Below are 72,089 nucleotides of genomic sequence, written 5' to 3' on the forward strand. Positions count from 1 at the left end.
TATGGTCAAGATTCTACAAAAAACCCCATCAGAGGGTGGTGCAGTGGATAGAGCACTGGCCCTGGAGTCAGGAATCCCTGAGTTCAAATCCAGCCTCAGTCACTTAATGATCACCTAGCTGTGTGGCCTTGGGCAAGCCACTTAACCTCATTTGCTTTGCAAAAACCTAAAAAAAAATAAACACCAGAAAAGCTATCTTTATCTTATTCCTAAGAAGACTACTGCAAAAGTTGATCTTACCCCTTGCTATCATGTACTCTCCAAGCTTGTCAATTTTTCTCCAAACTTTGTACTTGTGGGGGAATGTCTCAGAGACTTTGGGGAGAGCAAATGTTTTATTCTAACTGTTCTTATTACATGATACGAGTAAATACCCCTTTCTAAAAGTAAATGAAATTTGATTGGGTTAGCTAAGTGGTACAGTGAATAGAGTACACCTGGGGGTAAGGATGGCCTGAGTTCAAATCCAGTCTCAGACATCTGACACTTACTAGCTGTGTGACACTGGGCAAGTCACTTAACCCTGATTGCCTCTCATCCAGACCATCTCCATCCTCCTGATTCATATCTGACTGCTGGACCAAGATGGCTCTGGAGGAGAAAGTGAGACTGGTAACCTGGCACAGCAACCCCTTACTCAAATCCAATTCACACCCGTATCACAGCATCAACTTCCTGATGTCATGGTATTTTTCAAGAACAAAGGCAAACAACAAATGAGGGGGAAATCACATTTGTGGGGACTCATAAACTACAGCAATAGAAAAAAACCACTCTTCACCCTGCCTCCCAACTCCTTAGGGTTATTCCTAGAACCCCAGGAAGATGTTGCCATGGACCCATCTTGTCAGTATGAGTGGGAGTTGAGATAAGAACACCAAAGGCTATATAACCAGCAAGATGTGACCTTGGCATGACACTTTCCCTTTCTGTGCCTCACTTTTCTTCTTAGAAAGTTGGACTAGATGAAGCCAGCTGAGACATTCTGTGAGAGGCATTTAACCCCATGCCCAGTGAATTCTTTGGGGGAGAAACTGAGGAGAAAGGATTAAGGAATTCAAGAGAATAAGGGTATGAGCCAAGCAAAGTATAAGTTTTAAAAAATATAACCCAATTTAATGGGTTTAATAATTTAATACTTAGAATCCTGGGGCTCTAAAGGTCAACTTCTTTCTGCAAATGTGCAGTTGGAATAGGTACCTGGTGCCACCTGGTGGCAAACAGTATCCCATGGAGCAATTGAAAGCCACAGCCCCTGGTTCCAACAATACGGTTCCTGTGATACAGAAACTGTACTTGTATGGAGGGTATGTATTTCAAGTGAAATATCCTCTATGGTCTCTTCAATTCTAATTCCAATGAGAATATAAGCTACATGAAGGCAGGGATCAGATTTTAACTAACTTTTTGTATCTTTGTTAAATTAATCTCATCCAAAGAGATCTCTTTTTAATGACTTTCCAGCATTCCTTTTTATAGGAATATCAGAAACAAGAAGGAACTTGGGGATCAACTTCATTGTTTTATAGATGAAGAAACCGAGGCCCAGTTTCATCTTTTTTTTTTTAGGTTGTTTTTTTTTTTTTGCAAGGCAAAGGGAGTTAAGTGGCTTGCCCAAGGCCATACAGCTAGGTAATTATTAAGTGTCTGAGACCGGATTTGAACCCAGGTACTCCTGACTCCAGGGCCAGTGCTTTATCCACTGCGCCACCTAGCTACTCCCCCAGTTTCATCTTAACGAAATGATTAAGATTCTATAGTATCTGGATTATCACACTCTGTATTCAAAGTGAGGTCTCTCATAGAGCACAGGCCCTGGAGTCAGGAGTACCTGAGTTCAAATCTGACCTCAGACACTTGTTTTTTTTTCCAAGGCAATGGGGTTAAGTGGCTTGCCCAAGGCCACACGGCTAGGTAATTATTAAGTGTCTGAGGTCAGATTTGAACCCAGGTACTCCTGACTCCAAGTCCGGTGCTCTATTCACTGCACCACCTAGCGGCCCCTGGCCTCAGACACTTAATAATTACCCAGATGTGTGGCCTTGGGCAAGCCACTTAACCCCACTGCCTTGCAAAAACTTAAAAAAAAAAAAGGAAAAGAAAAAAATGTTGAAAACTCTTTAAATATAATTGAAAAAATGAATAAAAATAAAAAGTCAGGAATTAGCCAGAAGCTAAACACAAAGTCTAGACCCAGAAGAACTGATATGGAACCAAGTTTTGTAAATAGACCCTGAATCTGGACTTAAAGGACAAAATAAAGGTGTAGACACTGCCTGTAGACTGGGCACAGTCAGGTAGAGCTGAGAGAGTAGAAGAGGCTTGGCTGGTGGGGTGATAGGTGGGAATAAGAAAGGAAAGAGTGGGACAGAAAACTCTACTCAGGGCTATATAACCTGACTCTGAATTCATACAGTACCAAGTCCCATGATTACCTTTTTAGCTGTCTTAGATAGGCAAGTTTTGTCCACTTTCCTCTTCCTCAAGGGCTGGAAGGAACTGAGATACAGTGGGTGATATATAAATGCTTATTCTCTTTTCCTTTCTTTCTTTGCCCGGGCGAATCACAACTGGCTATTGTTCTGAATGCTATTGTTTAGAAACAACATTAACAAACTGGGGTGTGCCCAGGAGGAGAGGAACCAAGATGGCAAGGGGATTTAGGGTATGTCCTAGGAGGATGAAACTGCCAGTGTAGGGGCAAGGAGAACTAAGAAAAGCAGAAAGGTGGAAAAAAATAATATGGAATTTGGAACAAAAGGATGAGAGTTCAAATTCTAACTCTACTATTAATGGTGTGTTCAAGGCTGTTAGATACCACAGTAGATAGAACTCTGGACCTGGAGTCAGGAAGTTGGGTTTTGTTTTTGGTTTTTTCAAGGCAATGGGGGTTAAGTGACTTGCCCAAGGTCACAAAGCTAGGCAATTAATAAGTGTCTGATGCCGAATTTGAACTCAGGTCCTCCTTGACTGTAGGGCTGGTGCGCTATCCACTTCCCCACCTAGCTGCCCCAGGAAATTGCTTTTAATAAATTTATTTTTCCAAATACACGTGAAGATAGTTTTCAACAATCATTTTTGTAAGGTCTTGAGTTCTACATATTTTCCCTCCTCCCTCCCCTAGACAGAGAATAATCTGTTATACATGTACAACTATGTTAAACATGTTTCCATATTGATCATGTTGTGAAAAAAGAATCAGAAAATAAAAAAACCCCAGAGAGGGTGAAAAAAAAATGAAACAAATTTTAAATATTAAAAATTTATGCTTTGGTCTATATTCAGACTCCCTAGTTCCTTCTCTGGTTATGGATGAGTTAGGAAGTTTTGAGCTAAAATCTGGCCTCAGATACCAGTTGTTCTTGAACTGCCTCAGTCTCCTCATCTATAAAATGAGGATAACAAAAGCACCTACATCACAAGGTTGCTGAGAATTAAATAAGATCATATTTATAAAATACCAAAATAATTAAAATAGTTGCTTAATGCTGCATGAAGTCACCCCATCCTAGAACTAGGCTATATCTTCTCCCTCAGAGTTCCTTCTAGGAGGAACTTCCAAAGATTTGGGTTATCTTCCTCTATAGAAGTTGACTCCAGCTTCCAGTAAGGTTGTATTATTCCTGCTGATTATCTTGTAGTTCTATTTAGCCGTTTAACATCAATTAGCATTTTTTTTTTAGGTTTTTGCTAGGCAATGGGGTTAAGTGGCTTGCCCAAGGCCACACAGCTAGGTCATTATTAAGTGTCTGAGACTGGATTTGAACCCAGGTCCTCCTGACTCCAGGGCCAGTGCTCTATTCACTGCACCACCTAGCTGCTCCTCAATTAGCATTTTTTAAAAGTTGGGGTTTTTTTGCAAGGCAAATGGAGTTAAGTGGCTTGCCCAAGGCCACACAGCCAGGTGTCTGAGGTTGGATTTGAACTCAGGTACTCCAGACTCCAGGGCCGCTTCTTAATTAGCATTCTTTTAAAAATAGTTTTTATTTTTTAGTTTTTTTAGCTTTTTTTTTTTGCAAGGCGATGGGATTAAGTGGCTTGCCCAAGGCCACAAGGTTAGGTAATTATTAAGTGTATGAGGCTGGATTTGAACTCAGGTCCTCCTGACTCCAGGGCCGGTGCTCTATCCACTGTACCACCTAGCCACCCCTGGTTTTTATTTTTTAATCAATAAAAATCACCTTCTCTCCCTCCTAAATCTCCCTTTCCCCAATTAAGGAACCGTTACAAACAGGTACATTCAAGCACAATAAATTCACTGGCCATGTCCCATTTTGCATCCTAATTCTGTGCACCCCCTTTCCATCAGGAGGCGGGCAGCATGTTTCCTCATATGTTCTCTAGGGTGGCGGTCACTGAATGACTCAGAGTTCCTAAATCTGTCCAAGTTGCTTGTCTTTTTACAATGTTGGTGTTATCGGATCCATCAGGCTCGGGCTCCCCTTACTTCGCACGTCTCCCATCCCTCGGCGGCCTCTGACCCAACTGATGGCTCATCTCCCCAGTCTCTGCAGCAGCACAAGGTGCATCACCTTGGCGTTTGTCCTGCTGGGGGCTGAAGGCCGGAGGGGGTCGGGGGCCCGAAGCCCCTCCGGCCGCCGCCCGGTGACTGCCCAGCGCGCTTCTCGGCGGAGCGCGGGGGGAGAGGCGGCAGAACACCAGGGGCTGGTGCCGCGGTGCACGCTGGGACCGGCCTCAGCGGCGGCCGGAGCGCGAGCCGCGCTTTCCCGGATCAGTCCGCGGCTGAGCCGCCGGGCTCCGCGCATGCGCAGGGAGCCGGCCCTTAGGCCGGACTGGCCCGGATGACGCCTTGGATTCCTTCCAACTTGCACATTTCCGTGATTCTGCCTCGAGTCGGGGGTATTCCTGGGGTAGGTCCCCAACTTTTGAACCCCAGCGCCCAAGCCCGTCTGCAGAATTGGCCGGAAGTCTCCCCCACCCCTTCTCCTCCCCTCCATCCCCCTCTCTGTGGTTAAAACCTGCCGGCCACCACCTTAAGCCCGTCATAACACCCGTTCTATGCAGTCCGGGCCTCCTCGGGCGCCGCTTCCCGCGCCCGCCCACTTCCCGGACGGCGCCCAGCTTGGGGGGCGTGTGGTGCCGCGAGGGGGCGGCCGAGAGACGGCTCCGTCCCCGCGCCGGGACCGGAAGTGGGTGGAGGCCGGCGGCGGGAGGTTCCGGGCGAGGGGGAGGGGCGGGGCGAGAGCCGGAGGCCCCCGAGGCGCCGCGAGGCCCCGCGCACGCGCACCGAGCGGCGCCCAGCCCCACGGCCCGCGGGGCCCCGCCCCCGCTCTCCTCCCCCCCAGGGTCCGGGACCCTAGAGCCGGGTGGCTGCGGGGGAGGGGGGCCCCGGAGCCTGGGGGGGCCGGCGCACCGCGCCCGCCGCCCCAACTCTGAAAAGAAGCGCCGCGGCTGGACTGACACGCACACGCACACCACACACGCACACATACACGCACATACACGCACACCACACACGCACATACACACACATCACACGTACGCGCGCACACATCGCACACATAAACACACACGCGCGCACACACATCGCACACATACGCACACATACGCACACACCACACAGCCTGGGCTCTGGTCCTGCCTCTATGACCTTGGGACATCTCAAGGGACTCCTGGTCTCCTTCCTCCTCTGTAAAACAGGGATTATCATTCCTGTCTTGCCCAGAGTCAAATAATAGGAGACTCGATTAAATCCAGCAAGGTTTAGTAGCCTCGCCTGTGTGTGCGTCTCAGAGCACTCAGCAGCTATTTAATCTCATGGGTGGAAGGCTGCCGGGGAGAGTCAGAAAGAACCCACCTTCAATCCGGTTCTTGCTGGCTATACGGCTGCAAAACACCTATAACTGACTTTGCTTATCTGAAAAATAGGAATAGTTACTTCAGAGCCTTGAGGATCAAATGACAATACACAAAAAGAGGTCTTTGAGGGTTGCAATGTGCCATATAAATGTCAATAATCATTTCTATAATTCTTGTGGTATATTGGTGTGTGGTACCTTTTAGGTGAACTGGACACAACCACATCAAATTCTACTATACTCTACTACTGGCCATCTTTTTTCTTTTTAAGGTTTTTGCAAGGCAAATGGGGTTAAGTGGCTTGCCCAAGGCCACACAGCTAGGTCATTATTAAGTGTCTGAGGTCGGATTTGAACTCAGGTCCTCCTGACTCCAGAGCTGGTGCTCTATCCACTGGACCACCTAGCCGCCCCTGGCTATCTCTTTTTAATTCTCTCTCTCTGATGTCAAACAGATCACAGAGAAAAAGAACCCATATGCACAAAAATATTTAGAGCAGCTCTTCTATGGTGACAACTAGAAACTAAGGGGGTGCCCATCAAATGGAGAATGGCTAAACAAATTATGGTATATGAAGAATAATGGATTTTTATTTTGCCCTAAGAAATTATATAAAGGATGATTTCAAAGAAGTAGGGGGGGGGCGGCTAGGTGGTCCAGTGGATAGAGCACCAGCTCTGGAGTCAGGAGGACCTGAGTTCAAATTTGACCTCAGACACTTAATAATGACCTAGCTGTGTGGCCTTGGGCAAGTCACTTAACCCCATTTGCCTTGCAAAAACCTAAAACAAAAAAAAGAAGTAGGGGAAGACTTGTACAAACTGATACAGAGAGAAGTGAATAAAATCAGGAGACAATTTATACAATAAAAAACATAAAAATGAACCGCTCCAAAAGGTTTTATTCTAATCGATGCAATGATGAGTGAACCAAATAGGAAGTCAGAAGTAAAGCATGTAAAGAGTAGCTAGATGATGCAATGGTTAGAACACTGGCCTTGGAGTCAAAAAACTGGAGCTCAAATTCAGCCTCAGGTACTTGCTGGCTGTGTGACCTTGGGCAAGTCACCTAACCCTGATTGCCTCACATCCAGGGCCATCTCCGGTCATCCTGATTCATATCTGGCCATTGGACCCAGAGGGCTCTGGAAGAGAAAGTGATGCTGGTGACTTAGCACACCCCCCTCCCACACTCAAAACCAATTCACATGCTTGTCATGGCATTACCTCCCTGATGTCATAGTTTTCTTTTAAAATGAAGGGCAAGGGGCAGCTAGGTGGTGCAGTGGATAGAGTACCGGCCCTGGTGTCAGGAGTACCTGAGTTCAAATCTGACCTCAGACACTTAATAATTACCTAGCTGTGTGGCCTTGGGCAAGCCACTTAACCCACTGCCTTGCAAAAACTGAAAAAAAAAATGAAGGACAAACATCCCTCTCAATAAAGTATGTGATCCAACTTCTGAAAGAGAGGTGCCAGACTTGAAATACAGAATGATTTTAGACACAGCCAATAGAGAAATTTGGCTTTTTTCACAGTATGTTTGTTTCAAAGAATTTTTTTTTTTTTTTAGATTTTTGCAAGGCAAATGGAGTTAAGTGGCTTGCCCAAGGCCACACAGCTAGGTAATTATTAAGTGTCTGAGACCAGATTTGAACCCAGGTACTCCTGACTCCCAGGCTGGTGCTTTATCCACTACGCCACCTAGCCACCCCCATGTTTCAAAGAATTTTTTAAAAATATTCTTCCAGTTGGGGAAGATAAGGGGAGGAAAGTCAAGAAACTAAATGCTTATAAATTGAAAAATATTCATTAAAAATTTCTCACTTTGAATTCTAAGATAGGTGAGTGGGTATACACTGCAAACTCTCTCTGTCTCAGTCTCTACTCTGGAATAAAAACAAGGACATTTTCATGTTCTCCCGTGGGATGGTTTTCCCTCTCAAGCTAGAACCACAAATATATAGGCTTAGACAAAACCACTATTAATGGCTATATAATTTATTAGCACTGTCAAGTAAAAGAAAAAGCAGACAAGCATTCCAACCAGGTAGAGAAGGTTTCCAAGGGATTCACAGCTCAGGTCACTTCTCCCCTCTCACATTCTCTTTCAGGCAATCTGAGTGGCAATGGTTAAGGAGTGAATTTAGATTTAGATCCTGGGTAGGAATGTCCACAGTAATGTGCCCTGGAAAATTGTGTAAAGCAAAAAGCTGTGGACCAGATTTTACCCCCCACCAGCTGCTACAACTGCCAGTTCAATCTGGCCTCTGTGCCACTATATTCCTGCTCCCTGTCTTTTCTCTTCTTGATCTCTGTTCTACAAACTCTACTTGGTATTACTCATGCTTCCCAATCTCCCCTACTGGGACCCCAAAACTTGGTGAAAAATTCCTTTCTCAAGACTACATGAACAACCCAAACAACCTGAACTCTCCTCAAAGCCTATTAATGGCCTAGCCAAAAGATTCTTTTATCATCCCTGAAAGGTCCTCTGTGATCCTTAGTCTTGGCAATCTGGAACTATCATCTATACTCATGAAGACATAAATTTTATGTTGGTAGATGTGAAACTTTACAAAGTCAGATTCTCATCACTCTTATTACCATAACTGCTCAGGGGACATAACCTGAGTGAGGCTAGTTCCCCAGCTAAGCATGGCTCTATTTTTGTTACAAATCTCAACCCTACCCCCTTCCTCCCTAAAGCTTGGTCTTTCTCTTCTAGCCTGTTGGGAGCCTTGGATATATGTAGGTAGGGAATGCTCAGAGTTGCACATTACATCATTCTGGCTGCTTATACAGGAGATATTTGTTTAAGAAGGCATTGCAATAGTCCAGGTGAAAGCTAGTGAAGTCCTGAATTGAATAGTGGAGTCATTTATGCAGCTCTTCTATAAAAGTTTGTCCTGACTGATGCCAGCCTCAGATACTTTGTAGATATATGACACTGGGCAAATCATTTAACTTCTATCTGCCTCAGTTTCCACAATAGTAAGATAAGGATAATAATAGCCCTACCTCTCAAGGTTGTTGTGAGGATCAGATAGCATATATATGTGATTAGCACATTATTTGGCACATAGTAGTAGGTCCTTAATAAATGTTTGTTTTCTTCATACCTTTAATATATGGATTCTTTTTTTTTAGGTTTTTTTTGCAAGGCAAATGGGGTTAAGTGGCTTGCCCAAGGCCACACAGCTAGGTAATTATTAAGTGTCTGAGACTGGATTTGAACCCAGGTACTCCTGACTCCAGGGCCCGTGCTTTATCCACTGGGCAACCTGGCCACCCCTGGAGATGTATTAGAGAGGATTCTTCTTTATGTACAAATTGAGCTATGAATTGTTGGTCCTATATAAAGAACTAGAAGAGATCTTAAAGCTATTTAATCCAACCCCTCAATATATATAGTTTATAGATAAGGAAATTAAAGTCCTGTATATTTACCTTGTGTATAATAGAGGCACTTAATAAATGCTATTGATATTTTGAATATATAAACATATAATACACACATATATATGTATGCATATATATATATTGCACATAAAGGAGTTGGATCAGAGCAGTTCCTGACCAAACTGGGGTGGTTTCCAAATGAATTTTTTTTTTACAAGGCAGTGGAGTTAAGTGACTTGCCCAAGGCCACACAGCTAGGTAATTATTAAGTGTCTGAGACTGGATTTGAACCCAGGTACTCCTGACTCCAAGGCCGGTGCTTTATCCACTACGCCACCTAACCACCCCTTAATATATAGATTCTTAACCATTTTTTAGTGTTACAGATCCCTTTGTAGCCTAGTGAAGCCTATGGAACCCTTCTCAGAATAATTCTCATATAATGTATATTTATAATATATGATAGTTGCAGGTAATTATAAATATATAAATATACCATAAATATAAACATAACACCGTTTGTCTAACAAACACACAAATGTATGGATGGGGCAGCTAGGTGGCTCATCAGATAGAAAGTTGGGTTTGGAGTGAGTAAGACCTGAGTTAAAATCTAGTCTCTGATACTTAGATGTGTGACCTTGGGCAAGTTGCTTATCCTGTTTGCCTTAATCCACTGGAGAAAGAAATGGCAAATCATTCCAATACTTTGTCAAGAAAATCTCATGGGGAGCAGCTAGGTGGCACAATGGATAGAGCACCTGCCCTGGAGTCAGGAGGACCAGAGTTCAAACACTTAATACTAAGCTGTGTGACCTTACCATTACCTTGCAAAAAAAAAAAAACCAAACCAAAAAAAAAAAACAACCCATGGACAGTATGATAGGACAAATCTGAATGACAGAACAACATATGTGTGTATGTATATATATATGTATGTATGTACAAATTTATAAATATCAATATGTACATTATATATTTGTGCAACATTTCTACATAAAGTGTTTTACTATTGATTACTATATTAATATAGTACATTGACATTTAACTTATATTTATATATACTGTATATATTTTTAAGATTACAAAGGAAACCAATCATAATCAAATTAGAAATGTAATGTTTCCCCTCGAAATCTATTCATGGACACCTGAAGGATCTGTGGACCCCTGGTCTAATAGAACAAGCCTCAGATGGGGAGTCAGAACAGACCCAGGGGCAAATCCTACTTCTGCTACTTACTATTTAAGTGACTATGGGCAAGTCACTTAACTTCCCAGCTTCAGTTTCCTCATATGTAAAATAGAACAGTAAGTAATAGAATCCACCTCACTGGGTTGTTACAGAGATAAAAATGAGATATGCATGTAAAGTACTTTATGTCACCTATTGTTATTGTCCCCTACTCTCCACTAAAGTCACTTTGGCTGTCACTAGTGCATAATTCAACAATGACAACCTCAGTTTCCTGTGGAAAGACCAAGATGCTGAATTTAAACTTCAGTTACTCCCATCCATAAAATGAGAGGGTTTTTAGCTAGCAAGTTACTCTGAGCTAGGCATTGTCTTAAGTGCAGGGGTCTTCCACAAAAAAAAAGAAACAACAAGACAGTCCTGCTCTCCAGGCACTTACATTTGAGTGGTGGAAACCAGTAAGAAATAGAGCTAGAAGGTAGGGAGGGAGGTTCACACACACACACACACACACACACACACACACACACACACACACACAGTAATATGTAGAAATGGCCTAGAAGTAGTAAAGAAACTTGGATCTATCTAAGATAAACTTCACCCATCAGAGTCCAGGATCCCAAGAAGGTAGAATCCAAGATTCCTGTGAAGGAAGATGAGGAGGATGGCCCCAGTATAGACAACACAGTGTAGAGAAAAGAATTCCTTTATCTCCAAATCCCATGACCTATGATATCACTCTCAAGGGGATTTTATTCTATGAAGATTGAATATGTGAGGAGAATGAATTAAAAAAAAAGGACCTTTTTGATTATCTTGTCTAAATCCCTCATTTTAAAAATCAGGAACCCAAAGAGATAACGTTATCTGTCTAAGGTCACACTGCTAGCAAGTGATGGGGCTAGGATTTGAACTCAAAAAGATACAGATCTGTATAACTTAAAGCAGGATGTGGTATATGCTTAAAAGAGACATGAACGATTTATTTCAAGGACAGAGGTAGAGAGTTGAGGGCAGGGGTGGGTATTGTATTATGACACAGGTGTAGGCTGCACATACACTTGGGGTCCTGCTGGTGTAGGCTCCATTGATTTACAAGCATGCTTTTTTTTTTAAGAAATATTTTATTTGAGTTTTACAATTTTCCCCCATTCTTGCTTCCCTCACCCCACCCCCCACAGGAGGCATTCTGCTAGCACAAGCATACTTTCTTAAGACAATAGAAAAGTAATGTGTCCAAATATTAAGTATCCAGTGAGGAAATATCATATCTAAATTGGCCACCATGTGGCACTATACTTCAGGCACTGACTAAGTGCTTTTATCAGTCTGGTAGGCAAAAACAAAAGCTAGTCTCCCTCCTGGCCAAGCTCTGCCAGGTCAGGGTGGGAAAGTTCCTTGGCTGAATGGGTTCTGAATTTAGACTAGAAGATGAGGAAATGTTGCTCAAAAAATTAAAATTTGAAAAATTAAAATATGAAAAGCATTCAGCTTAGAGTCCCACCCTGATCTGGACTTTCCTTTCTCATTTGGAATATGGTCTTCCTACCCACCTGCAATTTAGAGGACACAAGCATTAGAATATGGGCCTCACAATTTTTATTTAATGTGTTGAAAATGCAAGGGAAGGGGCAGCTAGGTGGTGCAGTGGATAGAGCACCGGCCCTGGAGTCAGGAGTACCTGGGTTCAAATCCGGTCTCAGACACTTAATAATTACCTAGCTGTGTGGCCTTGGGCAAGCCACTTAACCCCATTGCCTTGCAAAAAACTAAAAAAAAAAATGCAAGGGAAAAAGGTTTTAGTTCTATTGGAAGTACCCTATCTTCTAACTGCCTCCTTGCTCTTGCCTCCCAGAAGGTAGAATTCTAAAGCATTTCTAGCTGTGAAGATTCAAAGGGAGCAGAAGGATTGAATGTCTGAGTGTCTGAGTGTCTGATGACCTCAGAATCATGACCATAACTGAGGGTTGAAAGAAGAGAGGTAAAAAGGTCTCCCATATTCTTGCTTGCTGATGAGTTTTACATTTGCTGCAATCTCTGGTTCTTAGTGTAGTTTTATCTCTAAGCTGGTCATTTTGCTCTCAGGATTTGCTTTGCCCACTGGATTCAGCATTGATCTCTATTGCTACAGGTTAAATTAAGCAGGGTAGCTGGTGGCACAGTGGATAGTGTTGGTTCTGGAGTTAGGACCCCTTGAGTTCAAATTCAGCCTCAGATACTTACCTGGTTAAGTCACTTCACCCTGTTTTCCTCAGCTTCCTTATCTGAAAAATGAATTGGTGAGAGAAATGGCAAAATACTCCAATATCTTTGCCAAGAAAATCCCAAATGGAGTCATAGAGAGTCTGACACAAGTAAATTACATACTAACAGAGGCTTGGAACATGACAGCTGGTAAGAGTCTGATCCCCAAAATCTATTGATTCTTGGGGGTGGTGAGCCTCTATTTCCCTGCAGTGGCATGTGGCACCCTTATACTTCCAAAAACTGACAGAAAGTCTGTTTTAAGGGTGAAGGGACAGGATGGAAGAAAACCAATCAAGGATACCAGCATCCAGACCTCAGTTCCTCCCTCCTATCATGGGGCTTCCTGTTTCTGAGGTGGTATCACCTCCTCCTTTTCCCCCTCTCAAGAAATTTCTTGCTTATTATGAGTATTCCTTTCCTGAACTCAGTGAGGAGGAAGGATGTGGCAGTGGTCAACAATACTCTACCAGAACTTTCAGTCCTCAGATTATCATTACCCTGAGTCCTGAGGTACATAATATTTCCTTCAGATAGCTATTGCAGAGATGAATTTTTTCCTGGACATGTGTGAATACTGGACCCTCAACACACTCTCTAAAGCCAGTGAAAGATCTGTCCTTGTCCCCAGTTACCAAGATGAACATCTGAGCAGGTAAAATGGACCCCAGCATTCCCCCCCATCCCCCATGGCTCTCAGTTGGCCTCTTCTGTCTTTTTCCTCCTTCCTCTACTCTGGGACAAATCTTGTGCCTCATTATCTATGCAGATAACTACCAAATCTTTAATTCTACCCATTTTCTCCCTACAACTTTAATCTCATATTTCCTGTTCTCACCTCTCCATCTCCACACAGATGTCTCACTAGCTTTTCAAACTAAAGACATCTAAACTGAACTCATCATACTTCTCACCTCTGTGCCATTCACCCCATTCACTCCAAACAATAACAACATTAGCAGCCAAATCTGGATTTGACAATTTCTCTCCCAAATTCTATACTATAGTCCCCTTTGACTAAGACAAGTCCATTCATTTCTTCCTCTCATTCAGTCCTCAACAATATCTTCCAGTTTAATCTCTTCTCCATTGACAGAGCTATCATTCTAGTCCAGGCTCTTATTACCTCTTGGCCAGGCCTACAGTTATAGCTTCCTAAACTAGTTTCACAACCTCCACTCTTCCTACCAATCTCCGTCCCTCCTTAATATCCATGCCAATAATCTGCTATTATAGACTGCTCTGATCACCTCATTCCTGATCTCAGAAACTTTCAGTGGCATCCCTAGAGGATCAAAATATGATCCCCTTACACAAGCATTTATGGGTCTCCATCACTGTCTCTAAGTTGCCTTTTTAGTCTGTTCTCCCATATGCTTCTCTCTCTGAGTAACTTAGACTACATCCATATTAGAATGGCTTCTTTAGTCTCTTTCCCTTTATTTATTTTTTTATTTTTTTGTTTTTACAAGGCAAAAAAGGTTAAGTGATTTGCCCAAGATCACAGCTAAGTGTCTGAGTCTGGATTTGAACTCAGGTCCTGACTCCAGGGCTGGTACTCCATGCACTTCACTACTGAGCTGTTCCAAGAGTATTGACTAATGCAAAAGATTAGGCAATTAGTGAATTATTTTTTTCTTTAGTCTTCATGAATTCATACAGTCTTCCCTCCTGCCTAAATTAGTATCCCCAACTCCCCTTTTGTTGAATTCCCCACTTCTTTCCAAAATCCTACATGTGGGTACTACCTCCTTCATAAAGTTTTCCTTCCTCACATAATTCTTCTTTTTAACAATTTCTTACCACTTTTTATTTTGACCTCTCCTAAAGCACTTAAAAGATCTTTAGCATATATTCTAATTATTGTAGTCTTAATCTCCTGCCAGTTAGTAAATTTCTTTAGAAAAATGCCATTTTTCATCTTTGTGTGTCTCCAAATGCCAAGAGGTAATTAATAAATATTCACTTCATTATTCTCAAGAGACTGTCAACTATTCTCTTGTGAGTGTTAGCCAAGCATGGCTTAAGGTATTACCACCTTCAGATATAACTGCATTGAAACTTGAAAGGAAAGCTTTCTTCCAAAAGAAATGGATCTACAATGGTGTAATTTCAGGTACTATACTGGTGACATACAGTATATAGGTAGCAGGAAAGAAAGACTTCTCCTTCACTCTCACTTCATCCTACTTCTTGCTTGGAAAGAAAACTGACCTAAACTTGGGATCAGAGGACCTTGGTTCAAGACCCATATCTGTCACTTCTATGAGCCTCAGTTTTCTCAGCTGAAAAATAAGGATAATTCTTGCACTTTGCTATTAGAAATGCACATTTGTAAGCTGTAAACATTATATTTGATATCTGAAGCCACTGTCATTACTATTGTTGCTATAAACTGTAAACATTACATTTAATTTGAGAAGCCATCATCATTATTTTAATTACCCTAAAGTGATCCTGAGCAATTCAGGGAGGTCACAAGAACAGAGATCAGTCAAACAAAGGCAGTCCCAAGGCCTATAGACCAGATGCAAACAAAGCAGTGTAGGTTCTCATGCCTGATCATCACCAGGGAGATAAGCCCAAAATATTTGCTCAGGTATAGGGAAAGACTCCAAGAATTGGATGGAACTGCCTCCCTGACAATGGACCAGTACCAGTCCACTGGGGCAAGTGAGCCATGTTCAGATTGAGATAAGAAAGTGGAATTTGGTAACATCAGTGCTCAGACTCTAGGAAACCCTGTTACTGTGTAATATCAACATGTCATCGAGTGAGTGTTAATAATAGAAGAACCCTGGCAACCTGGAGAGATTGGAGGTCGGTGAAGGAAGCTGAAACAGATCTCTCCTTGGCTCAGTTCAGAGAGGGCAGCCTGTTTGTGGTATCAGTGTCACCTAACTGGGGAGTGAATGGGCTGAGCTAAGTCATCCTCTAGAAGAGGAAGTTGAGAGCAGCTAAATATTGCTACATTTTCCCTCAAATACCATCTTTTCCAAGAAGCCTTCTGTGACCATTCCACACTAATCTCTTTTTCCTTTAAGACATTTTGGCATTTGTTTGTACTTCTCATATGAAATACTTGTCTGTCTTTCATTAATAATTGTTGTCATTTGATTGTTTTCAGTTGTGTCCAACTCTCCTAATCCCAGTTTGGATTTTCATGGCAAAGATACTGGAGTGGTTTGCCATTTCCTTCTCCAGCTCATTTGCCATTTACTTCTCCAGCTCATTTTATGGATGAAGAAACTGAGGTAACAGGGTTAAAGTGACTTGCTAGGGTCCCACACTTGTAAATGTGTGAGGCCAGATTTGAACTCAGGAAGACAAATTCTCCTGACTTCAGAGCTGGTACTCTATCCACTGTACTACCTAGGTGCCCCCTTCAGCAATGATAGCTGAGACATGGCTCTAAGCTTTTGTAAGCCCTTTACCTAATTTGATCTTCAAAACTTCAGTGAGATAGGCAATGTATATATTCTTATCCCCGTTTACAGATGAGGAAGCTGAGGTTCTGAGAGATTAAATAATTTGCTTCAGGACACTTTTTGAGTTAGTGGCAGAACTACCTCCAATCTAGGTCTTCTGATTGTAAATTGGGCCTCTTCATGATATCATGTTGCTCTGTCTTCTAGCATGCCTTTTCTTGTCTGCATATCTTGTCTCCCCAAAGTAGGTAGAGTAAAGCACACTTTGGATGGGGATTGAGATAAACATTGTTCATAGTTCCCTTTGGCTAATGAAAATTCTTCTTAGATATGATGGGAATAGTTTTTCAAAAGGAAACCCTACATATCTGGTATGTTGTCTTTCTTCTCTCTTTTTTTTTTTTGACCAAAAATCTGTTTTCTTTTGTTAATTCACTCCTTTCTGTTTTATTACTATTCCAAATCTGACTTTTCTTAAATAAAGTTATAATCATTCTTTTTTTCAATAATCATTAATTATTTTGGTCTTCATTTTGGTATAGAGGGAATTTAAGTGGTTGGGGAATATGTCAGTAACTACATGAATACACAGATTTTTATAAGTTGGGAATTCTCTCTGATCTGAAGATTTTTCTTTTTTGACTTTTGCTAGGCAATGGGGTTAAGTGACTTGTCCAAGGTCACACAGGTAATCATTAAATGTCTGAGGTCGGATTTGAACTCAGGTCCTCCTGACTACAGGGCCAGTGCTCTATCCACTGCACCACCTTAGCTGTCCCTGATGTGACGATTAAACTTCAGTCTGGTTCAGAGCCTCTGAGATTTTACCATCTTATTAATAATATGTATTAATAAATTTTGTGACATAGAAGAAAAATATCAGAGAAAAAAATAATACCAAATGAACCCTGACTTGTAATCAGCAAGCATGGCTGTGGAGAACTAAACTGATTGGTACTCACTATCTCCTTTCTTCTGGAAAGGAGCAAATAGTTCTTCCCACACTATGCCTATGCTTTGGGGGTGCAGTCTTTCCTTTTACCACTACCCTCTTCCCTTTCATTCTTCCCCCCACTTCCCAGCTTCAAGGAAAGGGGGAAGGCTCCTGTTTTAAACACCCAAGTTCAAAGCAGTTCTATTGCTTTGATATAAAAGATAAGCTCACAGTTTCAGCCTAGCAGCATTTTTCCTTGTTCTCAGTCCATGTGAGTTTTTTCTCTGATATTTTCAGAAGCTTATTACTGCAGATTATTTATAAAATTATAAAAAGTCAGAGCCCTCAGACTAGTCATAGGACCAGAGATGAGAATTCCTGACTTGTAAAAATCCATGTATTCAAATATTTATTGTTATCCTCATTTACATTATTTCTATACAGAAATTGTCAAAAAAAAATTAAGAATCATTGTAAATCATATCTAGGGAAAGCCAGATCTGAAGTAGATAAAACAATAAGGAATGGTTTCAGCAAAGGAAATAAAGTCTTAGAATTTAAACCTTTATTCTTTTGTACAGAAAAAGAGAACAGAGAAGAAAAAGGAGATGATTCACTCAGCGTTTGGGTTTTCCTTGGGGAAAATCAGTCCCCTCCATCTTCAGGAGGATTTTCATTAAATAAGTAGAGCTGGGAGACTCAGCTTCTAACTGCTTAAAGTCAGTCCCTAGGTGTCCTTCAATCTAATTGCTACCTTCTCTTTTTTCCCACTCTTGTTGTATTCCAGATTCCTGGGGCATAATGACCCCATCCAGGCCAGCTCAGTCCCAAACTACATGATGGACTCCATTTATTCCAGGGGGGAAAAAAAGCTTTTTTTTTTTTTTGCTGGGAGAAATGGGGTCTGTTTGGCAGTTTGAGACTGGACTGTACTGATCGGGTCATTCTGTCCCAGGAATTTGGATTTCCAGGGTCACTCTCAATAATTTGTTATCATTCCTTCAATAAGCATGTCAGTGCTATTCTGGGTGCTGGAGATTTAAAAAGCCCAACATAATGCAACTAAATCTCCCTTACTCTAAAGGAACTTACTTATTGAGGGAAAATACACAAAAATAGATGAAGAAATATAAGAGAGACAGATAACATACTCTCTACAGAGGGAAATCACAATCTATGGAACTTAACAGATTGCAGATGTTACTTACCTAAATATATCTCTGTAATGTGAGCCACTCAGGGTCCTTGTGACCAAAACTTAAAACTCTTACATATATGTAAAATAAATACAAAATAATTTCTAGAAGGAGAGGGAGCATGAACAACTGGGGGTATTGTAATGAGAGGCTTATTATTACATGAAGAAAAATACTTGAAATAATTGGACGGCATGAATGTGGTCATAGTAATCTTAAAATGGGATGAGAGGTCAGAATACCTGAATCTAAGGTTTGGAATATTTTAAAATATGCAAGAGAAATAAAGAAAAAGACAAAGACAAAGTTGTACCAGCTTTCTGCGACTTGCTAACTACTATAAGGAATGGAAATGTTACAGTGACATATGGAGCCTCCTTTAGTTACATGGGGACAGCTAGGTGATATAGTGGATAGAATGCCAGCCCTGAGGTCAAGAAGTCAAGATTTGAGATCAAAATTCAGACTCAGATACTTACTGAGTGACCCTGGGTAAGTCACTAAACCCTATTTGCCTCAATTCTTCATCCATAAAATGAGCTAAAGAAAATTGGAGCAAACCACTTCAGTAGTTTTGCCAAGAAAACCTCAGATAAGGTCATGAAGAGTTAGACACAACTGAAAATGATTGAACGACAAAATTAGCTATGTGGACTGAAGGTTGTAATCAGAAATCTATGCCTCTTAGCAGAGTAGCCATTCAGAGAAAAGATTCAGATTTACTTAAGGCAGTGAATGAAAATGGAAATGAAGTGGAAAGTAAAGAAACTTAGTGCAAGTGTGACTTTGATTCTCACTTTAAATTGGAATTCAATCATATAATGTTGAAATTATCAAATGGAAAATTGGAAATTAGTATGGCAGAAACTTGGATAAGACCAATACCTCATGCCCTGTACCAAGATAAGATCAAAATGGATACAGGATTTAGACATAAAAATATTATAAGCAAACTAGGAGACCAAGGAATAGTTTACCTGTCAGATCTATGGAAAGGGAAGCAGTTTATGACCAAGGAAGAAATGGAGAACATCATTAAAAACAAACTAGATAATTTCGATCACATTAAATTAAAAAGCTTTTGCACAAAAAAAAAAACCACTGTAACCAAGATCAATAGAAATGTGGTAAAATGGGAAACGATTTTTTTTTTTAGGTTTTTTGTAAGGCAAATGAGGTTGAGTGGCTTGCCCAAGGCCACACAGCTAAGTAATTATTAAGTGTCTGAGACTGGATTTGAACCCAGGTACTCCTGACTCCAGGGCAGGTGCTTTATCCACTACGACACCTAGCCACCTCTAGGGAAATAATTTTTGAAACTAAAACCATGCCATTTTCAAAAACCAAGCTATTCTCCAATTGACAAATGGTCAAAAGATATGCAAAGGCAATTTACAGATGAGGAAATCAAAGGCATCCATAGTCATATGAAAAATTGTTCTAAATCACTATTTATTAGAGAAATGCAAATTAAAGCATCTCTGAGGTACCACCTCACACTTCTTAGACTGGCCAATATGACCAGAAAGGACAATGTTCATGTTGGAGGGGATGTGGGAAATCTGGGACACTAATACATTGTTGATGGAGCTGTGAACTCATCCAACCTTTCTGGAGAGCAATTTGGGATTATGCCGAAAAGGCAACAAAAATGTGCATACTCTTTGATCCAGCAATACCACTACTGGATCTATACCCTGAAAAAATGATGAAAAAGGGTAAAAATATCACTTATACAACTATATTCATAGCAGCCCTATTTGTGGTGGCAAAGAATTGGAAATTAAGTGAATGTCCATCAATTGGGGAATGGCTTAATAAACTATGGTATATGTATGTAATGGAACACTATTGTTCTATTAGAAACCAGGAGGGATGGGAATTTAGGGAAGCCTGGAAGGATTTGCATGAACTGATGCTGAGCTAGATGAGCAGAACCAGAAGAATACTGTACACCCCCTAACAGCAGTGGGAGTGATGATCAGCCTTAAGGAATTTGCTCATTCCATCAGTGCAACAATCAGGCACAATTATCTGAGATTGAGAATATCATCTGTATCCAGAGAAAGAATTGTGGAGTTTAAACAAAGACCAAAGATTACTACCTTTAATTTATTTGGGTTTTTTTGTTTGTTTTTTTTAGGGGTTTTTTTTGCAAGGCAAATAGGGTTAAGTGGCTTGGCCTAGGCCACATGGCTAGGTAATTATTAAGTGTCTGAGACAGGATTGGAACCCAGGTACTCCTGACTCCAGGGCCAGTGCTTTATCCACTATGCCACCTAGCCGCCCCTATTACCTTTAATTTAAAAAAAAAGTTATTATGTAATTTTGCTATTTCTTATATTTTATTTTTTTTTCTTAAGGATATGATTTCTCTCTTATCTCATTCAACTTAGATCAATGTATACCATGGAAACAATGTAAAGACTAATAGACTACCTTCTGGTGGGGGGGTGAGGGGAGGGAAGCAATATTAGGGGAAAAATTATAAAATTCAAAATAAATAAATGAATTTAATTTAAAAAAGAAAATATCAAATGGATATAAGGATGCAGCAGCTAAGTATCTTTTTTGGTCAGGCAGTGGGATTAAGTGACTTGCCCAAGGTCACACAGCTAGATAATTATCATGAATCTGAGATCATGTTTGAACTGGGGTCCTCCTAACTCCAGGGCTGGTGCTCTATCCACTGTGCCATCTAGCTGTCCCAGCAGCTAAGTATCTTGATATTTTGAAGAAAATATTTGAAGGAGTACACTGATGAACAACATACAAAATACAAATAACCCCTAAAGGATTAGTGTGAGTAATGCTCCTTTGAGGTGGTAGCACTATTTGAATTCACTCTGTTTAAAAGCTGATGATGAGATTGGCCTAATTCTCTGAGAATATTCTTCTCAATCTGGGGGACAACCCCACCCAATTAGGAGAGTTTACTTCTAAATAAAATGTAAATAAATCCTAATCTAGGTGAATTCTAGCCCTAAAAAAAACTGAAACAAGAGTTAGGCTCAAATCCTAGAAATACCATGCCACACCCAACATTCCTCTAATGGTTCAACTTGAGAAGTCTGGGTAAAGAAAGATTCCTTTGTCAAAATAACTGGAGGTGGCTGAGTCTCAAGATCAATTCACATTCTCAGTAGAAGGAAAAGACTTTTGGCCCACCTCTCATTAATATGTTCCCCAATCAGGGTTGATCTCCACTTATCAGAACACCTGCTTTTCCAAAGCTTTTTAAGCATTAGCTGATGATCTCCATTATAGAAAGAGACAACTAAGTATAATTTACTGTTTACTAGACCAATTGATAAGTTAATTATTAATTACCTAGAAAAAAAGTTATAGTTTATATGTAAAATGTGGAAATAGGTTACAGGTAATGGAAATATGCAATGAAAATTTTCAAACATAATTTTATCAGTTCATTAAAATAATATATTAGCAAAGGATAAGAAAAATATAATTCTGATTCAAGTTTATTATAATATAGAAGTTATAGAAAACAAAATTACATTTAAAAAATTATTGAAAAAAATTATTGTATATTAAACCTAAAGATAAGCCTAAGATGATGATATGACAAAAAATATTATCATTTAATATATTTTAGTTTAGACTGAACTTTCTACTTTTTCTTTAAATCTTCATATGTACATACATACATACATACATATATACATACATACACAGGTATTGTTAGGTACACAGAACTTTAACCACATCTGGACAAATTTTCATGCTTACCCTCTCATACAAAGAATCAAGTATAACTTGTTGATCTGGCTCATTATCTAAAATCATTAATGTTTTATATTCAATATTATTATCATAGTGAGATTTTTCTATAAGTTGGATAAGATAACTTGAAAATCAGGCTTTAGGGGGAGAGGGAAGCAAAACTTTAATTCCCCCCATGCTTTCTTATTTGATTACCAAATACTAGAAGCAATCAGTTGTTATAGTCTCTTGGGAGGCAAGAATTTCTAGGCCAATAAACAACTTTGGTTTTAATTTAAAATACTTTTACCTCTCAATAAAAGTGTTAGTGGAACCCCTTTTAAAATTTTCTTTCAATTATATGCAAAGATAGTTTTCAACATTATCTTTTTGTAAGCTTTTGTGTTCTATATTTTTCTAACTCCCTCTTTTCCCTCCCCCTTCCCCATGACAGCTAGTAATTTAATATAAATTATATATGTCCAATGTATTTCCATATTAATCATGTTGTGAAAGAAGAATCAGAACTAAAGGGGGAGAAACTATGAGAAAGAAACATAAAACATAAAACAAGTTTTAAAAAGTAGAAGTAGTATGCTTTGGTTTAAATTCAGATGCTATACTTTTGGTCTGGTTCAGACTCCTAAACTAAAGGAATTCAAAGGAGTTGGAAGTTTTGGTGTTGATAACCATTTGGTCAAGAGCAAGATTTGAAGTTGTCCACAGTCCTAATCAAACTCTCATGGTAAAGTATCTGTTCCTGCTGCCTGGGTCAGTCCAGGATGTGCTAGTGTCCCTGGTAGTGCCTGCTGCTTGTATTGTTTATGTGATCACTGATAATGGCTATCTTTCCTTTGGAATTCCATATTAGAAGATGAGAGAGGCTGAGAAAATAGAGAGAAGAAAAATAAGGAATAGAAATAAGATTCTTTCCCCAACACATAGACTTCTTTCTGATCCTGTTACAAAAAGATCATTGTGAGCCCAGAATGGGAAAAGGTAATCCTTTTCCCACACCAGGATCTCAGCATCTGCTCTTCTTTCTCATGAGTCATTTTTTTCAGTCCTAGAAGGGTGTCCCCTGGGACAAGAGGTTATGTAGCAAGACTAACTCATGCTAGTCTTCTGGTTCAAGAAAAGAACAAAATGAGACAATGGCAGAGAACATCTGACAGTTAAAAAGGATATTTACTTAGCCATAACAGTAGGACATAAAGAGCAGAAATAGGATATACAGACCAGGCTAAGGATATTCAGGGAGGAGACAGCATTGTTTTAATTGAGCCTAGATTCTCTATTACCAGGGCCCTCACATCCAGGACCATCATTTCCAGTCATCCTGATTCATATATAGTCACTGGACCCAGATGACTCTGGGAGAAAATGAGTCTGGTGACTTAGCACGGTGCCCCTTCACTCAAATCCAATTCACTTGCTTGTTATGGCATCATGATGACTTGGTCTTCTTCAAGAATGAAGGACAACCATCTGGTTGCTGATCAGACGCCTCAGGGAGAAGCTAAGTAACTTCTTATGTATAACCCACCAAGAATGACATCATTGGTCCAAGACCTTGGTCCCCTGAGGCAATTAAATTTCAAAGATGATTTGACTTGGAAGTAAAAACCAGCCTGACCTGCCTGGGGTAGGGTCTTAGACTATCGTTCCTATTCTATGCTGCCAATCTACAGCATATTAGAGAGTATATGTGTTTTGAGGAAGGTGAGGGTCCCAAACTGAAATGTGTATATATTTATTAAAATTGTCAATAAATAGAATAAGATTTTATCTAAACCTTTTTTCATTCTTTCCTTTTACCATTGAAAGAGAACACAAATCTTCATTAATGTTATCAGCTTATGCTATGCCCTCTATCTCCCTCAAATTATTATTCTGCCCCAGGGCCCGGGTAAATGGGATATGGGAAACAGAAGGAAGAATAATAAAGTACCGATTACAATCATCACACTTTCCTCCTCTCCCTCATCAGAAAAAAAATCAGTATTACATTGAACATATGCTCTGAATAGAACAAAGTCACCCAATAGGAGAATAGGCTCTCCTCTTCCTTCCTTTGTACTGGAGAGACTTATCATTCTTTTCAGAAACAAGGAAACAGAGAGATGGACAACTGCTAAGGGGAACTCTATTGGCAGTAGTCACTGTTTGCTGATCTTATAGATCAACTGTGAAAGTGGAGATGGGAGAACAGAAACTGACCCTGGAGATCAGGGCTATGGAGGCCAAGACCCTGGGGATGGCAATGAGACCTAAGAAATGCAGAAGTGAGACCCTGGCTGGAAAACAAACTAAAAGTCAAGCATGTGAGGTATTCCAAGCCCAGACAGCAACTTTGGAAAATCTCAGAAGCTAGAGAGGCCAGGAGACCCATCCATCTTCTAGAAACCCTCCCTATTTCTCCTTTGCTTTTCCTCTCCAAGTCTAGAGCCTGAGTTGAATCCTGGTCAAAAGTACCACCCCACAACCTGCATTCCCTTTCCATGACCAATGAATATTGGAGGAGATTCAGTGATATGGTCATGAAGAATATTCATAAAGTCATGTTGAATTTTTTCCTCGAGTTTTTGATATGTTAAAATATGAAGCTGCAGAAAGTTGTTGTACTATGTAATAAACACATAAAGTAAATTTCTAATATGCAGGGGGGAAGAGTCAAAGTGATTTTTTAATTTCTGTAGTTTTGAATAATATTTTTATATTAACCCCTAGGCTAAAATCCAGAGCATGCTCAGCTAGAATTTTTGCCTAGTCATATGGAGCTATGTAACTAGGAGGTTGAGGGAGGAAGGACTTGTCTTATATACATCAAAAAAACTTTTGCAAAATCACTGTGTTGGTGATTCAAGGTACAATGCTTCCTGCTATTCAGATTAGTGTAATAATGAGGTGATTGATTTACTTCATCACATTTACCTAAAAAAAATGACAAAATACCAAATCAATCAATCAATCTCACTCCTAGGCCTTAAACTAAGTGTGAAATATTTATGAAAGTCTTTTTATAAAGTGCAAGACTGGAAGTCTGTTCTAATTGGCTGAAGAATTTTGCCTGAATTTCTCTCAGTTCTATATAAAATCATTCAGTTAGCTAGAATCAAGAAGTTCAAGGAGTGGTGATCAGGTGAGAGATTTTTAGCTTGCAGCTGATAAGCAAAGGGAGGATGGTGATGTGAAAGAAAAGGGACCTAAAGATTACAGGCATTTTGAAGCAGAACTTCCAGGAAGGGTTTTTCCTTCCATGTGCCTCTTTATAGATACTATGAATATATAATCTTCTATTTTTTTTTGCAAGGCAATGGGGTTAAGTGGCTTGCCCAAGGCCACACAGCTGGGTAATTATTAAGTGTCTGAGACTGGATTTGGTACTCCTGGTACTCCTGAGTTCAAATTTGGCATCAGACACTTTAAAAAAAAAATTACCTAGCTGTGTGACCTTGGACAAGTCACTTATCTGCATTGCCTTGGGAAAAAACTAACAATATGCTCAAAAGAACAATGAACAAACAACAACAAGAGACTAAGTTTTAGAATCTGACAAATGGAAGGAGCCAGAGTTCAAAAAAAAAAAGGAAATTCCAGGAGGAGGGAGAGGGTGGAGATTGGAAGTTTCTTAATCACATAATCTGGTGATTTAGGTCTTCTGTAAAGTTTGGGCTGGGCTGCACTGGGCAGAACCTGAAGACTGGGATACTCAGTTTATTTTCATTCTGAAAATTTTTGCCTCAAATAAGAGAAGGGCTATATTACCTGAACTCCCTCTTTACTTCCATGCTTTCTTTCCCTGCTTCTTACTTAGGACCCCAGTCATTTCTTGGAGTGCAATGAGGTTGTGACAATAAGCATTTGAAGTTAACTAGTGTGCTTGTTGTTTTTCTTTTCTTTTTTTTTCCTACTCTTTTTTATTGTTTTTATTATTATTTTTATTTAATATTTATTTATTCTCATTTTGTACAAATAATGTTTTTTATGCATTAATAAAATATTCTTGCTTAAGAGTTAACTAAATACCCCCTCCCCCAAAAAATATAGACTCACTTGAGCGATAAAGTAAAGGGGAGAGAAAAAAATTAAAATTAAAGTTAAAAAAAGTAGTAATAATTGTAGGTATGGCCAGGTGGAACAATGGACAGAGCACCAGCCCTTAAAACTCTCCCCAAAAAGCCAAAAATTAGAAGAAAATATGAAATATCTCATTGGAAAAACAACTGACTTTGGAAACAAATCCAGAAGTAATAATTTGAAAATTATTGGACTATCTGAAAGCCACGACCAGGAAAAGAGCCTAAACTTCCATTTTTCAAGAAATAATACAGCAAAATTTCCCTGAGATCCTAGAAGCTGAGGGTAAAATAGAAATTGAGAGAATTCACTGGTCACCCCCTGAAAGGGATCCCAAAAGAAAAACTTCCAGAAATATTATAGCCAAATTCCAAAACTCCTAAATCAAAGAGAAAATTATAAAAGCTGCCACTAACAGACAATTCAACTACCGAGGCTCTATAGTCAGGATTACACAAGATCTAGCAGCATCTACATTAAGGGCTCATAGGGATTGGAATATGATATTCCAGAAGGCAAAAGATCTTGGTTTACATCAATTACCCAGCAGAACTGAACATTCTCTTTCAGGGGAAAAGATGGATTTTCAATGAAACAGGGGACTTTCAAACTTTCCTAATGAGACGACCAGAGCTGAACAGAAAGTTTGATCTCCAAGTACAGGACTCTGGTGAACCACAGAGGGAGTGGAAGAGAGGGACTAACTATGAGGAACTTGATATGTTGAACTGTTTGTTTTCCTGTACAGGAAGAAGATAGTGATAACTCAAATGAACTTTCTCATTTATAAGAGCAGTTAGAAGGAGCATATATAGATAGGACATAGGAAGGAGTGGAATATAATGGTATGATGTGGTAAAGGGATGGAGTCAGTGGGTGATGGGGGAAAGTACTGGAAGGAAGGAAAAGGAGATGAAGAAGCTGAGAGATTTCACATAAGTAAAAAAAAAGCTTTTTCAATGGAGGGGAGGAGGGGAAGGCAAGGGGGAAAGAGTAAGCCTTCATTCTCATCCGAAATGGCTCAGGGAGGAAAAGACATGCACACTTAATAGGGTGAGGAAATCTGTCTTGCCCTGGAGAAGGATGGGAGGAAAGGGACCGGATGAGGGGAAATGGGGGAAGGAAAGGGGGGAATAGGTGACAAAAGAGAGGAAAGATCAAGGGAGAGGGTACTCAGATGCAACATGCTTTTGGACAGGGCCAGGATGAAAGGAGAGAAAGAATAGACTAAATGAGAGTGGGGAGGAATAGAGTGGAGTTACAGCTAGTGATTGCAAATGTGGGGAAAATATAGAAGCAACTTCTCTGGTGGACTTATGATAAAGAAAGGAACTCATCCCAGAGACAATGCCATTGGAATCTGAACACAGACTGAAGTACAATTTTTTTTCCCCTCTCTATTCTTGAGGTTTCCCATCTTCTTGGGGGGGGGGAGGGGGTTTCTGTTTATTCTTATGTTTACACTTATAACATTCAATTTACATCAATGTATGGCATGGAAATAATATAGAGACTGTCAGCCTGGGGGGAGGGGGGGGAAATTGTAGAATTCAGAGCCTTGAAAAAAAACAATGGGTATAATTTACTAGTATATAATTGGAAAACAAAGAAAATGTTAAAAAAAAATGATGTCAAGGCTCTTTTCCTGATCATGACTTTCAGGTATCCCAATAATTTTTAAATTATCTTTCCAAAACCTGTTTTCCATATCAGCTGTTTTTCAATGAGATGTTTCACATTTTCTTCTAATTTTTCATTCTTTTGGTTTTGAAGTATTGAGTCCTGATTTCTCCTAAATTCATCAATCTCCCTGAGTTCTAGTTTTTGTCTGAAGGATTTGTCTTCCTCAGAGAGCTTTATCATCTCTTTTTCCATCTGGTCAATTTTGCTTTTTAAAGAATTCTTCTCCTCAATAACTTTTTGAACTGTTTTATCCATTTAACCTAAGCTGGTTTTTAGCATGCTATTTTCTTCAGCATTTTTTTGGATTTCCTTGACTAAGCTGCTGACTTCATTTTCATGTTTTTCCTGCATCTCTCTCATTTCTTTTCCCAGTTTTTGTTCTAACACCCTCATTTGATTTTTTTTTTTGCAAGGCAAATGGGGTTAAGTGGCTTGCCCAAGGCCACACAGCTAGGTAATTATTAAGTGTCTGAGACTGGATTTGAAGCCAGGTACTCCTGACTCCAAGGCCAGTGCTTTATCCACTATGCCAACTAGCTGCCCCTCCTCATTTGATTTTCAAAGTCTTTTTTGAGCTCTGTCATAGCCTGAGCCCAATTTCTGTTTTTCTTGGAGTCTTTAGATGCAGGAGCTTGTGCTTCCTCATCTTCAGACTGAGTATTTTGATCCTTCTTGGGAATCATAATGTATTTCTCAATGGTCTTTCTCTTGTTTCTCTGCTTGCTCATTTTCCCAGCCTTAGCCTGGTTTTGGGGTGCTTCCTGAGCTTTTGGGACACTCCCACAAGGGTCTCAGCATGTGAGGCTCTGTCCTCCCTCCTGATCTGTGAATGACCATATTCGCCCCCCTCTGCCATGGGGCTGAGGTGGGGGGGGGGGCCCTAGACTGGGATCAGGATCTGAATGTGGTCAGAGCCCAAGAGCCCTGCTCCAGGGACAGAGGACAGAGCTCAGCAGTCTCTCTCTCTCTCTCTCTCTCTTCACTCCCCTCCCTCAGCTCAATGGGCTCATGCCCTGGGGGCTCCGCCTGCTTCTGTTTCCTGGATCTGGGCTGCTGCAGCCATGCTGCTTGCTGTGTGCCCTGAGGGCTGGGCTTCATGTGCTCCCTCTGGCAGAGGTCCCCCCGACACACACTGTTCTCTCAATTTGTGCCCGGTGCATCCTGGGGCGTAGCTCAGGAAACCCCCACCCCCACTGTGAGCCCCGGCTCCCAGTGCCCTGGGGCTGCCTCCAGGAGGCTGAAGTTCTTTCACTTTTTTTTTTTTTGCAAGGCAAATGGGGTTAAGTGGCTTGCCCAAGGCCACACAGCTAGGTAATTATTAAGTGTCTGAGACGGGATTTGAACCCAGGTACTCCTGACTACAAGGTCAGTGCTTTATCCACTGAGCCACCTAGCCACCCCGGGCAGAGCCTTTCTGCTCTTTTCCAGGTTACTTTGAGTAGGAGAACTGCCTCACTGGGTCCCTCTGTGGGTTCTGTCTCTCGAAAATTTAGTTAGAGTCCTTAGTTTATAAATTTTGTGAGAGAGCACCTAAGAGAGGATCCTCTCTTGTCACCATCTTGGCTCTACCCCATGCTTGTTGTTTTTCACTAAATTCTTATGAATTCAAGAAACCAAAAAGGACTAGAAACCAACAGCTTCTTTGATTTTTATCACCATCTTGATGGTTCCTCACTGACAGCATTTAACAAAACAAATTAAGTTTTCAGCCTGAATTTTTCAATCAATAAACACTCTTAAAGAACTGCCTTGGCATTACCCTCTAGACTTTTTTGTTTTTAAAAATCAATTAATTTTATAATTTTGGGCATTCTGCCTTCAAACACAGAAAATTTAACAGGCTTCCTGCTTTCATTTTGACAAAATTCCTTCATAAGGGACATGATGCAATCTTGGCATGGTTTACTTCTGATCTAAACTCATCAAACCAAATTTTTGAACAATCTGTGTTATACCTCCAACAAAAATTAATGCTTTCTTTCCTGGCAATAAAATTTTCCTTTATTTTTCTTATCAAATATAGACAAATTGAAACTGATTCTATTATTTTTCAAATAAAACTATTCAGTGTCCCTTACTTTAAAACTACAAATTATGTAGACATTGAATAATGATAGAAAGGTCCCCAAAATATCTATAATAGGGCTTTTTGTAGTAGCAAAGAGCTGGAAACAAAATACATGCCTATCAATCAGGGAATGACTAAACACATTATGGAACATAAATTTAATGTTAATTCTACTGTGTAAGACAATAAATTTAATGAATAGAGAGATGCATGTGGAAAGGCTTAAACGAATGATGCCTTTTGTCTTTACTCCATAGTCATTTCATAGTCCAACTTCCTGACTGAATCCCCTATGTGACAAAGAAAATCATTTAGCAAAATATATCCAATACAGTATCTGACAATGTATAAAATATTCTATCCTAGTAGTCTTCCACCTCTCTGCCATGAAGGAAGTTTATTCCATTCTCCCTTCCCCACAATGGTTTTTCTGTTATTCAGGATTCAACTTCTTTTGGTGATCTTTATTTAAAGTATAGTAGCTATCACATCTATTATTCTCTTGGTTTGGTTCTATTTCTCCCTGCATTTATTCATATAGACCATCCCATATATCTCTGAATCCTTCTTATTTGTCATTTGTTAATGCACAGAACTACATACTTCTCATTCACTCCCAAAATGATGGGTACCACTTTATTTCCAGTCCTTCGCTACCACAGCAGTGCTATTAATATTTTTGGTATACAGTGGACCTTTATTTCTCTCTTGATTTTTTTCCAATTGAACCCTCCCATATTTGATTACTCCCTCAATTAGAATATGAGTCCTTTGAAAGCAAGGTCTGACCTGCTTTTTTATTTGTATACTGTTCTTAATATAGTGTTTGTCACATAGTAAAGACTTAATAAATACATTTTCATTAATTTATTAAGGACTCATCTAATAATGGAACTGTTGGGTCAAAGGGGATGGATGCAACAAGTTGTCACTGTTTTTGCATAATTCCAAAATGAAACCCAAAACAGTTGGACTACTTTCCACCAACAGTGCACCAATATGCCTGTTTTTCCCACAGTCCCCTGACATTTTTTATTCATTCTGTCAATCAGAATATGCTACAACCTTGCTTCCCATTACTGATCCCTTTGCTTAAAGTTAGGTGTCCTTTCTCTGACATGACCTTTTCGTGCTTCCCCTCCTATCTCAAAGCTCCCTCCTTATATTTCTCTGCTCTGCTCCACCCTTCAGAGATGGCTAAAACTCCCAGGTTTTTTCCTTTGCCATGTTTTCCAAGCTAAGAATTCTGAGTTCCTAGGATGGGGGTTCATCAGAGTGTTATTTGTAGCAAACTGGGAATGAAATGAATACTGGGAACAGCAGGAATGTGGACCAGATTAAAGAGATTAAATGGTGTTTCATTTCTGTGCTCTGAACATAGCTTGATATTAATTGAGGTTCAAGAGTCTTTCTTTTTGGAAGGCAGTAAGTTGGGAAACAACTTTTACAACTAGTGTTTCTGACAAAGGACTCATTTTGGGGAAACTGGGTGATGCCCTAGATCAAGAGGCCCCGAATTCAAATTCAGTCTCAGACACTCAATACTCACTTAGCTGTGTGACCTTGGGAATAGCCTCTGACCCAGGAAAAGCCTCCATTGTGGGAGGGAATGTGAGAAACCTGGGACACTGATGCATTGTTGGTGGAATTGTGAATGTTCTGGAGAGCAATTTGGAGCTGGGCCCAAAGGGCAATAAAATTGTGCATATCCTTTGATCCAGCAATACCTCTACTGGGTCTTTATCCCAAAGAGATCATGAAAAAGAGTTAAAAACCGAGCAGCTAGGTGGTGCAGTGGATAAAGCACCAGCCCTGGAGTCAGGAGTACCTGAGTTCAAATCCAGTCTCAAACACTTAATAATTACCTAGCTGTGTGGCCTTGGGCAAGCCACTTAACCCCATTTGCCTTAAAAAATAAAAAAAAATAAAAATATAAGAGTTAAAAACCCACATATACAAAAATATTTATAGCAGCTCTTTTTATAGTGGCAAAGAATTGGAAATTGAAGGGATGCCCAACAATTGAAGAATGGTTAGTATGGAAGAAACTTAGATTAGACCAACACCTAACACCCTATACCAATATAAGATCAAAATGGATACAGGATTTAGACATAAAAAACAATATTATAGGTAAATTAGAAGATCAAGGAATAGTTTGTCAGTCAGGTCTATGGAAAAGGAAGCAGTTTATGAACATGGAAAAGATGGAGAACATCATTAAAAACAAACTAGATAATTTGATTACATTAAATTAAAAAGCTTTTGCACAGATAAAACCATTGTAACCAAGATTAAAAGAAACATAGTAAATTGGGAAAAAATTTTTGCAACTAGTATCTCTGACAAAGGACTCATTTCTAAAATATACAGAGAACTGAGTCAGATTTTCCAAAAAAAAAAAAGCCATTCCCCAGTTGAGAAATGGTCAAAGGATATGCAAAGGCAATTTACAGATGAGATCAATGCAATCCATAAATCCATAGTCATATGAAAAATTGTTCTAAATCATTACTTATTAAAGAAATGCTAATTAAAGCATCTCTGAGATACCACCTCACACCTCTCAGACTGGTCAATATGAGCAGAAAGGACAATGATCAATGTTGGAAGGGATGTGGGAAATCTGGGACACTAATACATTGTTGGTGGAGATATGAACTCATCCAACCTTTCTGGAGAGCAATCTGGAATTATGCCCAAAGGGCAACCAAAATGTGCATACCATTTAATCCATACCACTGCTGGGTCTGTACCCTGAAGAGATGATGAAAAAGGGTAAAAACATCACTTGTACAAAAATATTCATAGCAGCTCTGTTTGTGGTGGCAAAGAATTGGAAATTGAGTGAATTTCCATCAATTGAGCAATGGTTTAGCAAACTGTGGTATATGTATGTCATGGAACACTATTGTTCTATTAGAAACAAGGAGGGATGGGAGCTCAGGGAAGCCTGGAAGGATTTGCATGAATTGATGCTGAGCAATTTCAGTAGAACTAGAAAAACATTGTATACCCTAACAGCAACATTAGTGTGATGATCAACCTAGATGGACTTGATCATTCCATCAGTGCAACAATCAGGGACAAATTGGGGCTATCTGCAATGGAGAATACCATCTGTATCCAGAGAAAGAATTGTGGAGTTTGAATGAAGACCAAAGACTATTACCTTTAAATTAGAAAAAAAAATCATCTTATGTAATTTTTCTATCTCTTATACTTTATTTTTCTTTCTTAAGGATATGATTTCTCTCATCACATTCAACTGAGGTCAATGTGTAACATGGAAGCAATGTAAAGACTAACAGAATCCTTTCTGTGAGGGTTGGGGGAAGGGAAGCAAGAATGGGGAAAAAAATTATAAAACTCAAAATAAAATCTTTCTTAAAAAAAATGAGGGGAGGCTGGGTGGCACAGCAGATAGAGCACCGACCCTAGAGTCAGGAGTACCTGAGTTCAAATCCAGCCTCAGACATTTAATAATTACCTAGCTGTGAGGCCTTGGACAAGCCACTTAACCCATTGCCTTGAAGAAAAAAAATAAATAAATAAGGGGAAAAAAAAACCCAATTGGGGAATGGCTAATAAATGTGGTATATCAATGTAATGGAACACTATTGATCTATAAGAAATCTTGAGGGACGAGACTTCAGAATTGCCTGAAGGACTTGCAAGAACTGATGCTGAATGAAATGAGAAGGAATGGAACATTCTACACTTTAACAGCAACATTGGGTGATAATTAACTATGATGATGGGGCAGCTAGGTGGTGTAGTGGATAAAGCACCAGCCCTGGAGTCAGGAGTACCTGGATTCAAATCCCATCTCAGACATTTAATAATTACCTAGCTGTGTGGCCTTGGGCAAGCCACTTAACCCCGTTTGCCTTAAAAAAAAAAAAAAAAAAACCTAAAAAGATAATTAACCATGATGGACTTGTTCATTTCAGCAATACAATAATCAGAGACAGTTCTAAAAGACTTTGTGATGGAAAATACCATCTACATCCAGAGATCTGTAGAGTTTAAATGCAGATCAAAACTTACTATCCCCAATTTTAAATTTTTAAAATTTGTGCTATGTATTGTTTTTTTCTCTATATTTTTTCCATTTTGATTTGATTCTTCTCTCACATAACTAACATGAATCTGTGTTTAGCATGATAATACATGTATGGCCTTTGTTGGATTGTTTTCTGGAAGGGAGAGAGGGGTGAGGAGAGAGGAAGAGAGAAAAATGTAAAACGCAAAACCTTGCAAAAATATGATATAATTGGGAAAATAAATATTTAATAGTCTTCCTTTTTTTTTTATTATTCTTTATTTCATCTAGATTTTTTTCCTCTAACTGGTACCAGGGGGCTATCATCTCATTGGTCAGACCAGATTTCTAGTCCTTAGCCTAAAAGAAAGGGATACCCATCCTAGTGCATGCCAGCCTCACTGCCTTCTCATCCTGCAGAGGCCCGGAGGTCTTGCTTCCTGTGAGCCAGAGTGCTGAGCCTTGGGATTCCCCAAGGCCAGGTCAGGGACTTTCCTACTACATTACACATGTGGCCTTTTCTTCTGTTCAGCTCTGTGGCCAGTAGGAAGAATTTAGCTTCTGGTTTTTTTTTGCCTAGACCTGGCCAAGTCATTTCTCTGCTCAAAGCCAATTATTGGCTCCTTTTTGCCTCTCTGGCAGTTTCAACCTCTTCTCTTTGGTTCAAGGCTCCTCCTAACCTGGAACTACTCTAACTTTACAGCATTATGTCATTTTATTTGCTTTATCTTCAGCAAGCATCTACGAGTCTACTCTAACATGGGCTGGTATTAGGAACGCAGAGCCAAAAAAAATTTAAACAATCTTCACTCTCAAGGAGTATCCATTCTAATGGGGGATGATCTTCAAAAGAACAATAGAAGACAGACTGTCCTGTACAGGCAAAGAGGACAATGGAGAGTGGGGTGAGGGAGAATCATTATTGTATCAATTTGATTGTATCAATCTGGAGAGACAGACCAGAGCCACACTGTGAAGGGAATTTATACAATAAAGGAGTTTTTATTTTATCATAAAGGAGATAGGGAGCCACTAAGTTTTCCTGAGCAGGGAGGAGGGGAATAATTTAAACTGTATTTTAAGAAATCTAATTTACAATACAAAAATATTTTTTGCATGATGTATATGTATAACCTATAGCAAACTACTCACCTTAGTGAGGGGCCAGTGGAGAGTAGGAAAGAACTTAGAACTCAAGTTTTTTTTTAAATGTTAAAAAATGTTAAAAAATAGGGCAGCTAGGTGGTGCAGTGGGTAGAACACCTGGGTTCAAATCTGACCTCAGACACTTAATTACCTAGCTGTGTGGCCTTGGGCAAGCCACTTAAACCCATTTGCCTTTCAAAAATCTAAAAAAAAAAAAGTTAAAAATTGTTTTCACATGTAAGTAGTGAAAAAAATACTAGATTTTTTTTTTTAAAGGAATTTCAGTTCGGCAGAGGCAAGACTTGAGGCAGGCAGACCAGGCTATAGCAATCAAGGGATAATGAGTGAACTGATCTAGATGGTGGTCCTATGACTAGAAAGAAGAGAGATATGTGAGAGGGAGTGGAGTCAGAATGGATCTGAACACTGAAGGAGAGTGAGGAATAGAAGGTGACTGGGGTTGCCCACCTGGATCTTGGAAGGTTTATGTTTCTCTCAAAAGAAGCAAGGAAGTTAGAGAAAGAGATGGGTTCTGGGGGAATGATAATGAGTTTTTTGGGTTCAAGATGGTGAGGAAGTAGAGGCAATTGAAAGCAAACATCTAATACAAGATTTGCAAAACACTTCACATATATGATCTCATTTAATCCTCAAGAATATCCTGGGAGGTAGGAATTATTATCCCCATTTTATAGATGAGGAAACTGAGCTCCAGAAATTTTATGTGACTTGCCCAGGGTCATACAGTTAGAAAATGTTTGAGGCAGGATTTGAATTCAGTATTCTTACCCACCAAATAGACTATCTCAGCTTATTCTGAAAGTTTGGTTGTGAATAGAAGACAATAGATTGGGGAATTGGCAAGCTTAAGAAAAGACTTAAGGATGGTGGAGATGTGGGCATGTCTGTGGGTATGTTTGTGAGCAACGGGTAAAGAGTACAAAGAAAGAGAAACTGGAGATTTTACAGAAAGAGGGTGTGACTGAAGAGGAAAGATTCTAGAAGAGAAGAGAGAATGGGCTTAAGGGCTTAATTGGAGAGGCTGGTACCTTGAGAAAAATGGCCACCTCTTCCTTAGAGATGGAAGCAAAGAGGAAGGCAGAAGATGATGGTAAGGGGATCTGAGGATTGGAAAGTTGGAAGAAGAGGGACTCTTCAGAGGCAGCCTCAGCTCCCTTGGTAAAGTATGAGGTGAGGTCTTCTGCAGAGTAAGAGTAGTGAGGTCTTCTGCAGAGTAAGAGAGTAGTGAGGTCTTCTGCAGAGTAAGAGAGTAGTAGCACAGGTGGCCTGAAGAGGAAAGGTTTAGAGTAGATGCACATGAAATAGAGAGCCAATCTGATGTGAAGAAAAGAATGGCCATGAAGCAGGGACAGCCAACTTTAGATGGCCAGGGTCACCCAGGTACAAGTGGTGAGAAGGCAAAGGAGCAAAGAGGGTCAAGAATAGCACCCAGTTAGGGGCGGCTAGGTGGCGTAGTAGATAAAGCACCGGCCTTGGAGTCAGGAGTACCTGGGTTCAAATCCGGTCACAGACACTTAATGATTACCTAGCTGTGTGGCCTTGGGCAAGCCACTTAACCCCATTTGCCTTGCAAAAAACCTAAAAAAAAAAAAAAAGAATAGCACCCAGTTAAACTGGTCAACTACAGCATCAAGATTCTAAAGGGAGGAAAGGGAGGCCAGGGCTTAGAAAAGCGGTGAGGAATGGAGAGAATGGAGGTCGTGGTGAGGACAAGGCTCCATACTTCTAATAGACTGGTGCAGGAGGTCTTTCTTTCTTCTAGAAGAATTTGACCTCATAATAAATCCTCAGAAATTCTCAGAAATTTCTTGAGTAATAAGACTCCTAAAGGAAGTGGTATGATTACAGTCAAGGGGAAACCGAAGCTCAAGAGTTTATGAGACTTGACATGAACCATTTGCTTTGCTTTCTATCTCCAAATGCACTAATTTGTTCTCAACATGTTCAGGAAGATTATTTCTTACAACTGAGATACCAGGGTAGATGTAAAGAAAAGCCTTTGTAAATTTTTTTCATTTCATTTTACTTTTCAATTAACAAGTACTCATTTTCTTTCCCTGCCTTCCTACCTCTCCTCCTATCTACAAGAATAAAAGAAAAACAAAGGCTTTGTAACAAATATTCACGGTTAAGCAAAATGGATTCTCTGCTGGGTCCTTGTCAAACCTTACAGCATTAGGCAAAGGTTACTATTATTATTATTATTATTATTATTATTATTATTATTATTAAGTATGTGAGGCTGTACTCCCCCCCCCCCAATTACTTGGCAGGGTGATGACTGGACATAATACAAGTCTTGGAGGCAAAGCCCAGATCTGAATCCCAACTCTATCTCTTCCTAGCTGTGTGACCATGGGTAACTCCTTTGTCTTCTCTGACCTTCAGTTTCCTAACCTAGAACATAACAGTAACAATACTACCTACTTCTCAAGGTTGTGGTGAAAAAAGGATTATAAAAGCAGCACACTTGAAAGGGCTTTGAAAGAAATTAGGGTACTACAGAATGCATTATTATTATTATTGAATCAATTAATATTCTTCCTTTTCCACTGGACTTCCAAGGCCTCCCTCTAGGCCACCCCACCCCTGGGGGTGATCCTGGCCTCTTGACAGTTATGCCAGTGGATCAATGACAGAACTGTCTATCTGTTTTTCAAGGTCCACCTAGTTAAGTTCACACTAAATTCTGGACAACACAACATGAGAATCATCTACTAAGGTACAAAGGCTTGTGATCTTTGCTGGTGAAGGAAGAAATTTTGTGATTAAAGGCATATATCTTGGAGAAATGCAAATTAAAATAATTCTGAGGTATACCTCAGGTGATAGGTATCACCTATCAGATTGGCTAAAATGACAAAAAAGGAAAATGACCAATGTTGATGAGGATATGGGAAAACTGGTATTCTAATACACTATTGGTGGAGTTGTGAACTGATCTGGGGAGCAATTTAGAACTATGCCAAAAGGGTAATAAAACTGCATATCCTTTGATCCAGCAATCCTACTAAGTCTATATCACAAAGAGATGATAAAAAAGGGGGAAATCCAAATACAAAAATTTTTATAGCAGCTTGTTTTATAGGAGCAAAAAACTGGAAATTGAGGGAATGCCCACCAAATGGGTAATAGCTGAACAAGTTATGTTAAATAAATGTGATGGAGTTCTATGGTTTGTAAGAAGTCATAAACAACTGGACTTCAGAAAAGCCTGGAAAGACTTGTATGAACATAGTGAACAGCAATAGCAACATTGTGAAATAATCAACTGTGATGCACAAAGCTCCTCTCAGCAGTTCATGATCAAGGACAATCCTGAGAGACCTTTTAAGGAAAATGCCCTCCACATCCAGAGAAAAAACTATGGAGTCTGAATACAGAGTAATGCACACTATGTTCAATTTTAAAAACTTCTTTTAGTTTTTCTTTCTTTCTCATATTTCCCTCCTTGATTCTAATTCTTTTGTAACATGACTAATATATCAATATGTTAAAGATGATTGTACATGTAGAATCTATATAAAATTGTTCACCATGGGGAAGGGGAGGTAGCAGAAAAATGTGGAATTCAACAGTTTGCAAAAGGATGAATGTTAAAAACTATTTTGGAATGTAATTGAAAAAAAGGAAAGATTTCCTGTGAGGTTTCAGTAATCAAAATTTACATTCATTTGAGCAGAACACCTGAAGGAAAGGCTGCCTCAGGATAGTTCTTGTCCAAAAGAAGAGGAAACAGAGGGAAGAGAAAGGGGGCAGTTAGGTGGCACAGTGGATAGAGCACTGGCCAGAACCAAGATCAAATTCAGAGGGAAGGGAAAAAATGAAGAAACAGGAAAAAGGGGAAAGAAATCAAGGGTGAGATTTGTAGGAGGGGCACATCTTCTTGTATGGGTCCCCCATTTTCAGTTCATTTAAGTTGGGGTTTTCAATTCCTGTGCCATTGCTAGTTATTGTAGCTTGATGGTCTTCACTGTCCTAGAATCAAGCCCTAGGAGACAACCCTGTATCCTCATATTGAAGTAAAGGAAATAATAGACAGAGAAATATTATTTTCTTCTGTGCTAATCTTGCACATTCTGTGGACATCTGAGTTCCATCCCAGTGTTGTCTAGATAAATAGTTCCCATTGCTACCTGGAAACTTGCATAGAGGTATCCTATCAGAAGGGTTACTGAGCTGTAAATACCTATCTCCTTCCCCAAACTCACCCCAAAGACCACCCTAGGAAAAAGGGTATTGAGATATAAATCCATTGAGATAGTGGGAATTAACTCAACTTCTTCCCCTAATTCTTCCCTTACCTCTTACCTAGCACACCTACCCTGCTCCTTTGTGTAAATCTGGCCTTATTCCCTGCTGATAGCTGCGGTTACCAGCCCAGTGGCAAGTATGATCTTGCAACTGTCCCTAATTTCTCTTCTTTATGCTGCACTTCCTCTTTATGTTACTTATCCCCTGATGGCTACAGTTAATCCCCTGGGGAGGGGGTCACTTCCAACTGCCCTTCTGCTTTTATCTTCTCTCTTCCCTCCTTAGCTTTTGCTAACCATGCTAACCGGTAATAAACCTTTTTAAACCTTAAATACTTCTGAGTCAAGAGCCATGACTAGACCACACCCTAACTTTTTTCTTCATCAATATCCCCAATTAGGCGGCATCTAGAGCACCAGCCTGAGTCAGGAGGGCCTGAGTTCAAATCTGATCTCAGACACTTAATAAATTGCTTAGCTGTGTGACCTTGGGCAAGTCACTCTTAACCCCATTGTCTTAAATAAATAAAATTAAAGACAAATATCATCAGTTAATCATACATGATAACAACCCAGATTTCCCAGAGAGGCACTGCTTAGGGGGCAGGAGAAGGGAGGAAATAGAGGGCACAATCATGTCAGTGGTCAACAGGAACCATTTGTATAATTTACTCAGGGAAAAAGTGATCTCACCTGCCTCTGCCTTGGCATACTTGAGAGGAGGTTTTTCCTGGGTCAGAGGCTGTGGCTGAGACCCTTGTTTTTTTGATCATTTCCCTTGAAGGATCCTGGTAAAAGTTTCAATGCAAGGTATCTGAGGAGACAACAAATTATCAGTGCTTCTAAAGCCATCCTCCACTCTCTTCTAGAACTGTCTGGTCCTTTTTGTGGAATTGTTGATTCTTCTCCTGGCCCTTATGTCCAGAGAACCTAATCTCATACTCGGTACTTTTTGCCCTGTTAACCCTTGGCTCTTGGACCACCACTGGACATGGGCATGGTACTTCCAGTAGTCTTTGTGTACCATGGTTTTTGCTTTATAGAAGGAATTGTTATCTGCCCTTCGAATAAGTCTTCAGGGGTTCATTAAATGGGGAAGTGTCTCAAGGAAAGTTTAAGCAGCACAGTTAGAACACGGGATGAGCTCTATGTCATACAGGAACTTTAAACTAGACTATGTATGTCAGTAGGGTCAAAGGTGAAAGAATCAGGGCCCTCACAAACACCATATGTCCAGCAGTCAGATCCAAATTTGGATTGTGTCAGTGTGGGCAAGTCAAGAAGTATCCAGCCTCTTGAGTTCCTTTCTATTAGAAAAGATCTCTTTTTTAAAAAAGTTCAAAATGAGATAGAGAAACTATCAGACTTTTATTGTTAATTATAAATGCTTACTTTAAAAAAGTATATAACTGGACTTTTAAAAACATTTTTTAATTTTTCTTTTGTATTAGCATGTTTATTTTTGTTGATGGTTACTAAGTAGACAAGAAAATAGAAATTTTTTTGTATTGCATATTCACAAAACTATTGTCTTAGTCCACTTCTGGATCTAGTCTGCTATATTCAATTCCTTGTTTTATAATCTGTTATTGCCAAATTCTCATTTGTCAATCTTTACAGTCAAAAACATTTATAGAATTAAGCATCACATTTTAGGAAAATAACTTGCCAGTGATAAGCAGGCAAGTATCCAAAAGAAGGCAACCAGGCTGGTGAAAGGCAGATTCTGCCATACAAGAATCAGTTAAATAAAACTGGGGTTCTTAAACTTTCTTGGGCCATGGACCCTTCTAATAGTCTGGTGAAGTCTATGGATACATTTTCAGAATAATGTTTTTAAGTGCATAATATACATATGATTACATAGGAAATCTATTAAAATGTATTTATCAAAATATTTGTAAAAAATAAAAGTTAGGGGTCCAAGGTTAATTAATCCTCTGAGTTAAAGGAAATGGGTATGTTAAAGCTGGAGACAGGGATTTAGGGAAGCTTCAGCGGAACTTAGTAGCTATTGTCAGGTACCTGAGAAGGTATCATAGGAAAGAAGGACTAGATTCATTTCCCTGGGTCTCAAGGGAAGAACTAGGATGAATGTTTGAAAGTTAGAGGGGGGAACAGCTAGGTGGCACAGTGGATAAAGCACCAGCCCTAGAGTCAGGAGTACCTGGGTTCAAATCCGGCCTCAGACACAATAATTACCTAGCTGTGTAGGCTTGGGCAAGCCACTTAACCTCATTTGCCTTGCAAAAGCCTAAAAAAAAAAAATTTAAAGAGGAAAATTTAGGCTTGAATTAAGGAAAAACTTACCAATAATTAGAACTATGTAAAAACAGATAGTGGGTTCTTCCACTTTGGTTGGATAGCCATTTGATGGACATTCTATAGAAGGGGCTCTTGTTCATATTTAGGATGGGACTAAACAGATTTCAAAGTCCCTTTTAACTTTAAAACTCTGCCATGCAGTGTGGAGAGAAGAAAAGAGATACTTAAAGATGAGGTAGTTATGATTCAGGTGTGGAGAATGGACTCAGTAATTGGCAAGGGAAGTTGCAGAGAATGCAAGAGACACAAAGTGTTTGGAGCAACCAGGTGACTGGTGGACCCAGGTAGAGGCAAACAGGTTTGAGAAATTGAAAAGTAGTTTTCAGCATTCTTTGGTGTACTTATAAATATGCTAGAGGTGAAAAAAAAAAGGGATCGAACCCCTAATTGCCAGGAAGCCAAGGAAAAAGGGCCAAATCAAGTTCAATCTTGGTTAATATTTCTTTTCTTTTTCTTTTTTTTTGGGGGGGGGGGATTTTTACAAGGCAATGGGGTTAAGTGACCTGCCAGGATCGGTGCTTTATCTACTGAGCAGATTATTTTCAAAAACATTTGCCAAATTGCATCACCCAATATAGATAAAATCATCTTTGCCAATCACCATGAGACTTAATCCAACTGTCCTCAGACCCAGCATACTTTTATAAACAATTTTTATGTTGTTATTTTTTTCCAATTACATGCAAAGATAATTTTCAACATTCATTTTTTAAGTTTATGAACATTTTTCTACTACCCTCCCTTCCCCCCCTCCCCTTCCCCATGGCAGTGGGTAATCTGATATAGATTGTACATGGGCAATCATGTTTACCATATTTCTTGGTCTGTATTTACTATTGAAGATTCCACAATGTCCTTGATTAGAAGTCTTCTTTAGGCAAGTACAAGTTGTTGATTTTTTTTTTGGAAAGTTTAGCCAATTAAATTAATCAAACCACAACTCTCTCTAACATCACCTGTAGAGAAAAAACAAAGTTTGTTTATACCCAGTCTCTTCCTTCAGGGCTTCTAATCAGAAGAGGATATGACACCTACATAAAGGAAGGAAATAAGCATTTCTATGGTACCTACTAGGGGCCAGTCTCTGGCTGCTCTAGGAAGGCAAGTAATAGATGTTCTCTGAGCTCTAGACCTTTCCCTGCAGAGCCCAGCCCTTAGTAGGTGCTAAATAACTATTCGTTGAATTGACAGAAAACCACAGTTCTTGAGTAAGGGGAAACAATGACAAAAGATGACAATTGAAAAAAAATAGTTTTCAGCTGGGTGTGAGATGGACTAAATTGAGACGGAAGAATGATGGACAGAGAACCTTTTTTTTTTTTAACCATACCACAGCTATTCCTGTTTCCAGGGACAGCTTAAATATAGGGTGTCCCAAAAGTTTTTGTGTGACTTTAAGCTCTATTAGTTTAAAGCTTTTTTTAGAAGGATTTTATTTATTTTGAGTTTTTCAATTTTTCCCCTAATCTTGTGTCGCCCCCCCCCCCAGAAGGCAGTCTGTTAGTCTTTACATTGTTTCCATGGTATACATTGATCTAAGTTGAATGTGATGAGAGAGAGAAAAATCATATCCTTAAGGAAGAAAAATAAAGTATAAAAGCTAGAAAAATTACATAATAAAATAATGGGGGGGTTTCCTAAATTAAAGGTAATAGGGGGTGGCTAGGTGGCACAGTGGATAGAGCACTGACCCTGGGTCAGGAGTACCTGAGTTCAAATATGACCTCAGACACTTAATAATTACCTAGCTGTGTGGCCTTGGGCAAGTCACTTAACCCCATTGTCTTGAAAAAAAACCGACCTAAATTAAAGGTAATAGTCTTTGGTCTTTGTTCAAACTCCACAATTCTTTCTCAGAATACAGAAGGTAGTCTCCATCACAGCCCAAAATTGTTTCTGATTGTTGCACTGATGCAAGTCCATCAAGGTTGATCACCACCTCCTTGTTGCTGTTAGGGTGTACAGTGTTTTTCTGGTTCTGCTCATCTGGATCAGCATCAGTTCATGCAAATCCTCCCAGGCTTCCCTGAATTCACATCCCTCCTGGTTTCTAATAGAAGAGTTTAAAGCTTTTAAAAATAAAATATTTTGGGGGCAGCTAGTTGATGCAGTGGATAGAGCACCAGCCCTGGAGTCAGGAGTACCTGAGTTCAAATCTGACCTCAGACACTGAATAATTACCTAGCTGTGTGGCCTTGGGCAAGCCACTCAACCCCATTGCCTTGCAAAAAAAAAAAAAAACTCTAAAAATAAATAAAATAAAATATTTTTTAAGATAAGGTTTAAGACTTTGGGACACCATGCTTATAGATGCACATGAGATTTTTACTCTCAATCTTCCTCCTCCTGGCTTCACTGATGTGTCCAGTGGCCCAACTAAGCTTATGTCTTCCGTTGGAAATATGTGTTCTTTGTGGCCCTTTCTGCTCTCTCACTAATTAGCTAACAAGACCTATTGATTCCACTTCTACAATATGCCTTACATCTTCTTTCTCTTCTTTATTTGTATTGCCATCACCCCACTAACTCACTGGATAGCTTCAATAACCTCTAAGCTGGTCTGTCCCTTTCTGGCTTCCTCTCCCTCCAAACTATCCTCCATGATGTTGCCATGAATCTTCATGATACATACATTCATTTGTGTGATTCCTCAGTTCAAAAAATATCAGTTCTTTAGTTGGAGCCTTATCTAATGATAGCTTCTGAGGAACATTCTTCAGCTTTGCATCCAAGGCCCTGCCCAATATCATGCCACCCTGCCATTCTGGGTGTTTCCCTCTAACTGCCCTCAATATACCCCATGATATGAATAAACTGCCCCCCCCACGTCCCCCTTCCTTGCCTCTGTCCCTTTGCTTATACTGATCTTTATGACTGGAATTCCCCTCCTGCTCCTTCCTGTTTGTTGAATTCCTAACCATATTTTAAGGCCTAACTCAAAATCACTGCTTTAGATTCTCTTCTCCATTTGCCACCCCTGATCAGTACCAGCTATTCCCCTAGACATCATCACATCTCTAGTATCCTTCGTGTTACACTCTATTGTAACTATCTGTGCATGGGCAGCTAGGTGGCACCGTGGATCAAGCACTAGGCTTAGCATCAGGAAAACTCCTCTTCCTTGGTTCAAATTCAGCCTCAAATACATAATAGCTGTGTGATCTGGAGAAAGTCACTTAACCCGGTTTGCCTCAGTTTCCTCTTCTGGAGAGGGAAGGAAAAGGCAAAGTATCTCTGCCAAGAAAATCTCAAATGGAGTCATGAAAGTCAAACATGACTGAAACAACTGGGTAACCAACAAAAAATTATTAGTGTATGTGTCAACTGCTTTCCTCCAATACACACACACACACACACACACACACACACACACACACACAGAGCCTTCTGAAGACTGTGCTCATGTAAAAGCCAAGCTTTGGATCTCATGCAACTGGGATACAGTGCATATAAGCATAGTTAGTGCTGATGAATATTCAATGAATTGAATTACTGTTTTCTTGAGAGAGATAATCTGGCCTTCAATAGTCCTGCTGTGAAACAAGATGATTCTTGATAAGAGCTTTGAGGAGAAAGGTAATCAAGTGCTTTTTAATGACTGTCACCTTCAACAAACTATACAAGAAAAGGAGCTGAGAACTGGAACAGGATTCAATCAACAATGATAAGATTGAGGAAAAAAATAAAGTACTACCCTCCCCACTAATTTTATAAAGAAGGTAAAGAGACTTTAGCCCTTAACCAGTTCATATTCCAATGTCAGCTGGCCCTTAATTTTATTTCATTGCCATTTTATTCCACCAAAGTTCTCACTATTCTCACAGGTTCAAAATGACTGCCATCAACTCCCACAGATTCTTCTTTCCATTTCAGTCCATTATAGGACCTGTGAAAGACCTCTGTGACTCTGCCTTTCAGATTTCTGCTAATGATGCTTACGTAACTGCACCATTTGCTCCAATGAGGTACCTCTCAATTCAGTTTACTTCACATCCTTTTACAATGTGTTATTTATTCCCTACAATGTAATCAAAACATTTCTGGATTTGGAATCAAAAGGACTGGTTTAAATTATTACTTGTGAAGACTTGGGAAAGTTCTTTCCCTTCTCTAAGCTTCAGTTTCCTCATTTGAAAAATGGAGGTAATAAAACTTGTATTACCTATCTCACAAGTCATGAGGATCAAAAGAGACACTATAAAATTTTGTAATCATTAAAGCACAATAAAAAAGGCAGTAAGAGAAAATATTATACTTTTAAAAAACTTTCTATCACTTTTTGACTTATATTGTTATAGGAGAGCTAGAGCTAGAAGAGATCTTAGAGTCTACCAAATCCAACCCTTCAATATTACAGATGGATAAACTGAAGCACAGAGGAAAAGTGACTTGTTCAGGGATACATAACCAATAAAAGTATGAGGGATTTGAATTCAGGTCTTCCTGACTCCAAGACTAGTGCTCTATCCTTATACTACCTAGCTGCCTACCTGAGGTGTTTCCCCAAAACATTTTTGGGGAGGCAGAATTTTATCACATATTTCTTGACTAGACTTAAAGAGAATGGACATTGAGTTGCCTCTACCTTAGTATGCCTTTTCTTTGTTCTTGTCTCTTGACCTTCAGAAGGCCCTGGTACACACTGCAGTACCTCCCATCCAAAGAGTCCAACATAGGCTTTACGCTGCTGAATGGATCCTTCACTCTCTCCCAAGTGTGTGGACAGCTGTCTCCCATTTCCAAATGGATGCCAAGTCCTCCAAGTCTGGAGTGCTACACTGTCTCTTCATCCCAATTACCCTTGTCCTCCACAACCAACTGGATCCTGCACCCATACTAAGCACTTCCAGCAGACTGTCTCATGGATTCTTCTTTCTTATAGAGGAAGCAATCATACCTGAGAAAGTTATCCTCATAAGAAGTCCTCAGGAATTCTAGACACATGGAGGTTGTATGAGAGAAAAAAGTGATGTTAAGTCATGGACTGCACTAGGGTAAATGTGTTCAAATTCCTATCTGATGAAGGGTGAAGCAGGTGGAGGATCTTGCTGCAGAAATGAATAGCTATAGGTATTGTGACTGCCCTGGACCCAGACTATGAAAAGAGAAGCCCCAGCCCAGTGAGGCTCAGATATTTAACAGTCAGTGCTGGTGTATAAAAAAATTCTGAGCAGGCAGATTTCAGAAAAGTCTGGAAAGACTTACATGAACTGATGTAAGTGAAGTGGGCAGAACTAGGAGAATATTATATACTCTTACAGCAATATTGCAGATGATCAACTATGATAGACTTGGCTCTTCTCAGCAATACAGTATCAGAGACAATTCTTGAAGATCTGTGATGGAAAATGACATCTACATCCAGAGAAAGAACCTTGGACTATGAATGCAGATAAAAACATACTATTTTCATGGTTTTCTCTTTTTGTTCTAATTGTTTTTTTTCACAGCAAGATTAATATGGAAATGTCTGTAACACAATTGTACATGAATAACCTATATTGGACTACTTACTATCCAAGATGGGAAGTAGAAAACTTTACAAAAATTAATGTTGAAAATTATCTTTACATGTAATTGGGAAAATAAAAAAAAAGCATCAGTGCTGGACTCATTGTTCATATGCCCCAAATCCAAATCTAAAGTATATAAGTTAGATCCACATGAATGAACCATTGGTACTTAAATTTTCTTTCTTTTTTTTTTAGGGTTTTTTTTTTTGTAAGGCAAATGGGGTTAAGTGGCTTGCCCAAGGCCACACAGCTAAGGTAATTATTAAGTGTCTGAGACCGGATTTGAACCCAGGTACTCCTGACTCCAGGGCCGGAGCTTTATCCACTGCCCCAACCAGCTGCCCCCCCCCCACTTAAATTTTCATGGCTCATTTATGCAACCAATATTCTTTAGGCTATTGGGTTAGTTTATTTCTGTATTTCTTCTCAAACCAGACCCAAATCCTAGAATACAATCTTAATCTCAATCCTTGTCCTCTAAACAAAGATACAAATGAATTTGTTTTTTTAAAGATTTGGACTATTTTTTCCCTTTCTTTGCAAGGCAAATAGGGTTAAGTAGCTTGCCCAAGGCCATACAGCTAGATAATTATTAAGTGTCCAAGGCCACATTTGAACTCAGGTACTCCTGACTCCAGGCCCCGTGCTCTATCCACTAAGCCATCACAAATGAATTTTCCAAACTCTCATCCTAACAACATTCATATCCCTGAAAACATCTTGCCCAGGACTGTTTCTGTCCTAAAACAGATCTCTCCAGATAATTCCCACTTCACTGAGAAGCTTGAAATCCTACAAATGGAGCTCCCTCAACTCCCCTCCTCTAAACTTCCTTTTTTTTTTTACAAGGCAATGGGGTTTAGTGATTTGTCCAAGGTCACACAGCTGTGAACTCAGGTCCAGTGCTCTATCCATTGCTCCACCTAGCTGTCCCACTCCTCCAAACTTCTTAGCACCATCACCCATTTCCATGCCTTCTTTCCAGTCTCAGAATAAGAGATATCTTTACTTCTCATTAAAGTAATCCTTCTACTCAAATCCTCCTCTAGGACCTCATTTCAGCAATTTATCCCTATTGTCTCCTGCATTTTCAATTTCTCCCTTATCATTGACTTCTCCCTAACTGCCTCAACCATGTTCAGCCATTTCTTATCCTAACAATAATAAAGTAGGCGTCCTTTGACCCTCTTTCTTTTTTCTGCCATATCTCCTAAAATCCTTGCAATTTTGTTTCATTTCCACCGCTCTACTGAAATTGCTCTCCTTGAGATTACCAGTTATTTTCTCAGAACTATATTCAATGACATTTTCCTCTTTTCTTCTTCCTCCTTGACTTCTGTATAACACATGACACTATTGCCATCTATTCCTCCTGAGTATTCTCTCTTCCCTTCTTCTGGGTGTCTTATCTCTAACTGGTCCTTCTCTGGTTCCTTCATTGTCTCCAAGACCTCTTCCAAATTCCTTAAAGGCAGTGTTCCCCAAGGTTCTGATTTTGGTACTCTTTTATTCTCTGTGTTCCTTCACAATCATATCTACCAGCACATCCTTAACTATCAATTAATATATAAGTGACTCCCAAATCTCTCTTTAGTCTTTGTCTCTCCTATTCAAGTCCCAGAAATGAAACTGTCAATAGGATATTTCTATCTGGGTGTCTTACCCAGCACCTCAAAATTAACATAGCTAAACCAAAATTTATTATTACCTTTCCCTCCTAAACTTCTCTTACTTCTGATTCTAACTGGCAGTACTATTCACTCAGTCTCCTGTATTTGAAACTCATGCATTATCTTTGATTCTTTTCTCTCTCATTTCCAATTGATTACCTAGTCCTGTTGATTCTACCTCAGCAATATATCTTCCATCCTGCTCTTCTTCTTTGGTCCCTTGGCCACTACCCTGTCATGGCTTCAATGATCTAAACTACTGCAATAAATATCAAAAGCTTCATTCTTTTTCCTTTCTAATTCATTTTTTATACTACTGTCAAACCAGTCTTCCTTATGCAAAGATTAGTTCATATAACTAAAGAATTCTCAGTGGTTCCTAAATACTAAGTAAAATTCAAATTTCTTTGCCAAGTGTTCTAGACATTCTATAATTTGATGCCACTCAATCTTTCTGGTTTTATCTCATGCTATATTCATTCCAGACAACGTGGACTACTCTATGTCCCTTGAACATACCCTACAAAGACACATCCTTTTCCCTGGACATCAGTCCAAGAGTCTCCTTAACATTTATACCTGGCAAGAACCTACAATTCTGCCAGCACCTTAAACTTAACATATATAATACTGAACTCTTTACCTTGAATCCTCAGCACATCTTTTCCTTCACACTTTCCTATTTCTGTGGAGGGTAACACTGTTCTAGAAACCATGTTTGAATCCTCATTTATCAATGATTATTCTTTCTTATCTCCCCTTTCCAATAAGTTGCTGGTGTATTGATATTACCTCTAAAATGAGTATTCTTCTCTCCACTCACAATATTATTACCTTATTTCAGTCTCTCAGCATCCCTGACCAGGATTATTTTAATAGCTTCCTAAGTGATCTCCCTGGCTCTACTATTTCCTATCTCCGATCCTTTCTTCACATGGTTGCCAAAATGACCTTCCTAAGGAATAGATCTGACTGTGTAACTCTATTTTATCAGCTCCAAACTGGCTAAAATACAATGTTTTTAGTCTGGTATTCCAAGTTCATTGCAATGAGATTTATTTGTACATTCTTTACCTTCATATATTCTACAATCAAGCTAAACTGGGCCACTAGCAATTCCCTGAATTCAGTACTCTGTTCCCTTGCACTGTGTGTTTTTGCATAGCCTATTCCTCATGCCCAGAATTCCCTTCCTTCCTCATTTTCATGTTCTAGAATTCTTTTCCCTCAAGACTCAGCTCAGGTGCCACCTTTTCTGGTCAAGCTTCTCTGATCCCTTCAACTGAAAGTTCTCTTCCTCAAATAATCCTAAAAGAACCTTATTTAGACTTCCGTTTAGTTTTTCTACTTCCCTCCTTTTATTTCTGTACATGTCCTACAACTCCTGCTCTTTGAGGGCAGGATCTGTTTCATTTTTGTCTCTGTAATTCCAGTGCCCACTTTTATAATGCCTTGCACTTAAGTGTCTGTTGAACCAAAATGCTGAATTTTCAGAAGTGGGAAGGGTTCTGGAATCAGAAGGAAATGTATTACATCCTGGTTGTTTATATGGAGGCAGAGGATAGAATGTTGCATTTGGATCATAGTCAGTAATGGATAAATAAAGTTAGCCTGAAGTCAAGCTGTGGTGGAGAATCATAAATGACAAGGAGTTTTCATATTATCCTAGTGGTGTTATGGAATCCCTGCAAGTTTTTAAACAATGGAATTTCAAGGTCAAAAGTGTTGATTATTTTGCAGTTATACTAAAGAAAGGTCAAAAAGACAGGAGACCACAGATATGGAGACCAATAGGGAAACAATTACAATAGTCAAGATGAGAGATGAAGAGGTGTGGTAGCAGGATGAGAAATGAGATGACATACAAGAGATGTTGGAGATGCAGAATTGACAGGACTTGTTAAATAACTGGATCTAGAGGCAATGGAGATGAATAGGCAAAGATAACTTAGAGGTTTCAAGTCTAGGTGACTAGGAAGAAGGTAGTACTATCAAAAAAAATTAGGAAATTTGGAGGAGGGGAAGTGTAGGAGGAAAAATTTTCCTGTTTTCTGTTTTGGGCATGTTGAACTGGAGATTCTCAATCTGTCCATACATATTAAACAGGCATTTGGGGATAGGAAATTGGTATTCAAGAGAAATAGCAGGGCTAGAAATGCAGAATTAGATTTTTTTGTATATAGGTAATAATGAAACATGAGACGGCACAAAATAATTAAGAAAGAAAGAATTGAAGGAGAAAAAAATAAAGCCTAAGCCAGAGACTTGGAGGACACTTAAATTTGTCAGGTCAGGGGAAAATCAAACAAAAGAAACTGAGGAGTGGAGACAGGTAGGGAGATAATCAGGAGAGAATAGCAAAGAAAGAGGAAGTAATCAGGGTATCAAATGCTACAGAAAGGACAAGAAGGATGAACACAAGGTCAATGGGCTTTAAGATTTAGCCATTATATCACTGATGAACTTTGAGAACACAATTTTAGTAGATTAAAGAAAACAGAAACAAGACCTAAAGGGGTTGAGTGAGTAGGCAGTGAGAAAACAGAATGAGAATAAAGACATTTAGGGATGCAAAGAAGGAGGTAAGATGATAGTCTGAGGGGATGGCAAGTTTGAGTGAGAATTTCTTACTCTTTTTCACTGAACAAGGACCTGGGTACCCATTCTTTAAAGTCCAAATCAAATTCTGCTTCCTCCACAGAGTCCTCCCTGGGTGATCATTTTAGGAACAACTATTTTTTCCTTCAGGTCTCATATAGTACTTTGTTATGCACCTCAGTTCTGCACAAATTCTATGCTTAATCAATATTTGTTGAGTTGTCAAACTGAATAACTAGAATATAAAGTATAGGCAAGTTTAAGGTATGAGTATCTGTAAGACCTTCAGAAGAATACATTTTGTCAAATATCAAAAATCTCGGGTTTTTTTAAGTTACCATGGAACAAACAAATGCTATTCATGGAACAACTGAATTGAAACAGAGATCTCCTTTTATTTGATCAACTGCTTTGAATTGCTTGTGTTGTCCCTGATGATTCTTTCGATCGTCCAGCTATAATGGAATATGACCTTAATGGTATGAAGGAAACAGGTTCATAGGGTCAGCTGTGCTATACTAATCCATGTAAAACTCTTGAAACAGCATGGAGGGTGGCCTCAATTATCCTATTTATGGAGAAGGGTGCCATCTGCTACTTGGGAATGCCCAACTTTCTATCCAATGGAATCTATGGTTTGTGGCCAAAGTCAGGGAAAAGAAAAAGCCTACCTGTCTCCTTGATTCCTTTTTCTTAATACTCCCATACATCATAGGAATTCAGCTGGAGCCCCTTGTACTTGTTTCTGGTCTGTATATTCAGGATGTCCCTAACCTTCAGGGATAGGCATCTGTATAGATAAAGATGAGGCCAAAGACTTTGTGGCAAGAACCCCATTCACCTCTAGGGATGGGTTGGCTGTTCCATTAGAACCATGCTGGTATTCTTCCTGTTCTCACCTGGTTGCCAGATTCTTCAAATAAGGGGCATGGCAATGGTTCTTTATCTCTGTAGAGATATTCTTCATGATCCATCATTTGCACAATACCTGACTCTTATGGATGCTTCATTCTTGTAGAGAAAAGAGTCATACCCAAGCAAATTGCTTCTATAACAAGTTCCAGAGGCATTGTGTCTCCTGGATGATAATGAAGATAGTGATCAGTGAGGAAAACCTGGAAACCTAAAGACAGAATCAAAGAAATGTTAAATATTAAGGTTGAAAGGCCAAGATAGGCTAGTATCTGGGGGGGGGGGAGCTCATTGGGGACTCTAAGGGAGGAAAAAAAACCTGATAATCCCAAGGTTTGATCCAAATGAAATGAAACTGATAAATGGGGTATATTCTATGATTCCCTAATCTATTTACTGTGTTCCATTTTCAAGACCCCAAAACACAGCCTGTGCACCAAACTTTTAACTGGTTGTTAATTTAATTTGAGTAGCAAAGCTACTTTCTTATTGCTCAAAAGGTTTGACCATGAGTACTCCTTGAATTTTTAAGTCTATAAAAGGAAAAAAAAACCCATAAGCATATCTATGTCTAAAGCAAATCCTATAGACTATGACCCAAGGAACCTAGGTGTTACATTATAATAATTATCGACATTTACATCTCTTTGAAATTCGATTTTGGGGCTGGAGTATCTTTCAGGCTTTTCCCAATCTTTTGATAATTGTCCCAGGATTTAAATTTTTACTGCTGGTAACATATCTTCAACACAGTTATGGACTTTAAAAAAAAAGAATTCTGCATATATGTTAAAAAGCACTCAAACCCTGTTTCCGTAAGAAAACTTAAATCTGGTGTCAATTAGGTCGATTTTCTCTTTTTGCCTAAAGGTTCAGCTTTCTGCCTTCATGTCTGTTGCCAGCGGCAGCAGGGGTTGGGCTGGCAGGAGCCAGGTATGTGGACTTGTGAGACTTAGACAAAGGCTGCCCTGTGGCAGACAGAGCTGGTTTGTGTTGCCCGGGAATTAGACACCAAGCCGAATTCCCAACATTTCCTCCCAGCCGGAGCCCCAAGGGAGGCCCAGGGGCTCTGAGCCGGGGATCCGCAGGGGGAGCCCCGGTGGTCGGAGTCCTTGATTGGAGCCTTGCTCAGACGCCCTTGTCTGCAAGGTCAGGGGCAAAGACAGTCCAGCCTCGGATGCCTGCGCAGGCGCAATTAGAGGGAAAAAAAAAGATTTTTGTGGCTAGTTCCCCCTCCCCCTCCGCTTTCAGTTCCTGGGGGCTCACATGACCTTCCTCGACCCTTGACCATCCCTCCAAGCAAACAACTCCTTAGAACACTCTTTTCTCAAACTTAGTCCTCTATTCCCGAGAGAATCAAGGCTTTGGGAAAGGAAAAGAACACAGAAGTGAAACAGGCCCCTCCGACGGCTAAACCCAAGGAGAATCTGCCTAGTAACAAGTCACCTGACCACCAGGGCGGTCCGGCATTGGCTGCCCCTGCCCCCTCCTCCCCAACTCCGCTGTCTCCTCCAGCTTCACCCAGATCTTGGGCACGCTTTCCTACTTCCCCTTCCTCCCCACCCCCGCCATGACTGGACCTGAGCCTGAAGGCTAAAGGAATCAAAAGAGATAAAATAGCTCCGCGTCCCCCTTCGCGCCCCTCCAGTCTCCGCCCACCGGGCGAGGCTTCGCTGTTCATTGGTCGCTGAGGACGTCAGTAGTTGGGTCGCCCGCCCCTTCCGCGTATCTGCAGCGGTCTTCCCCACCCCCAGGCCGGTTGAGCCCCCCTCGGTGTGGGCGTGTGCCCAGTGCCACCCGCCTCATCCAGGCCCCGGAGTCGGGCCTAGCCCTCCCCTCCCCGCCAGGCCTGGCTGCCCAGCCCGAGCCCCCACCCTTTCTCTTCAGCTTCCCGGGGTTCGAGATGGCTCTCATTTTTTTCCTTTTCAGTTTTTTAAAAAAAACTTATTTAAGGAATTCTTCTGTCACAATGCAGCTAGAAGAAAAATGACTAAACTAGGAAGGCACATTTAAGTCAAATTCTCATGCAAACGTCAAAATTCTACATTTGCTTTATTTACCTAAAAAAAACCCCAAAGCTTGGATTACCTGTTCCTAATGTGGGAGTAATCAAAATAAACCAAAATACACTACATTGAGCATCTTTCTTAAAACCGCAGACACAGAGGGCTGCTGTATTTGTCTTTTTAAATGGAAACCCTTCTAAATATTTGTCTCAGAGTTTTGTGTAATGCAGTATAAGGGGAACATTGAATGCATCAAAAGTGAAACTGCTCATGACACCAAGCTTTTTGACCCCACAGCTCTTCCCCGGCCCCCTCCCCAAGAGCTTGAATCCCGAGGTGAGGGTGAGGAAGCTTTGTTCTGCCAAGGCTGAAGCAAGGGCCCCATTTAGACACAGTTGTCAAATTCATCTCTTGACCCACAAAATTTCTGCTGAAGAATAACAGTACTCCTTTCTTTGGTTATCTGGTCCACATCTACTTCAAAAGGCCTGCGATTTCATAACTTCCTTCACTTCTAATGGATTGCAAAACTTCCCATGCTCTAGTTTGTTGAGTTGCTGTTGGCTAAACCTTGCTGTGATGAAACCTCTCTCTATAGGATTCCTTCTGATGTCTAATCATACCTGTCGTGATGGTGATTCTAGCTCATAACCTTGGTCTCCCCTACAACTCACTCTCCTTCATCCCATATATCCAACTACTTGCCAAATCTTGCCATGTCTACCTCAAAATCCCTTGAATCTGACCTCATTCTAATTATATATTCATTTTATATTATCTTTACCACACTCTATGATCCAAAAATTTAGAGAGCATGTCAGATTATGCCTTGCTTTTCTCATTTCTATCACAAATTACAAAATATAGTGGTCACCTCCCCCCCCCCCAGATTCCAATCATTATCGACCCCAGTCACTAGTTCTTTTGTATCAGGGTCAGATGGTAATAGACAATCCTCATTGGTTCTTCCATCTTTTGAAGATTGAAATAATTGAAGCAAAAGATGCTTTGGAAAGAGAGCAAGGTCCACTAGATACCCAGATAATGAAGACCCCCAGAACTACTGTATCATTATCTATGTGTAAAGTTTGAGATCTTCTTCCCAGATTCCTCATTTATTTCCTGTTTGGGTGGATTAACTTAATTTGCAATAATAGTATTAATCCTTTTTCTGTTTCCAGTGATCTTCACCTAAAGGGCCTCCAAAACATTTTCAACCTCTGGTTCTTGAATTTTTAAATTCAATGATATTCTACACCAGGATTAAGTAGGGAAGGAAGAGAAAGGAGGATCTCTGGGCTGCTTGTCAAAACTCATATTGTTTATGTTCTGATTGTGTTCCTTCTCCCTGAATTCTATGTATGTCTGTGTGTTTGATTAATGCAAAAAAAAAAAAAAAAATTGGACTGTCACCCACTCCCAGTTATGTATTTAGTTTGGACACAGAGAAAGACTTAGGGAAAGGTTTAAGCTCTTGAAAAAAGGTACACATTGTCCTCATTTGGATTTCCTAGGCAAGAGAGATATAATCATATCCCCTAGGCAAACAATTTTACTACACACACACACATATATATATGTATATATAATAGTGTATAAGCAGATACCATAATTTACATACTACTAGAATGAATATAGATACTTCCTTGAAGCAAACAAGATCCTGGACATAGGTAGCCTCATAAGAGGAGCATTTTAAGCCAAACTCTTCCTTTGACCAGTCTCATATGGAGTAATGTTAGTGGGGCTACCTCACCTGAAACCCTCTCTCATCTTTAACCTACCAAGTTCCTTTATTGCTATTACAAACTGGGATTTTTCTTCTCCTATATATCTCCATTTGATAATGATGATATTTGTCCTTCTTGAAGAAGATCATGATATCAGGGAGGTGATGCACATTAATTGAATTTGAGTGAGGGGGTGCTGTGCTAAGTTACCAGTCTCAGTCAGGGACCTTGGTTTTGGGTTTTGTTTTTTTTTTTTTGTTTTTTTTTTAGGTTTTTGCAAGGCAAATAGGGTTAAGTGGCTTGCCCAAGGCCACATAACTTAGGTAATTATTAAGTGTCTGAGACCGGATTTGAACCCATCCACTGTGCCACCTAGCCACCCCAGGGACCTTGTTTTTTTAAAGTTGTCTTTTCCATATCACAGTTTGACCATGGCAATGCCCATGAGATGGAGCAAAGAGGCCAAGAAAGACCACTTCCAAAAAAGAAGAAAAAATTGTTGGGAGGGGAAGATCCACAGTCTTTATAATCAAAACAGAAACAATTATTTGAATTCCATCTGATCCAATCAGGGTTCAAATAAAGATAGGTGGCTTTAGCCTAAAGCCCACTGTTTTCCAATCAAGGAAAGCCCAAGAGATTTGGGACTGTAAACCCCATCTTACCAGACCTTTGAGTGGAGCACCCACAAGTACAAGAACAGGAAAGAAAAAGAAAGGAAGGGAGGAAGAAATAAAGGAAGGAAGGAACCACATATAGTATCATTCACTCCCTTCTTACATTGTTTGAATCACCTTCCATCATCACCTTTTACATCCTGTGTCTCTCACACATGTACCACAACCTCTTTCATCTTATGATCAGCTTCTTTATTTTATTTAAAGATTTCCCCAACCTTACCTCCCTTTATCCTTGGGCAGTATTATGCACTTCCCAACCTTCTCTACACCTAGATAAATCATTTACAGATATCACCAAAATGTTTCAAACTCAATGTATTTCATGAAAGCATAATACAAGGGAAAGGGCATAGGCTCTGGAGTCAGAGGATCTGAGTTCAAATATTGTTTCTGATGCACAGACAATAAATATTTATTATTGATTGATTATGTAATAATATATCCTTTTTATGGAAGGAGAGATCCAATTGCATTAAATGGAGAATGAACAGTTAGATAGTACAGTGGATAGAGCATCAGCCCTGGAGTCAAGGGAACCTGAGTTCAAATACCTCTTCAGACACTTACTAGCTGTGTGATCTTGGGCAAGTCATTTAAGCCTGATTGTCTCACATCCAGGGCTATCTCCGGTTATCTTGATATCTGGACCCTGGACTCAGATGACTCCAGAGGAGAAAGTGATGCTGATGACTTAGCAAAGAACTCCCTAAATCAAATCCAACTTACTTGCATGCCATAGCATCACCTCCCTGACATCATGGTCTTTTTCTAAAATACAGGATAAACAATATATAACTTATATGTTTGTATAAGTACATAGCATGAAAGGATACATGATATATATGTCAGAAAATAATTGAAGATGCTTCTGGGTATAAGTTTGCTTCATGGAACACATGGATGTTATGTCCATGTATGACTGTCCAGACTGTCTAAACAAAGAAGCACAAAGAAGGTGGAATAGTTGGATATCTCTGGCATCTGGCCCACCCTGCTCTAAGGGGGAAACTGTGATTTCCTACTTGAGAAAGACAGAAGAGCCATGACTGAGTGCTTACTGATTTCTTCCCCTATTTCCAGTAAGAGTATTGGACTAGAATGGATAATGGACTAGAATTATATCTGAACCACCAAACATCAGTAATCTAGAAGGAATAGTGATCACTATATTTCAGAAGGAAAGCTGCTCTCCTAGTTACTTTTTTTTAAGTGTAAGGTAGTAGGGTTAAATGACTTACCCAAGGTCACATAGGTAAGTAATTATTCTCTGAGGCTGTTTTTGAACTCAGATCCTCCTGACTTCAGGGCAGGTGTTCTATCTAGCTTCCCCTTTGTAATTACTCTTAAAAGGGAAGTTAGCCCTTAGTAGACTCACCATATTAGTTTCTTCTCATCAAACACAAAAGACCTTCACAAATAATAAACTTCTTTATCCAAGTAAATATCAAACAGAAGTTTATACAAATTAGAACACACAAAGGATCTTCAATAATGAATGAACTTTTTAGCTGGAAGTGAGATTAGATCTCAACTCAAAACACAAGAGAAACCCAAGCATGGCCATTCCAGTAGTTTTTAGAGATGTGCTATGGAGCTGGATTATCCTTTATATCTGTACCTTCTTTACCTACATCTCTTCTGAAGAGCCTCTGGAACCATCTCTGTTTCTCTCCCAAGCAGCTCTAGCATAAACTTGGTAAATCCCTTATATAAGTATATATAGACTTATGTCTATATTCTTTCTGCCAGTCTGAGACCACACTTGATGTTTTCCTTTGGAGGGTGGTTTAGAAGCCTAGTTACATATATCAAGAGGGGCTGAGGAGGCATGCAAAGGGCCAGGAGGGATGGGGATGTAGATGATCCAGACTCTGTGTGTGTGTGTGTATGTGTGTGTGCACACGCATGCGCAAGTTGTATGAAGATCTAGTATACTGTTTGAACAAAGGGAATACTATAGCTGTGGTGTAAGGTATGTGAGAAAGGAATTGTGATGAGCAGGAGTCAGGATCTCAAATCTTGGATAGAATAAAACAAGTTCAACTTGGTTAATTTGTCTTATTGTAGTGGTCCTGGGGTCAATTTGAGTTTTTTTAAATTCTCAAGCCTTCTCCTCTCCAACTCTTTAGGCCATATAGTAGTTTCAATATTTTCCCAGGCAACACTTACATTGTTCAGAGTAATATGAATCATTAGTATCATAGTTTTGATATTTTTCCTGCTTTTAAGAAATTTAAAGAATCAAGGAGACAAAAGGTCCCTACTTCAGACTGATGTAGAAACAAAATCTATATTCTTTTAGTGCTGTTAAAATCTTGTTAATTGTGGAAGGCTGTTTATTCCCGAGAGGTAAACTGACCCCTGTTGATTATATCCTGTCTCCCCTTGACCCTGTTTTTGTATCCTGTCCCCCATTTTCCCCTTCACCTAACCTTTTCTATAGATGCTAGAGTGGCAGGAAATGACATGTTGAGCTTGGGGGTTGAGCACCTTGGGACAGGAAAGACCAGTATGTAGTTTGCCATTGGAAGATACCTGACCCAAGGTATAAGACCACTTCCTAAGTACCAACAGAAGGGTATTACTAAGTGATGGCTTCTGGGTTCTCTCTGTCTTCTTGATTCTATCTCCTAATCTGTCTCTTTTCTTCCTAGGCTATGCGCTCCTATGGTAGGCCATGGTGGTTCACTGTGGGCCCCCATGCCACATGGCCAGGGCTGTTTCTCTCACTCTCACTTCACCTAGGCTATTTTTTTAAAATTTTTATTTATTTAAGGCATTGAGGTTAAGAGTGACTTGCCTAAGGTCACACAGCTAGGCAATTATTAAGTGTCTGAGGTCACATTTGAACTCAGGTCCTCCTGACTCCAGGCCACTGCTTTCTATTCACTGTGCCACCTAGCTGCCCCCTTCACTTAGCCTATTCTTAAAGTTGTTACTGTTTTTCTAGGAACTTAACCTGGATATTTATAATAATTTGCTATAATAAATCCTGAGCAGTTCTAGCATCCCAGAGAGCTAGAATTTTTTCATCTTTTCAGTGGTCCTTGATTTTTCAGTTACCCCCAAATTCTATCTTTAATTGTTGACCCCCAAAATTCCAGCGGCAACAAGACTATTTGAGGTTAATTGGGTGTTAGAACTTTGGCACTCCTATCTACTTACACTAGATATCTGCTGAGGTCTCTTCCAGCTCTGACATGCCATGATTTTAAGTGCAATTGGAAATCAGAGAAGGGAGAGATCCAGGTGGGCTGGAGAAATTGGAGAAGGGTTCATGGAACAGGTGACACAAGTGGGGCCTTGAGAGATGGAAGACTGAGATAAGGGGAGAAGAGAAGGGTTATTTTAGGATACAGTCTTGGTGAAACTACATGAAGCATGAAGGCACAAGGCTTAGGAAGGGGTCAACAAACAGGTTAAGAAGCTAGTGTCTGAGGAGTTGGGAATAAGGCTAGTCTGGTTACATGAGGATCAATTGTGGGGGGCGTATTAAGAGTAAAGGCAGGAGAATATTACTATGGTCTCTTCTGCTGAAAAAATGTAACATGTTAATATTTTTTAAAAAACTATTTTTCATCTGTGTTTTCATGCTCTAAGCTTTCAGTGACTCTCTGATTACCTTGCTTAAAACATACAATGGCTCCCTAATTCCTACCACATCACTTCTAAATTTGGTTGCCTTCTTACCTCTTCTCCAAAACCCATAGCAATCTCCGATTTCTTCGAACTAGTTAAAATCTGAATGTTTTGAATGTCAAAAATGGAAGACCTTGAAGATCATCTTATTGAATCCTCCCATTCTACAGATGAGGAACCTGAGGCTCAGAGAAGGGAAAGTGACTTCCCTGAGGCTGCATAGCAAGTTTTTAGCAAAGCTGGGAACCAAAAGAACCTGGCCATCTGCCTTCAGGCCTCTTCTCTTTGCACTCTGCTAGAATCAGTTTCAGTTTAGTACTTAAAAGATCAGACTAGATAGGTAGGTAGATAGGTAATTTTTTGATTCCCTCCTGCCCTACCAAAAACCAAAACCAATCAACTCACACAGTGTTGGAGCTGATAAGACTTTGGACCACAGATCATCAAATGAAGGAGTTAAAGAAAACTTGATCATCTATGCCTATTTCCTCATTATACACATTTAGACCTCACTCCTCAACACTCATAATGATGTCTGATATTTTGCCTTTTTCCTCTCCTCCACAGGAGAGGGACAACAGGACCTCAGTTCAAATCCAGCTGCATGACTTTATGAAAGTCACTTAACCTCTGTGTTCCTCAGTTTCCTCAGTTGAATACTGGAAAAATAAAATAAAAATTGGAATTTAAAAACTTGCAAAAGGATGAATGTTGAAAACTGTCTTTGCATGTAATTGGAAAAATAAAAAAAGAAATTTCCTCAACTGTAAAATTAGGATGATAATAAAATCTACCTCACAGGGTTCCTCTACCTCCCTATTTTCCTCAGTTTCCTCTTCTGTAAAGTAAGCTTTACAAAGAAATAGCAAACTACTCCAGTATTTTTTGACCAAAAAATCCTGAATGGGATCATGAAGAATCAAACACAACTGATAAGACTGAACAACAACAGCAAAACTGCCATAGGAAAAGTGTGACTCCTTGCTATGTCCTGGTTCCTTCTCAGTCAGCATTAAAAACCATTCTATGCACTTGCAGAAAGTTGTCTGACTCTATAGCAAAAGAACATGTGTATTATTTTATGCCAATCTAGATAATGCTGACAAAGGGAAACATGCCCACAGTTAGGTGCAAAGAAAGAAGAGTAGAATAAGAGGCAAGTGAGGGAGCCTTTTCTTCTGCCTCTTTCATCTGCAGGACCACATATTTTTTGTTTTTATGCTCTTCCTTTGTTACTCACTAAATTTCTCCCAGACCTAATTTCAATAAATTTTCCTCCCTAGGCTATCTCCAGTCCTTCTTCCCCCTTCCCCTCACACATATTGCCAAGTCTATTCTTCTTCCAACTTTGTTCCTCAGAATATCAATGACTTCTAAATTTGCACAGAAAAAGTTCATTTTCTCTTCCTCTATAGGTCAGTTCCTTGACTGTCCCATCTATCCTGATCACATATTCTGTCCCTGAAGTCTTGGGTCCTTTGAATAACACTCCCCATTCAGTTGTGCCAAAGACTAAGTTGGAAGGGTCAAGGAATTAAGAGGGTAGTTAATAAATGTTGGCTTATATAAAACTTTATATGCTGGTAGAATGACTGAATATGATCTGAGATCTGTCCCACGTGTCAGATTGGAAGGAAACTGTGTTGGCATTGATAGCAGCCTAGCTGGAGGGAAGAGGCATAGGGATTCAGGAAGACCAAAGCTGTACAATCTCTCTTCTAGTCTTCAATGTGGGAATTGGACTAAAATTATGTGTATCTGTCCATGAAAAATGAAATGGGGGTGGCTAGGTGGCACAATGGATAGAGCACCAGCTCTGGAGTCAGGAGTACCTGAGTTCAAATCCGACCTCAGACACTTAATAATTACCTAGCTGTGTGGCCTTGGGCAAGCCATTTAACTTCATTTGCCTTGCAAAAACCTAAAAACAAAAAGAAAAGAAAAGTAAAATGAAATGAAATGAAAGGAAAGGAAAACCACTTCCTTGATTGCTTTCAAAGGAGGAGGATCACCCTTAGTGGAATGTTCATTCCACAAAGGCCATCATTTATCCAATTTAAATAGCAAACAGAAATCAAGGAAGTTATACAGATTAGAATATAAACAATACTAATTAAGAATAAATTCTTCATCTGGGATTGATGTCAGGTCTTGATTCAAATCCCGAGACAGAGACAAAGATCTCTCTACATTCTTTGCAGTTTCAATAGTTGTCAGCCCAAGAGGACAGAGGACATGATGGAACTGGTTTCCCATTCAAGGTTCCAGTCTGCTATTCAAAACTTGAAACATGTCTACAACCAACTTCAGTGAAGTCATAATAAAGTCTCTTATGATAGGTATGTAGTGTTAAGCTCAGCATTTTCTCAATAAGGAATTGTATCTCCTTTCATCCACATTTATTGTTTGCTTAGTTAGACTATCATCCCTACTTCTTAAGTGGAAGTATTTCAAGAATACGGTAACTGATTAGATTGGGGTGATTGAGTTCATATGAACAGGTTCATAATCCCTTTATTCAATCTTTTCTCAGTTCTCATCCAACTTTAATTCTTCTATGGCATTTGATGGTTTTATTTTTGTTTTTATAGTATTTTAGTTTTTCCCAATTTTGTATGTAAAAATAATTTTTAATATTCACTTTTTTAAAAATTTGAGTTCCAAATTCTCTCCTTTCTCTCCCCCCTTCCCCTCCCTGAGATGGCAAGCAACTTGATATAAGTTACATATGCACAGTCATGCAAAATATATCTCCATATTAGTTATATTATAAAAGAAAACATCAAAAATGCATAAAATAAAGTGGAAAATAATATAATTTGATCTTCAATCAAACTTGTTTTTCTTGAGGTGGATAGCATTTTCTATCGTGAGTCCTTTGGCATTGTCTTGGATCATCATATTGCTGAGAACAGTAAATCATTGACAAATAGTTGAACATCACATAAAATTTTGGTTATTATATACAATGGTCTCCTGGTTCCGTTCACTTCACTCTGCATCAGTTCATGTTAAATCTTACCAGTTTTTTTTCTGAAATTATCTTGCTCAGAATTTTTTATAGCACATTAATATTGCATTACAATCTCATATTATAATTTGTTCAGTCATTACCACTTAAATGAACATAATCTCATTTTCCAATTCTTTGCCACCACAAAAAGTTGCAATGAATATTTTTATACAAATAAGTTTTTTTTCCCCTTTTTTGTGATCTCATTGGGATATAGATTTTTGGGATATAGTTTTGCTAGGTGAAAAAGTATGAACAGTTTTTCAGACCTTTAGACATAATTCCAAATTGCTCTCCAGATTGGTTAGATAAGTTCACAGTTCTGCTAATGGTGCATTTGGTGTCACAATTTTTCCCCACATCCCTTTAACATTCATTTTAGCCTGTCTAATAGATGTGAGGTTTTACCTCAGAGTGTTTTAATTTGCATTTTTATAATTGACAATTTTGATAACCACTTCCCTCAATTTCCTTTAGTACTGAAGGCTCATGGTTCTACTCTCATCATTTTTATCTTTTTTTCTAACTCTCATTCCTTCCTAAATATTGCTATTTCCCTGGGTTCTCTCTAAATGCAGTCTAAGAAATGACATTCTAAGATCAGATTTTATAAAAAATACAGCATTTATATTAATGATAATATTACAACATAGCAAAATGAGATTAATAAAAGTCTAAAATAAGAGTAATTAATTCAGTATGAATCCCTTCCATCCCAAAATAAGCTTAAAAGATAGTTTTAAAATTAGTGGCAAGATGAAAAATTAAAATTATATCAATAGTTTTTTAAAATATTAACAAAATAGATGAGTCAAAGGAAATTGTATCAAAAAGAGAGAAAAATCAAATTAAATAAAAATAAAAAGAGAATTCACAACAAATTGAGGTCATAAGGTTTACAAATACTATAATATTGAGTTATCTGTTAAAACATTGAAAATTTAAATGAATGTTTATAACAAAATCTAATATCAAAATAAAGAAAATAGGAAACAATTAAACTAAATAACATGATCTGAGGAAGGGAAACTGAGGAAGCCATAAATGAACTCCTATGGTACATATGAATATATGTCAATTATATTTAACATTTCATGAACAAACAATATATAAATAAATGGTGCTCAATAAATTGTTTTCAAAAATATGGAAAGAAGAAAATCTTTCAATGATACAAACCTAGTTTTGATTCTTAAATTAATGATGAAAAAAAGAACTATGAACCAAAGTCATTAATGAACATTGATGAAAACTTAAATAAAATACTGACAAAAAAGATTACAGAAATATACTCCAAAATGTATTCATAATGATCAATTTGGATCTATACCAGGACTGGAAGTGTGGTTCAACATTAGGAAAACAACTAGCATGTTAATTATTAAATTAGGCCACTCATTACAGCAATTGGAATGAGAGCTTTCTGTGTCTGAGTAATTTAAAAAATAAGAAAAGAAACTTGAATAGTTTCTCTTACTCATTTCAATTCCTTTATTGAGTGGCTAATGAATGATTAGGTGATAATTAAGTGTCCATACTGAAGACTGGAAAAGAAAATTTGTGCTTAATCTTTAGCATATCCAAAAGGGATTTATTAGAGAATTTCTTTAATGGCTAGATTGAAAAAGGAATGGGGGGGATTGTTTATAATTTTTGAATCTGCATCCAAATTAAAATGATGAGGGCAACTAGGTGGTGCAGTGGATAGAGCACTGGCCCTCAGGAGTACCTGAGTTCAAATCCAGCCTCAGACACTTAATCATTACCTAGCTGTAGGACCTTGGGCAAGTCACTTAACTCTATTGCCTTGCATAAAGAAAAAAAAAACAAAATAAAAACCCTCAGCAAATTAAAATGATGTGATGGTATACCAGTTCTGAAGATGACTTCTCAAAAGTCCCATCTCTTACATATAGATGCTTTCCTTTTTAGGATTTACTGGATTGTGATTGGTGTTACCTTTGCTTCTAGATCTATACTTTGAAATCTTTAAGTTCAGTAATTTGTTGAGTTGAATAAAATTATGAAATTGGAATATTTCCAGATTGAATCAAAGTTTTTAAACATAAGGTATATGAAGGATATTTAATAAGATATCAGTTGCTTTAGTTGCTGCAGTTATAAATTGGGGGAAAGGGGGGATCTCTGCTGGGGTTTTCGTTTTTTTTTTTTGTAAGGCAATGGGATTAAATGACTTGCCCAAGATCACACAACTAAGTATTAAGTGACTAAGATTGGATTTGAACTCAGATCCTTCTGACTCTAGGGCTGGTGCTCTATTCATTGAGCCACCTAGCTTCCCCCCTACTAGTTTTTAAGGGTGAAAACAAACAAGCTTTATACTGTGCTAGACCGTTTATACGGGCACACATTTTCCCAAGGAATTCTATCATTTGATAAGAATTCTTTCTTCTGCTCTCTTTCTAACTAGGAGAAAATACCTTCTCCCAATATTTCAACCTTTACCCCCTCTTTCACAAGGAAGAGGTGGCCTTCTAATTGCCAAGGCAAGCACCTTTACATTTGTAAATTATTCTATTCCAACTCTTCTTTTCTAGTAGATTGCCCCCTCTATCATCCTCATTTTTCCTCAATCTTTATTCTTTCCCTATCTATTGACTACTTTCACTGCCTATAAATACACCCATATCTCCCTAACCTTCAAAAGGCCCTCAATTAATCTGAATATCCTTTATAACTATTGTCTCATATCTCTCCTTTTGATGGTTGAATTATATGAGACTCTCTACAGTCAATGCTTCCCTTCCTTTTCTTTCCTCTCACTTCTTAACTCTACAATCTGGCTTCTAACCTCATCATTCAGTTGAAACTATTTTCTCCAAAACCAGTGATCTCTGATTAATAGTCTTTTCTTAATCCTCATCCTTCTGAACTTCTTTGCAGCCTCTGACACTGTCAATCATTCTCTTCTCCATGATACTGTATTCTCTGTTCTTGTGACTTTGCTCTCTATTCTGGTTCTCTTACCTGTCTGGTAATTCCTTCTTCTCTTTCAACCTTTGATGGATTATCATACAAGACACATTTGCTGACTTTAGGGGTCTTACAAAGTTCTGTCCTACCTTTTCTTCCCTTTTTAGATACCATTTCACTTTTTGATCTCATTATTTTTCATGGATTCAATTATCATCTTTATGCTGATGATTCTCATATCTACCTATCCAGGCCTAACCCTTTGCTGACCTTCAATCTCACATTTCTAATTGCTTATTGGACATTTTGAAGTAGATGTCTTTTTTTTTTTAGATTGTTCAAGGCAATGGGGTTAAGTGGCTTGCCCAAGGCCACATGGCTAGGTAATTATTAAGTGTCTGAGGGTGGATTTGAACCCAGGTACTCCTGACTCTAAGGCCAGTGCTCTATTCACTATACCACCTAGGCGCTCCCCATAGATGACTTTTTAAAGACATTTTAAATCCAGTGTTTAAAGTAAAACTCATCTTTCTCCCCAAATCCTTCCTTCTTCCCTATTACTGTGTTATATTATTATTATTATCATCCTCCCAGTCACTCAGGATCTCAACTTAGTTGTCAGCCTTAACTCATTCTTTCTTACCTCTCATTATTTAATCAGTTGCCAAGACTTAATAATTCTCCTTTTGAAATAATTCTTATGATATACTCCCCATCCCTCCTTTGCCACCATCCTGCTTCAGGTCACCATCACCTCACACCTGGACTATTGCAATAGCCTTCTGATGGGCCTTCCTATCTCAATTCTCTCTCTTCCCCAATCTATCCTCCATTCAGCTAGCAAAATTATCTTCCTGAAATGAAGGTGTGACTGTGTCAAACCCCTTTGAATAAACTTTAGTTGTTCCCTGTTGCCTCAAAGATTAAATACAAAATCCTCTGGTAGTCAAAGGCCTTTGTAACCTGACCCCTTCCTCCCTTTCCAGTCTTCTTACACCTTACTCTTCCCCTTCATATACCCTATGATTTAAGAATTCTGTTTCCTTTTTTGTTCCTTATATAAAATTCCAACTCCAGCATTTTTACTGGTTGTCTCTTGTGCCTGAAACTCTCCCTTCCTTAGTTTCCTCAGCTCTGCCAGTAGATTTCTTGACTTTCTTCAAATCTTAGCTAAAATCACCTTTATATTCTACCTTAATTCTACTTTAATATTACCTTCCTGATTATCACAAATTTGTTTTGTATACATCTTGTCTACAAAGGTGTTTGTTTGGGGTTTCCTTGATGGCAGGGACTCTTTTTTTTACCTTTCTTTGTGTCTCTATTGCTTAGCACATTGACTGGCCCATGGTAGGTATTCAACAAATGCATACTGAACAATGGTCAACTACAGTTCCTAAGGGCTAATGATGAAACATGTTATCCCTCTCCAGAGAGAGAACTTATGGACTCTAAATGAAAACAAGCCCAGTTTCTTATCTTTTCAGACATGGCTAATATAGGAATTTGTTTTGCATGACTATACATGATTATAATGGACTATTTTTCTTGCCTTTTCTGTAGGCAAGAGGGGAGGTAGGGAAGAGGGGGTGTAGGTGGAATTGAAAATAAAATAAAATGATTTTTACAAAAACTTGTTGCATTGCCTGAAATTGCCCGACCAGTCTAAAAAATGGCTACACCTTGCCTCTGGGGAAGGGGCTACAGAACTGGTACTGACTTCTAATTGAAACCAGTTTGGGAAAGGAGTGGGAAGAGGAGCTGCCATCACCTAATCTAATCAATAGACATGAGAACTTAAAGATTTTTTAAGGGTGGCTAGGTAATGCAGTGGATAGAGCACTGGCCCTGGTGTCAGGAGGACCTGAGTTCAAATTTGACCTCAGATATTTGATACTTGCTAGCTGTGTGACCCTGGGCAAGTTTTTTAACCCTGATTGCCTCCCATCCAGGGTCAACTCCAGTTGTCCTGTTTCTTATCTGGTCACTGGACCCAGGTGGCTCTGGAGGAAAAAGTGAGGTTGGTGACTTAGCACAGCACCCCTCACTCAAATCCAATTCACATGCTTGTCATAACATCACCTCCCTGATGTCATGGTCTTCTTCAAGAATGACAGATAACAAGATACTGAGAATGGAGACTTGGATGGAGCATACTGAAAGAATTTGCCATTTTCAGATCAATTACTCAGGTTTTAACATAGTCCTGAAATTTTCAGAACTAGCTTTTTTGATGATAGATTGACTCTGATCTACACATATCTTTATCCTTCTGCCTAAAACTTCATTCAGAGATGAAAGGATCTTCCCTGATTCTAGACCTTCAGGATCACTCTCTACTCCATTTACAAACTTGTCTAAGTAATAACAATATTCTCTCTCTCTTTTTTTTTTTTAGTTTTTTGCAGGGCAAACGGGGTTAAGTGGCTTGCCCAAGACCACACAGCTAGGTAATTATTAAGTGTCTGAGGTCGGATTTGAACTCAGGTACTCCTGACTCCAGGGCCAGTGCTCTATCCACTGGGCCACCTAGCTGCCCCAATAATATTCTCTTTAGGTTCATTTAACATATGATCAGAAAATTTATTAAAAATTACTCCCTGGGTCATTCACATCTTAGTATGAATTCAGTCCTGTATGCAGTAAATCTGGGATTATAAAACAAAGAAAGAAAAGAAATAATTCAAGAAAATTTGGGGGGAAAAACTGGTGTTTAAAGTCCATTTCCGGGGAGTTAATATTTAACAATCTGAGGATGTATCTAAGGAAGCCACACTGTCTGGCAACACTGGCCCTGCGGTGCCCCAGGCTGGGCCCGGCCTCGCCTCCGCAGCCCAGGTCCCTGGGCCAGGATTCGCAGCCCTCCCTAGTGCGCCTGCGTGGAAGGAGCGCAGGCGGGGGAGGGGCGCGGGCAATCTGGCGAGAGGTTCGACCTCGGGGGAGGGGGAGGGGGAGGGGAGGAGCCGGCGCCGGAGGCGTTGGGCAGGCGCGGGAGGGCCCCGGCCGCCTCTCACCAGCCTGCAGTTTCCGCCGGCCCCCTCCCCGGTTCCACGTGCCCGTGTGCCCTTGACCTCTCCCAGAACCCGAAGGTCCAGACTCCTCTCTAGCCTCCTGCACTGTCCCAGCCCGGGCCAACGCGGGCCCAAAGGGGTTTGGAAAGAGGCGAGTCCTCAAGTTCTGGGGATCGCCTAAGGTCACAAAAGGACACTGCAGTTAAAACACCCCAACTTTTCCCTAGGGAGCATTCTGGCAAAGGGCAAGCAGAAGTCATTTTAGAGCTTTCTGTTCAACAAACCCCGAGCTGGGGGCAGGGCGAGATTGGCCTAAGGCTTGAATGGTGCCTTTAGGGAGTTTATCATCCACCTGGCCAGGTGAGGCAGACACATGAAAAGATCTATAGGTAGAGTCAGAAAGACCCTGTGACTGATAAAGGAGTTCAGAGATGGCAGAAATCCCTACTGACCTAGTTAGGGAAAGACTCCTGGGGGAGGTAGCGCATGAACAGAGAGAGAACCTCTGGGTGAGAATTAAATGTATGCATTGGTTTGTTAGGTGAGTTAATCAGCAGAAAGTATACATTCCCTCAGCAAGAGTTACACTCTGCTCTAATAATACTCCATACATATTTCCAAGGCCTTTGGCTTTTCTTTCTTGGTTATTATATTGATGAAAAAAAAAATATGAGACCAAATGAAAGGATGGGAAAGGATGGGATCATTGTGGAGTATTAAGGTGAGAGACTTGGAGGAGGAGTTAGTTGACAAGACATGGAAACAATTTTTTTATTAAGTACCTACTACATTCTAAACAATGCAAAGCAAAGGCAAAGAATAGTGTCTACTCAATGGAGCTCACAATCTAATCAGTGAGAACTATCTACAAATGATATAGGAATTGTAAAGAATTAACAGAAGTGGGGCAGCTAGGTGGCACAATGGATAGAGCGCCAACCTTGGAATCGGGAGGACCTGAGTTCAAATTCAGCCGCAGACATTTAATAATTACCTATCTGTGTGACTCTGGACAAGTCACTTAACCCCATTGCCTTGCAAAAAAAAAGGGGGGAATCACTAGCATTAAGGGGGAGGTGGTTGGGAAAGGCTTCTTGCAGAATGTAGGGCTTTGGCTGGGATGTGAAGGAAGCCAGGGAAGGCAGGAGGCCAAAATGAAGAAGGAGAAAATTCCAGAAGTGGGGAAAGGTGATGAAAATGTTATCAAATCAGATGGAGTGTCTTGCTGAGGAATGGAGGACCAGAGTCATTGAATCATATTGAACACAAGAACAGATTGGGAGGCTACTGAGAGTGGTGGAACTGAGGACAAATCCTATGACAAAACCAGAAAATCAGAGCAGGGTCTAAATTTTAATTTCATGCTTCCAAACTCAAATGTGCAAAAGTAATCCTCACTGAAACACACTCTCACTAGGTATCCCCAAAGAATATTTCCCTTTAATCTCCCCTCTCCCCAAGAACTTCTAGAGAAGACTTTTGAGAGTCCTTTGGACAGTCACAAGGAGATCAAATCAACCAATACTTAAAGAAATTTATTCAGGACATTACCTGGGAGGTCAAATACTTAAACTGAAGCTACATACTTTGGTGGCATAATGATGTTAGAAAAGATTGTAGAAAAAAAAAGGAGACAAAGGGAGATGAGATGTATAGATAATATCATGGAAACAAGGAACATGAACTTGGATAGACTTCAAGAAATAATGAAGGCTAGAAGGATCAGGTGAGCTTTGGGTTCATAGGGTCAAGAAGAGGCTAACACAAGTGAATGACTGAACAACAACAATCCCTAAGGACTACAGGAGATACATTCAGAGTCAAAAGCAATCTTTTTATCATTTTTCAAATTAGAAGAAAAACAGTCAGAAAAAGAAATCCTGCTGTTACTATTTTGCTTGCTCCACATCCAGTTGCCCCAAGACACCATCGTGTTTCTCTGTTCTGGAGATAAGATAAGAAAACTATGTACAAGGACACACAAACCCCATTAGCTCTCTCTTCGATCTCCTCCAAGGAAGAAATATATGACCCAGAGTCTTGAGACCAGAATAAGGATCATAGAATGTTGGAACTAGAAGTTCTTGGACCTTAGAGATCACCCAGATAAAGGACTCTTACCTTGAGATCCCTAGGTAGATTTCCACAGGGTAGGGGAGGGTCTATCAACTTAAATGCAGAAAAGTAATATTTTTATTTTCCCTAACTCCTAACTGAAATTTAGCTTTTCCTTCAATTATTAAAAACATTATTCTGAGGAGTCCATGGGCTTTATCATATTATTAAAGGACTTTGAGACAAGAAGTTTAACTCTTGACCCAGTTCAACCTGTTCATTTTGCAAAGTAGGAAATCAAAAGTGAGGGGAAAAAAAACCTGCCTAGTATTACACAATTAATAAAATGGAGACCTGGAACTAGAATCTAGATATTCTGTCTTCTAGATCAGAGGTGTTTCCATAGCAGGAGTCTCAACCAGAAAATTTCAATATATTAATACATTAAAAGCTAATACTATTAACCCACCCTTCTTTATCAGGATTCCTAGGAGAAAGAAGGAATATAACTTCTATTCTTTCCCTAGTTCCAGTAGAGGACTTTTACCATGATCCTTTTTTGATCCTGCTGACCTCCAGTCCTTCAAAAAAAAAAAAAAAGAAAAGAAAAATAAACACAAAGATTAGGAAGCTCTAATTATGCCATCCTAACCAAACTGAGCCTGGGTATCCTGCTGCACATTCCCTTCTAATTATAGGGAAGATAGAACTTGCATAGGATGTCAGGCAGATGTGGCCATCTAAGTTGTGAGGAGAGAGGTAATCA

General features: G+C 39.5%; 1 long non-coding RNA gene across 3 annotated transcripts; it reads right to left on the reverse strand.

The window, feature by feature from the left end:
- Window positions 1-11,571: 11,571 nt before the first annotated feature.
- Window positions 11,572-53,695, reverse strand: LOC141495526 (uncharacterized). Of its 3 annotated transcripts, none has more exons than XR_012470799.1 (5): window positions 53,527-53,694; window positions 52,015-52,466; window positions 42,374-42,518; window positions 39,931-40,051; window positions 11,572-12,683 (listed from the first exon to the last, which is right to left on the reverse strand). It is a non-coding gene; the product is annotated as an uncharacterized LOC141495526 (long non-coding RNA). The 3 variants fall into 3 exon arrangements; XR_012470798.1 differs by having other exon boundaries at window positions 52,897-53,694; XR_012470797.1 differs by having other exon boundaries at window positions 52,015-53,695.
- Window positions 53,696-72,089: the final 18,394 nt, after the last annotated feature.

This window comes from Macrotis lagotis, chromosome 8 (assembly GCF_037893015.1).
Source record: "Macrotis lagotis isolate mMagLag1 chromosome 8, bilby.v1.9.chrom.fasta, whole genome shotgun sequence".
NCBI lineage: Eukaryota > Metazoa > Chordata > Mammalia > Peramelemorphia > Peramelidae > Macrotis > Macrotis lagotis.